At 37.7% G+C, this 72,089-nt stretch overlaps 1 protein-coding gene across 1 annotated transcript; it reads left to right on the top strand.

Annotated features, from left to right (window-relative positions):
- Window positions 1-29,659: 29,659 nt before the first annotated feature.
- On the top strand, window positions 29,660-71,562 carry USP7 (ubiquitin specific peptidase 7 (herpes virus-associated)). Its single transcript, XM_010578442.1, has 30 exons — window positions 29,660-29,761; window positions 35,656-35,854; window positions 37,293-37,431; window positions 37,991-38,079; window positions 38,792-38,900; window positions 45,120-45,250; window positions 48,113-48,167; window positions 48,716-48,796; window positions 48,889-48,979; window positions 49,794-49,876; window positions 50,840-50,949; window positions 51,806-51,962; window positions 53,077-53,221; window positions 53,829-53,959; window positions 55,057-55,191; window positions 55,386-55,487; window positions 56,181-56,286; window positions 56,706-56,798; window positions 57,699-57,766; window positions 59,006-59,106; window positions 60,487-60,640; window positions 62,004-62,071; window positions 63,208-63,316; window positions 63,412-63,489; window positions 63,843-63,943; window positions 64,566-64,665; window positions 65,511-65,630; window positions 66,986-67,057; window positions 67,996-68,086; window positions 70,940-71,562. The coding sequence occupies exons 1-30, from the start codon at window positions 29,719-29,721 to the stop codon at window positions 71,044-71,046; spliced, it is 3,168 nt and encodes a 1,055-aa protein (XP_010576744.1). The 5' UTR covers window positions 29,660-29,718; the 3' UTR covers window positions 71,047-71,562.
- The last annotated feature ends 527 nt before the right edge of the window (window positions 71,563-72,089 follow it).

Below are 72,089 nucleotides of genomic sequence, written 5' to 3'. Positions count from 1 at the left end.
CACGTTAGATTTAGGAGGTATGTGAAGAATGCACAGTGGAAAATTGCACATCTTGATTCTGAATTATGTGAAGGTTCGCTTACTCTGTGTACAGCTATACTAGGTGAACAATTTCTGATGAATGAAATAACCATTTCAGAAGTAGTGATAAAAGTGTGGAATTAAACTCTTTAGGATTAAATCAGATAAGGTATTTTGAATGTCTTCTCTCATGTCCCTGTTTTTCTCCCTTCCCTTATGACTAATGTACTCTTCCTTGATGACCTTATGGACACTGTGTAAATAAAAGTAGTACTAGACAGGGCTGTTGGACTTCAGGAGGGAGGAAGTCATTCCCTTTACAAAGAAAAATTAATCTCTGCATCATGAAGGAAAGAAACAATGACAGTCTTGATAAGGGGCAGGTACCTGCTCAGTGGGACCAGGTGTGATGCAGGCTCACCTACTTGCAATACTTAGCTAGAATGCTGTGATGTGACAAATCACCTTTTTGTGTATTTAGTCTTCTGTTACCTGTGGATGTTGTTTGTAATCAGCTTTAACCTTAGTGAGGCTTGGCAGTAGCGATACGTGGACAGAGAAACTTCAAATTTACGAGAACTGTCAAAAGAGGTTGCATCCCCTCGGCAGAAGGCAGCTGCTTCCCTGGCTGAGGGTACGCAGTTGGACAAACACAACGTTTGTGCCGCTTGTTTTCATCTTGTGGGCCACACCAGTGCTTGGGTTAGTGCACCTCCCCGTGACTATGAAGTGATCAAAATTAAAAACAAAAAATGGGGTTTTAAAATGTAGTGTAGGATTTTAATTTGGTTCACCCTGCAGCCCCATTTAGTGTTGTGGGAATGTGATGAAAGCTTGGTATTGGGGTGGGAAGGAACAAGAAGGGCTGCTTGCGGTGGCATGGATGCTGGAAATTATCTGGCCAAATTGTGTCACTAGTCATGGATGTTGTGTGCATCCCTCATCCACTGCCACATAAAAGCATGTTGTTCTGGCTGCAGTGACTGCCTTTGGGCCAAAACAGAGTGGGAGTGCACAGATGAGCCATTGGTGCCTGAGTTTTAGATACATTAACAGTTTGGGGTGGTGACTAGTAAATTATCTTGTAGAAATTCTGAAGAGTTTATTTGTATGCTAAATAAATTTAGTGGAAAAAATAAATAATAGTTTTTCTGTACTCTTAAGTAGGGTATGTAGGTTGCTTTATCATGCAAAGAATTATGGCTGTTTAGTTGCTAGTGAGTTACTCTGTAAAGTGTAATTGAATCCAAGTCCCGATACTTTATATATGCTTGCTCTGTGACGTCTTTTCGCAAATGTGTCTGAACTTCAAAGAGCTCGGCTTAATACAAGTCTACAGTTACATATTTCATAAAGTTCTTTCATGGAAAGTCTCATTTGCAGCTTAATAACTGTAAGTTTTTCCCTTGTTTATGGTTTGAATCTGCTTTTTTGTAGGTGCACCCTCTGCCCGTAATTATGTTTGTGCACATGTTTCGCATTATGGAAGTTTCTTTTCCAAAGTAGCCAGCACAAGCTTACCAAGACAGTGTGACAGTGCGTGAACATGCAGTGACTGCTAGTTCAGGTTGCATGCTTGTCTTCTCCTTGTGTCAGCTCTGCAGCCTCTCAGGCAATGCTGTCTTCCAAGTTTTTCCCTAGTCTAGATTTGAATTCCAGGTGAAATGATGCAAGGTATTTAAAAAGAACAAGAAAAAAAACCAGTGACGTGTCTGTGTGTGTGTATGTATGTATGTGAAAAGTTTAAAATCGCACTTTCCTGCAGTTTCCATGCAACTGAAAGTTTGTGTTGCTTGCTGTTTCGTTCCTGTTTTGCTCATGACTGGTAGAATTTACTAGATTCCTGACCCACTGTGTGATACTGGTCTCAAGTATGTAACTTTTTTTTTTGCCTGTCTTCTGAATGCTTGCTTCCCTCTCATATTTTGTCCTCATTAGTATTCTCAATTCCTGGCAATTTAATATAATTTGCATACGTAATACAGTGTTCGTTTCTCTTTTTGCTCGCTTCCATGCCTTTCTCCTGAAGGCCTGTATCCCTGCATTTCCCTGAGCTCCTTCACTGTCTTCTGTATTGCTTCTAGCCAAGTGATGATAAAGTGAGGCTGTATGTTTGAGAGGAGAATCTGCAGACTAAATTCATCATACAGCTGTCCGTATCTGCTTGTTTATGTGTTCTTCCTGCCCCTTCCATTCTCCAGCCTTGACGTTTTTCCATGAAATAGATGATACTCGGGTGAGGGGAGATAGAAACACTGATGCAGCAGTCAACAAGTAAAATTAAGTTAATTCTGAGGTTATAACTAGAGTGAAGAACCGGGCCTGGCCTCTTATTCCCAGTAATGGTAATGTTTAATACCTCAGGAAACAGCATGCTTGGCCTTGGGAAAAGATGTGCATTGCATCATTCTCAGATAGCCACTTCATGCCAGTGGAGAAAGCAGCATTGGTGACTTTTGAAGAGTGCTAATTATGTCTAGAGTTTCTTCTGTGCATTCTTCATGAACCGGGTGCTCAATAGCTCGTCAGCTTTAGTAAACTTTCTGTGAAGGAGAAGTGGAAATAGTGGAACAGGGGAAAATGTGTGTAAAATTCGGACAGAAGTGTAGGTAGCACGCTCTTCAGGATGAACTATATATATATCAGGCTTCCTTACTCCGCTCCAGTGGTTCTGTGCTATTGACTGAATTCGGAAGAGAAGTAAAATCTGCTCCCTGTCTTTACTAGGTAGCAAGTTGTGTGTGTAAAAGTAATATAAGCCCAAACGTTAAAAAAGCAGCTGGAGATAGTTGTTTGAGACTAACTGAATCGTTTTCACTGCTGCAGAATAATTTATCACAAGAAAATCTGCACAGTGGATCCAGCTTGTTGCAGTTAAACCAGTTTAGCCAGTACATCTTGCATGACATCATTTGATATTTGGGGTAAGGGTGAAAATGAACTGGTTTAGAGCTTGTGAAGCATCCAATTTTTCTTAAATTATAATAAATTTAAAATAGGGCATTGTTCACTTTAGTTTGTGCTTTGAGGTATCTTGGGTCGGTTGTTTTAATTTAACTTTGTATCTTGTGGCTGTAGAACGTTGATTGTGAAGGAGTAAAATATTGGGTTGCTTGTAATACAAGGCATTAGTAATCCATAGAAAGTGTGCTTTTTTCCCCTCAAGTACGTATGTATATTAATACATACAAAACCTGCTATGTGCTAGTTTGACATTACCAGCAACAGCATTAACAGTTATTATAAAGTGTCTTGGCAAGTGGAATGGGGTCTGGAGACTGGCTATCTTATTTGTCAAGTTATTAAATATGCAGTGTTGTTTTCTGAAACTTTTTTCTATTGGTCATCTAAGATAATGTATTTTGCTCCCCTGGTTTTAGTGTTTTAATTTGATACACTAGCAAAAAAGAGTAAAAGTGCACCTAATCAGTGGCAACAGCTGTAGCATAATGTATCTGTGCATATTGTTGCAGGCTTAGACTTAACACATTTTAATATTTCTGCTAAACCATTTTTTTCAGCTTGGCTTTCTGATTGCAGTAAAACAAGCTCTGTAAGTTCAGAAACTTTGAATGGAGTTTGAATGACTTGCCAGCAAAATGAAGAATGGTCAGCTTGGAAATAAGGTTTTATTGTGACTTCTATTTGCCTAGTTTCCCTAGAAGGCTGAGATTTTGTCAACTACAAATAATTAAGCTTTTGGAAATTAGTAGATGGATTTTGAAAATACTGAAACTGTACTGAATATTTGCAGTTTGGGGAAGACAGTGTTCGTCTTTTAACATAGTGCCTAGGAATCTTTGGGATTCTATTCAGAATATAAAAACACATTTGAAGACTGTTTTATATTGGACTTAATATGCATCTAGAATAGCACAGCTTGATTGTTCAGCATAACATGTGCATAGCTGTTAAGCAAAATCTCTTAAAAATATGGAGATTAAAAGTAAATGGTAAATTTTGATAAAACTAAAATTCCATGATGTAATCGCTATAGCATATCTCAGTTTGTGTTTTTAATTGCTGTTTGGCGGGTGTTTTACACGTTACTGAAATATGTCATTCCTGACCCATTTAATAGTGAAGATTTAAACAAAATCATCATGTTTTGTAGCATCAAACATCTTAGGAGAGCAGGACGTTCAGTGTCTGCAAACCTGGAGTTCTCCCTGACTGCAGCTGTAATGCAAGCTCCAGAGTGATGCCACTTAGAGAAGATGTGCCAGGAGCATCCTATTTAAATTGAGGAAGAGAAAACACTAGTACCTCAGCTTATTCTTGCGTATATGCTGGTATGTGGAGATAGACAGTCTTCCAGGTGTCCTGAACATCTTGGGCTTTTCTGCATCGAAACCAGCACGTTGACTTGTACTCCAAAGCATATTGCAAGCCAGAGGAAGATGATGTGGATAGTGAGCTGGAATGTCCTATGGGAAGAAAGTTCAAAATAGTTTGTTTGGTTGTTTTGTTTTGTTTTGTTTGTTTGTTTGGGTTTTTTTTAGCAGTACTGCAGTGTTTTGCAGCCTAGGAGAGGTGATGAGGTTTTTTTTTTAATACAGTCGCACCTCTTTGATGGGAAATACCATAAAAGTGCTGGAAAACAGAACTTGGAGCTTTGTATTTTGTATGTTAAGGGATCGAGTGCACTCCAGTAGAATTTGCTTTAAATGCAGAAATCTGTGAAAATTCTTAAGGTCATTTTTCATAATTTCCCTTTTCCTAGTGTAAATAGGAAAGGATGTGTAGGAGTATCATTGGTGTTCACCGTAGCTCTCAGCTTGATCATCTGGTGATTTCACAAGGTGCAACTGTAAGGCTGTTCTTAAAAAATACAGCATCTCCAGCATGTCTGTTTTTGTAGAGATCTAAGGACAATTTTGGTTTAGGGCTCTAAATGTGATGTTATACTAATACAACCATTAGATGAATTTCTGTTGAGCTGTGTTTAAAAAAAGGAATGGTTGTGTGTTTCCACAACAGAGATTTTCCTTCCCATGTTTTGGTGAGTTATTTTCTAACATCACTGATATTGTCCAGCAGAACTTTGATGGAGATTTTGGTAAAAGTATGAGGGTGCAAACACTTAGTGAAACTTGGCAAAGGTTTTAAATTCCAAATCCATCTTAGTGGGTTGATATTCTTACTGTTCCTGTTAAATAAATCAGGGAGTAGTGGTGTAAATTTGTTTCATAAAATGGCTAATTTGTGAATTAAAAGTGTACAGACTTTACATCTGTAGTAAATAAGTTAATAAATGAGTTGATATATATAAAAACATTATTTAAGAGAGGGGAAATTATATCTTTAAGAATAGAAACAGACTTCCCAGTATAAGATCAACATATTAGTCTGTGATTAGATAGGAAATTTTTGGTGTAAAACTTAATTCCAAACTGTGAAAGTACTGGATAAATTTTGCTCTACAGTTTCAAGTCTAGGCCATGTGATGGTCTGTCTGCACTCTTGAGCATCTTGTGTGCGGTTGCCCCTGCCTGCGGTCCCTCAGGACCCAGCAGCGGCTCAAGGATGCTCTGCAGGCTAGGGGAAAGTCTGACACCCCCCCAGCTGAGGAGGAAGCCACCCTGCATGGGTACTGGGACAGGCGTGCCACCCCCTCTTGTTCACATGTGCAGTTTAGTCCTTGTCTCCTGGGAGAGAGTGAGGACTTTTGGGTAGGTGTTTTAAACTTGCACATGTTCTGCAGTTCTGCTGTGCTGGACATGGTGGTGGCAGCGGTGGGGGGTTGTGCCTTGTAGTGATACAAATATTCTGGTTTGTGGGTCTTAAGATCGGAAAGGTTGGCTACCCTGTGTCTGGGATTTGTATTTTCATGCATCACTATTTTACCCATCAGCTGTGATAGGGACCCTTACTGATCTGGTCCTACTAGGCTGCCCCAGGCCCTGTATGACTAGAGGAGTGTCTGTGTTGAATTGCATTTAATTAGCACTACACAGTTTTTGGACAGTAAGCTGTTGCATTTTTTTGTCTTGATAGTCTCTAATTACTGGAAAACAATGAAGAGGTTAAAAAGTGTTTGGGGAGCAATCATTTTTTTTCTTTCTTTTTTCCTTCCCCCCAACTAAAAATACATTTTGTTTTAGGCAGTCAAGGCAGAGCTGGCAATCCTAGTACTGGGGCATGGTGGTTTTTGCATCACCTTTGGTTTTTTTCAAGAACAGAGATCACTTTATTCAGAGGTGGGGAAGAACTTAGATTCTCCCTTCCTGCTTGTAAAGCCAGAACTCTTCCTGATGCAGCCGACTTTTCACTCTTGTTGTTCAATAGTCACGAAATACGTTTCAGTTCCGTATCACCAGAATATTTCTGGTAGCCATAATCAGGTAACAATTTTTGGACACAAGTTTGCCTTCACAGCATGTCATAACTATTCCATTTAAATAAATGGTTGGTTTGCTTCTGTTACAGATGTTGGAGCTGACTAGACACTCAGAGGCTGTTGCAGGGGTTTACAGGCTGCAAGTCCTAAGACAGTGAGATGTAATTTTTTTTTTAAAGGAAATCTGCTTAAGCAGAGGCTGCATGAACCCTCTTTTTATTGTTCATTAAATCAAGCTAAAGGTAGTTAGATTTCCTTCTTTGCTGGGAGTAGCAAGGAACTGACCTCTTGTAAAGAATTTTTCACCTGGTTAAGTGTTAGTTGCTTAACAATATCGAGGGGTGAACCTAATTTCTGGGGAAGAGTAGATACTAATTAGAAGTTTGAACACAGAGATAACTCAAACATGTCTGTAAAGTATATGAATTAAACAGTGGGTCACAAGCCACATGCAAAACCCTCCTTGCTAGTAGCAATTACAGTAGTGGTGTTTCACAATTTTCTTCTGCTTTCCTTTCCCTCTTCTTGTTATTCCTGTGTGGTTTTTCTCCTCTGTTTCAGTCTGACTGTTTCAGATACTTGTTGGACTTCAACCCTGTGCCAGAAAAACAGTCCCCTTGAAAACTAGTATAATGCTTTGCAATATTTCCATCATGCCACGAAGGTAGTAACCATAACCGTAAGTTTGGGGGTTTTTTCTTTTTTTTTTTCCCCCCCCGCTTTCTAGAAGTGTCCTTACAGTTGACGAGTTAAAAATAAGCAGCAGTAAAATCAAACCAAAGTCTGCCAGAAATTGAAACTTACTAATAATTTTTTTAAAGTAGTTTATTCTAGAAGTTTAACCACAGGATTTGATAATAATTGTTTGTTTCTTCAACTGTATTGCTTCAGTTCCATATTGATTTTAAGATATTTTCTTGTTCTCAGCAGATTTGTCTTGGTTTTTTAACCTGTTTTGTTCACTGAACTCATATGCTTTGGCTTACAACCTGTGCCCTGAAGTGTATCATCCAAAGTAGGAGAGGGCTGGTGTGGGAAGGATAGGATCCTTACAGGAAAGGTTCTTGGGGTTTCCTTCTGTGCAGCTGTGCAGCTCCTTTGCTTACCAGTGGATCTCTGCTGGGGAAACCCTCTCTTGTTCTTGATAGTAGCACAGATTAAGGCAAAAAATAATAGAAAGTTGCACAGAAATGGATCTCGTTTTACCTATGTCAGTCGCCTGTTCATAAGCAGCCCCATTCAGCTGTGACTTTGTTCTGTCCCTTCTGCTTTGCTGGAGATACGTAACGAAGCCAGTGGGTTCTCCAGTCCCTGCAGCTGAACAAAGAGCTGAGCTGGCTTTGGCGAGGAGCAGGTTGTAGAGGTGTGAATGAGCGTGGGGACTGGGTGCGTTGGCATTGCCACTGAAGAAATGTGTGTGGAACCGCAGCATCTGTCTTCAGACTTTTAAACTTGGGATAAAAACAGCTTTATTGGTCAGTGACCTCTCTTGCTGGATTAAGAAAACATTCTGACTAATTCTTTAAGACCTTTCAGCAGCCTTCAATATAATGAACTGAGAGGTGTTAACTTTAATGCAGTGAGAGACCGTGCCTCGAGCGGTTCTTTTCTGTATGTTTATCTGTTGGTTGTCTTACAAATTATGCGTGCCCCAGAAGTGTTTGTATAAATCCATATTGCAAACTAATAATGAAGATGAATCAAAATTTAGATACTTTATGGCACCTTTGAAGAACAAAAGTCAAATCCAAGAAAAGTACTTGGTTGCTTGAAGTACAGCATGGTCAAGGTCTGAACATGAGCCATGGGAGCCTTCCTAATGCCTCGTGTGTCCAAATGTGTAAACACATGCTTTTGCTAGTAAAGTTATACTAGTAGCACTGAATTCAACACAGAGTACATCTTCAAGGCCATTTTTTTCAAGACTATTATTATTGTTACATAGCTTTTGCTTAAATCAGTATAGTGGAAGCCCACTCGCGGTTAGCAGGTGTGTGTGCTAGACCGCTGTGGAGTCAGAGGCATCAAACATCTCCCACAGCCGAGGAGTATCTCTTAACTGGTATGGTGTCAGGTGGCTGCGTTGTGCAGCAGTTCAGCTGAGAATAGCGCCTGCAAGAAAGAGCAGTCTAATCCAAAATTGAGCACAAGCTGCAGGGAAGGTCCTGGATTTTGGTCTGGGCACCAGACTTCATTATATCAGATGACTTTTATATGCTACTGGGAGCCAAGAGAAGAGTTTGTGTCTAGTTCACTCTTAACACTGCTACAGAGAAGACGTGCCTTCTAGAGCAGGTTTTTTTTTGACCTCTGCCTGCCTTTTTTGCCTCCTCACTTGCACTGACACAACTGTGTGGGAGCACATGGTAAATGAGATGAATGAAGAGATCTGAATTTAAAATAACTTCCTTATTTTGGGTTTATTTTTGACCTAGCTCAGTTCATTGGTCTGCTTTATCGTTTGGCCCTACAAACAAGTGGGTCAGCTTGACTGAGGAGGCAGGAGGGAAAGAAAGCTCTTAAACCATTAATAACTTATATAACTTTTTTTTTTAAACTTTCCCAAGACCCTTTATTTGACACCTGGGCCTGTCTCCCCCCAAAAATGCATTGGGGACAGGGCTATAGCAAAGTTCCAAGGGTGAATATCAAATCCAAGCTTACAGAGCTCTTGGTGCAGACACATGGTTTTACCATTATAAAAATTCAATGTTGTTCAGATGCAAACCACTTCTGGGGATGAAATTGTTCCCATTGCAAGTCTGCTTCTGAATGTCTTCACTACTTTTTTTTTTTTTTTCCTTTTTGCACAGGGGTATTCCTTGTGGCTAAAAATAGTCTCTCGCATTTTCTAACTTGAAGATACATCTGAAAGATCTTCACCTTTCTCACCTATACTAACTGGTTTAAGGACCTATTAAAATGTCAAAGTTACCTCAAATCATAATCTAAATGTATTTGTGGGGGTTTTAACCTCCTGTCCAAACCACCTTTTCTTCTGATATTTTCAGCACAGTGATGAAAATTTCCGGGTCCCATTCAGACCTGGAATTGGTGCTTACTGCAGCTGTTCTATCAGCTAAGCTCTCTGGCCAGTGTAATGGCCCTCATTTGAACAGGAGCCGCTGTTTTCTGGAATGTGGTTGGATCACACAAGTCTTTAGCAGGTCTGTTAAAAGAAATTTCAGAGGTAACCTGCTTCCTAATCTGGAAAGTTTACAGGAGATGATACGTGAAATTTCAGTAATTTTAAATTTAAATAAAAGTATACCTATTGCTATTAGCATCATGTTTGCAGGTTAGATGTAAGAGTATAAAACTGGCTTAGTACTGACTGGCTTAATAGTAGGCAGGGTCGAGTTAGTGTAGCTGGAGCAAAATATTGGCAGAGATTAACTGGGCTAATGTTAATTTTTGATCTCTGATGTTTAATATACCTTGAAATGCACATTAACCACCTCAGATGCATGCTTTATTAAATCAAAGGATAGGTGTACAGTAAACGTATTTGAAATTTTGGCAGGATACAACTTTGTAAATAGATATTTGTGTTTTCTGAAGTAAGAAATTTTTTTAAGTGGAATTGTTGAGTGATTTATGGGTAATTTCTACCCTAAATATGGACAGTTGCATGCTATGAAAAGCTAGTTAAACCCTTGGTGTTATAAAACCATTCTTGGTGGAAGTATTGCACTTTTGATTTCTACATCATGCTCAGAAATCTGGGGAGGGGTTGCTAATCTGGTAACTTGTTTCTCCAGTGGGGATGCATCGCACCCCCACAGCCACGTGCTGCGCCAGGCCAGTTAATCTGGCTACCGTCCTGTTACTGGCAGCACTCTTTGCTTGGGAGCAGTCTCCTAGCTGGGTGACTTGTGAGGATGGCAGAAGCCTACTTTATGCCCCTGTGTTTCCTAGGTGAGGGTGCACCAAAGGTAGAGGAAGGGGTGCCTTGGGAGAACAAGCTTTGAAAATAGGTCAGTACTTCCAAAAGAATGATTTTGCTCTACCTACTGGTTCAGTTCAGAAGAGCACCTGGAAAAGGGGGCAGCTGAGAAGGGTGCCTTGTTCTTGGTTGCAGCCTTGTCTAGATGCTGTTTGGACTTGAGCAGAGGAGAGGCTGGATGGGTACCTGCTCCTTTTCCCCTGCCGCCACAGAGAAGAAGGTATGTTAACTGCCTGCCAGGCAAGGAGTGGCACCAGCACTCAGATGGATAACACAGAATTTCTAGTGGTATGTGTTAACTTCAGAAGTCAGCTTATATTCAAAAGATAGCTGTACACTTGATTATATTGAGGTGGGCATGGATTTTCTGGGAGCTGGGATGCTTTCCTCAACCTACCATATTTCTCTCCTATGTAAGTTCACTCACTGAGATCTGTAACTGTCACGTGTTGTGGTTGAACGTATGCAGCTGCCTCCTGGATCTGCAGAGAAATTTGGACTGTCTCTGTGATACTCAGCAGCAGCAAAAGCTATTTTAAGATAATATTTTAATGGTACTTCAGTACCTGGACATACCTGAATAATTTGGTTTATGGCCTACCCAGATTGTTTTAACGACTTGCTGTGTTGTAAGATTTAGAGGAAAATACAAATTGCTGTAGCTGTGCCACTTGTAGTGGTGAGAAATACCTTCTCTTTTCTACAGAGCTCTACCAGTTCTTTCAGATGTATTTTTCAAGCAACGGTAATCAAATATAAGGATTAGAATTAAGTTGTTGGAGCTGTATTGAAATGCATGTTACTATTGTAAAAAGTTTAAAAAGCACCAGTGCAGATAGCTAGTACAAACCACTGGCAATAACAGCTCTTGTGTGTATAATGTGTACGTGCCAGGGTTTCCACTGATCCTCTCTGTATTTCTAAACAAAACTCAAAAATGCCATCTAGTCTTGAAAATCCTTAATGACCTAGAACTAATGGTTTTTGTCTACTGTTTTTCTTTTCTGTTTCCAGAAAACAGAAAAATCCACCTTATCCACCTTAAGATAAAGCATCACATGGGTTGTGAACCTGCCTAAGCAGAGATTCTGATTGTTGGGTGTTGAGAAACTGTATTGCTGGCACTTTGATTGCTGCTAGATAGATCTCGGTCTGAGAGCTGGCCACACCAAGTACACTAGTATATGAATTAAAGTGTAGGGGTCATTTCTTTGATCCCAGATAAAGTATTCATGTAAATTGACTATTACAATAGTAGTATCAATAATAGTAAAATAACATTAAATACTGTAAATAATAGCAGTGCTGCTGTTTCTGATTTTATTCCTCACTTGCAGAACAGAAAGTGAGACGGCTATATCTTGTGTGATCCAATCTTTTGCCTGTTTGCATACACGTTAAAATTGATAGCAGAAATCACATGGAAACTGTGCATGTCCAGGAGGCTTTTTTATGCTTAAAATGCCATTCCTCTAAACAATATTTCATATGTGTACATTAAAAAAAATTAAATGGGGCATATAAGGAATAAACCTGTCCCTAGAACAGTACATGTAACATGCAATTAATGCAGCACAGGCAATGCTGTCACATAACGGGAGTTTGTCACTTAATGCAGGTTCTTAATTTCCAACTGTAGAGGAATGCTGTGATTCTGCTGGAGTGCTTTGGACACCAGTGTCTTGAGTTCTAGTTTGCATGTGTGCAAATAGATGGTGGGTGCCTTTAGTGGTGGATCTGGAATAACCTTTCCTTTTCCCCCAGTAGCTGGAGCTCAGCATTCAAGTGGATGTTCCCTGTACAGCTCAGCAGGGCGAGTTCAGAATCGCTGTCCCTGAGAAAGAAGGTTGCAGGGATTTGAAGTGTGCTTGGACTTCAAGAATGCTGGATTGTATTAAGTGATAGGGAATAGGAATAAGCGCTGTTAGCATTGAAATTCTTACACTTACAGCCTTTCTGTTTGCTTGTGAAATTCATGGAGTTGGTTGCTAATAGCATTTGCAGAAAATAATGAAAAAATATTCTCTCCCCACCCCTTAAAAACAAATTTGGCTGTGAACACTGCATCTATTAGGCAGGTATGATGGCAGAAGCAATCATAAAAGCTAAAACCAGGTGCCTGTAAGATATATTGAAAGGTGTTTCTTTTTGTTCTACAGTCATTTATTCTGTGTCAACACTTTGAAGCAAGTAATTTTAATTTTCAAAGAAGAGAGGGTGGCATTTGCAGTGGTTTGTACAATGAGGGAACACTTTTTTTTGTCTTGGATTGTGCAACCCAGCAGTAGTGGGTGTGTTTTTTCTCCTCTGCATGCAGTCTGGTCCTTGCAATGGACGTCATCTCTCCTGCCATACAGCTGTGCATGGGCTAAGTTCCAGGGCCTTACCTTGAGGAGTATGGGGAGATCCTACAGCTTGATAGAAGTTCTCTAGTAAAATCCCAGAGATCTCTAGCATCCCACAGATTATCATCTGGATGTTTAGAGAAGTCTCTTGTTTACCCCGACTGTGCAAGCCAAAGTGAGACAGACATCTACTCACCCTATTGCTTGTCTGTGTCTCTCTCTTTTTGGTCTTGTGGGGTTTCTTTGATCTTAAAAAGTGTGCTGAAAATGCTTCCATAGTAAAACATCCACAGGGACATTGAAATACCTGAATTTGGCCATATGATTTAGAGCAAATCAAAACATGTGTATGTTTATTTCTTTATTTTAGCATTTTTATGGTCAAAGGATGTAATAGGGGTGAAAAAAGTGTATCTGCTAGGTAAATATCTAGACAATTAATTGTGTCTGATGGGGTTTGTGAGCAAGCTTAAACAGGTAAAGACTCTCCTGTTACATGTGCACAGATAAATTTCCTTTTGTGTAGCTTGGCTCTTAAAAGTATGCCAGTGTTGTGTTACCACCCTGATAAACACAACACATTGCCACTTAGTTGTAGGCACCTGATTTTTGTAGGTGAAATAACTGAATATTGTATCGAAGCGTTGGTTTGGTTCTTTTGCTGGTCTGAATGCAGTGTCCTGGAGTGCAGCTTCTCCTCCCTGATAACCTCCAGCAAAATAACCATTCTTTTTTCAGTCCCAGCCTGTTTTGTCTTTTTGTTGTCTCTCATATCTCTTCTTATTGTTATTGCAAAGGCATGGCATGGCATGTCTCTTCCTTTTTTTCTGAAAGACAGTTTTCCCCTTTCAGAAAGGGAAAGGTATTCCTGCATGGATAACCGTTGCAGTTGAATTATTACTGTCTCTAGTAATTCTTAAATGTTGGTCTTATTCTGACTTTGACCAGTAACATCTGACGCTCATTTCAGGTTTGGGTCAGATCTGACTAATGACATTTAAACTGGAGCTCTCTGCTTTGATTCTGTCAGTTTGAGGTATTAAAAAAAATGGTAACTTTTAGATGAGAAACCTTCAAATAATGCACACTAGTTGCAGATACTTTTTTTTGTATGTACTTTTATTTCTTAAGGAAGATCTCTTAAATGGTGTCCTCTCTGCTTCTGAAAGGAGAAACATCCTTATGGATTCTTAAACTATTTATTTATTTTTGTGAAAAAGGTCTGGAGCTGAGGAAGTGGCAGGAATTACATACTAGACAGTTTGTGGTATACCTCAATGTTTGGATTTATTTCTTTCTCCTCCCCTGTGATCCACTGCTGTGCACTGTCCCATGCTCACCCCCATGCAAGGAAAACTGTTAGCGGTTTTAAAGCTATGGAAAAGTAGTCCAGGAGAAGGAGAGGAAATGAGGATCCAGTAGTAGGGACGACTGACAAAAAAACCTGCTTTTGCATGCTTCAGGGGTGTTCTCAAAACACTGAGAGCATTTGTGGGATAAAAGTTATAGCAGGAAATGTGAATGGACTAGCTAGAGCAAAGGAAGTGTGAGTATTAAGGGTTTCTGTCCCAGCTGTGTGTGAGTTTGTAGTGGCTGATGATGACACAGGCCACATTATTAGAGAGAAAAATAAAGGGTGGGGAGAAAACTTAAGGGACTTACAGTTTTCCTGAGACAAAGGAAGAATCATTCATCGTCAATAGAATAAGGAATTTGAGATACAGCTTAATTCGGTGGTGATGTTTATACCAGCTTCTAGCCAGAGGCAAAGCAGGAAGGCAGTAATTAATTTTGGAAGTCCTCAAAATTTGCTTCAGATGAGTGGCGCTAGCAATGGAGCAAAAATAGAAGTAGTTGGGAAGATTTGCCAGAAAGAATAGAGTATTGAAATTGGGAGTGTATTTGTGGATTTAGGGTGTTTTGCAGAGCATAAGAAAGATGTAATTCACTGGGTGACACGCAGTAGTCAGCTGCTCTAAAACACATTTTCAAGTCTGTCTTGTTGCCTTTATGCTCTAAGAATAGTTGACCAGAAAGCTATTGAAATACTGTCTGAGGATTTGGCTTACGAAACAAAAAAATAAAATGTAGTATGTAATAAATAAGAAAGTAAATACACAACAAACATGTGAGCAGTGAAGTACAACTTTCCCCTCAGAATGTATTTTAGCTCAAAAATGTCCTGGTTATAACTGCTGCCACATGTGAGGTAACTGGCTTTCCAAAGACAGAGGAGAAGAATTTTGACCAACTTGTTTTGTCTCCCTTTTCAGGAAAAAACTAATTTGGGTGGTTATTTGGGGTGGTGACACATCGGGGTATTAACGACAGTGTTGAAATATGCAACAGCCCCAGCATATAAAATAAACTCCATCCGAAGCATCATCCCTCCACCCTTCATCCGCTTGGTTGCACTGCAAGATGAAATCTAAATTGCATAGGTGCAAGGTCTCACTTCTTGAATGTCTCTCAAATTTCTGTTTCTAAAACAGTTGTTTGCATGATTTGCATAAACCATGTAGTTTTGAAGTTTGCAGCTGCAGATGTTACTGTATGATGTACATGGTTCAAGAAGCTCTGTCTGTGATAAAGAAGAGTTTTAAAAATGATTGCTGCCTTACAGGTGCTCCAGTGTTTATCAGTAGATTTTTTTTTTTTTTCTTTATTCTTGTTTGTATTCCAAGTAGCTTGATTTGGAGATCTGAATTTAGCTGTTTTCAGCTAATGTGGGTATGGAGGAGTAGACAGTACTTCTTTTGCCTCATTGATTTTGGTGCATTTGTATTAGGATTTGAAAAAGAAAGTTAGCCTCAAAATGCATGTATTGTTGTGCCTTCTTTTGTATGTGTATTGTTTTCTCTAGAATACAAAATATAAGTTCATTTCTGATTGTGCTTGCTTAACTAGTAAGCAGACTTGGCTACACGGTCCCATGGCAGCCTTTTTTGCCACCAGAACAACTGGTTGGCTATTTAACACTGAATTGTTAAACAGGAAAAGCTTTTTTTGTCACTTCTTAAATGTTTTCTTTTGTTTTCATTTAAAAAAAAAAAAGGTGACTTAAAATTGCTGACAAAAAAGTGCTAAAATTGTCAGTGGAGTGCGTAACTGAGGATTATAAAATTCCCGTTCTGCATTCTTTTAAGAATTCCTTGGTAAATAATAGAAGCTAACACCCGAGATTCCATATGTTTTCTATGTAAAACAGTTTTTCAGCTGTGTTGTTTGAAGAAAGTTGTTCTTCACGTAGACAATATTAAATAATTAACACGGTTTAGTGCTAATTTTGGCATCTGCTAACATTTGGATGTTTTCAGTACAGTAACTTATATCTTCAAAGCAGTAAAGAGAAGCTGATCTTCAGAACATTTTACAACAATGATCAGCTGTTTCTCAGAGCCTACATAATTATTTCCCTGCATTAACACTTGGGGGTAGAAAGGTTGCTGTCAGAATGGAAAGGAAAAATGAAGGTTAAATCTTATTTAAAAGTGAATGCTGAAGAAAGCCTGAACTGCTTTGGGACGTAATGGTTCTGTTGTAAACACTGAGGAAGACTCTTGGTTCAGTCCTCTGTTAAGGCTTTTAAAATTATTTTAATAATTGCTAGTGTTCATGCTGTAAAGTAGGAGAAGGTAGAGTAGCCACCTGGCAGATGATTCAGTAAATTAAGGCTGGCCAGAAATGTGATGGCTGTGGTTTCTTGGGAGTGTCCAGACCCCAAAATCTTCGTGGAGACTCTGGTCAAAATGGGAACGCTTCTGATGTAGGGAAGGGAATTTCTGTGCCAAATGGGAGCGGGATGGGGTAAACCACCCCACACTCCCTGCTCCTTGGGGCATCAGCCCTGAGCCTTCTGCCTGTTCAAAGCCAGGGACATCACCAAGTCCACTGTCCCAGTTAGACACTCCTCCCACATACAGTCATTCTCATTCTCCGCTTGCCCTCTTTGGCTCAGGAAAGTTTTTGTAGAACATGGAACAATGCTAACAGATGAGGTCGGAAAATTGAGCTTATTAAGTAACAACCTCAGAAGAACTCCTGGGAACCGTGTCTTTCAGGAATTTGGGAAACTGTTGGAGAATAGAAAACTCTGAAATCTGTGTCTTGGAGAACAAAAAAGCAGCTTCTTGTCCAGCTCATTGTAAGGCATCCCATTTGAAAAAGGAATGTTTTTTGTTTTGCTCGTTCCGCAGTTGTTAATTTTAGATGAGTGCATAATTACTTCTTGTTAATTACAGTGAAAACAAATGGTAAAATTAACCCAAAGTGCAGATTTTTTTTTTTGGTAGTAGGAATCTCTTAAAATCATAGTTTACTATTATGCTTGAAATGTATATGTTAATAAGCATAGCAAAAACCGAATTTCAATGGAAAATAATGATTTTGGCAGCAGTGCTCCTTATATCACTGGGAGGAAACAGTAAACGTTCCTCTGTTACCAGGACGTGCATGTGTGCATGTGTATCGGTTCACATAAAGGACTTAAAAAAAAAACAAACCCCAACCCCAAACCTTGAATGGTTTAATTGTTGTTGTCGTTTTTCTCCACAGTTAATCTAGCCTTGTAAAAGTGACCCTGACGTGAGGTTAGGATTTATCAGTGCTGGGCAGCCCCACGCTAATTGGTTCAGCTCTGTGCTGTACTGCTGCGGCTCCTAATCCGCGGTGCAGTTCCTGGTGCGGCGCGCTCAAACGAGGAGGAAGCCGTCAGAAGCGCCGACGCTGGGCCGGGAGGCGAAGCTGTCCCCGCTGGGTGTCGGGCTGGGTGGGGAGCCCGCGGCCGAGCCTGCTCCCTGCCCCACGCCGCGTGGAAGCTTCTGGGCAATTGGGATTAGTTTTTCTTGAAGTGGGAAGCGTGACTTGGGTGCGCTCTTGTTTTGAATGCGAAGTGCTGAACGCTTCTGTGTGATAGGCGTTTATTTTCTATAGGAAAGTTTATAGACAGTACAGAACTGCCTTCTGAGTCGGGAAGCTTGGATTTTTTGGTTTTTTTTTTTAGACGTTAGGTTGGTAACAGGTTTTTCCGTATGAATGTTCAAAAGCTTCTTATGGAAACCCTGCATATTTGCGTAAGATTAGCCACCCTGGATTGAGCAAAAATTGTTTAACCTGGTGTCTTGAGGTCTGTCAGTAGCAGATGCTTATGTTAAATGTTAGGGCAGGGGAGGAATGGTGAGTTCCCTTCCCTGCTGTGCTCACCCCTAGGGTGTCTGAGCCTGGCCAGGCTGCCTCCGTGCCTTTTCACTGCTCCTGATGGAATCTTCTTCCATTCATTGCTTTGCCTTTGGAAGTGAATGGGGAATAATATGTGCTTTGTATAAGTTCACTGTGCTTCCGCGTCTTGAACACTGAGTGCAGCCTGGTTAACAGCCTTGCTTTCCTCCTCCATCTTAAAAAGGTATAGGAGAAGTAAAGAAGTTATGACAAGGAAAGTAAAGATCATAAAAGGTATCAAATGGCCACGGTAGCAGTAATGTCCAAGTAGACTAGCAAGCGGCCGTCTGGCCCTAGTGTTGTGGATAACTGAGGAGAGATGTGCTAGAAGTCTGGAAAGCACAAGTGGCAAGAGAAGGTTCAACAGAAGCAATGTAAGACCCCCGAGAACATAAAATGTAGCATCAGAAGGCAGGTTGAAAATACAAAGAGTTATTTTGTATAACATAGTTAAACTGCGGCACTCCTTGCCTGGGATGTTGTAGATACTAGTAACGTCTAAGGGTTTGAAAAGTGGGGATACACACTCATAGGGCATTTTGAAATGGAGAGACACCATCTACAGATCAGGAAATCCCAGAGCCATGAGATGGGGGCCTGGGAGGGTGCCCTACAGCAGTGCCCCTCCCCATTCCTGTTGCCTTCAGCCTGCCATGGCTTCTTTTGTTGGCCAGTGTCGAACCTCCGCACTGTGCTTTGTGAACCTCCTGTGTTGCACTAGTGCCACTGCCTTTGAGCCAGAGGGAGCTGGAAAAAGGCGTCTGGGCCTCCACAGCATCTTCTGACAAAATGTTTCATAGCTTTCAGAAGTTTCACGTGCAGCATGAAAAAGGATTTTCTTTCCTTTAAACTCACATTCTGGTAATTTCATGTAAAGCCCCTTGTATTGTAAGTAGTAGAAAATACTTGTTCTCTGGTGGGTTTTTTTGTGTGTGTGTGTTTGGTTTGGGTTTTTTTTGTTTTTCCCCTCCTCCATGCTATTCAGGATATTTGTCTGGCGCATCCTGTACCCCCCTTCAGTCACCTTTTCTCTGAAGTGAATATATCTAGTCTGTTTTCTCTGTCCTTATTCTTAACCTGTTAATGTGTTATATGAAGAAGTCAAACCAGCACACACAGCAGGCTTTATTTACAGTTCTCCCTTATAAACAGTATCTTTATGCTTCCATATTATAATTCAGATTGTTGTATTCAGTGCACTGTGCTAATTAGAGCCCAGAGTAGTTCTTTATAGAAGAACCGCTTCAAGAACAATATAGTGAGATACTGCGCTTAGGGAGTCCCAAGATCTTCCAGTTGTGCATCCCAATTGAGCAGCATATGCATCATGTGGCATGGCATAGTTGACCGCTGTGTACCCAAGGACAGTTTTGCATTTTTCTAGATTTGCCATAGGACTAACAGACCAAGTTTGTAGATTATTTGGCTTGTGATTTCATGCTGCTTTGCTATAATAGCCACCTTTAAAAAGGTTTGGTAGTTTCATGGTTAGCCTAAAAGGAGTGATTTCTTGTGAGCACATTTGATTTAGACTCCTTTACTATTCAGCAAAGAAGCCTGGATTTAAGCTTGTGTTGTCAGATGAGAAGGAAATATCATTAACTCTGCTTGCTTGCCTTTTCACAACTGTAGAACAGTTTTAAAAATTATTCTCCTGAATGTGATTTGTGTGCCTTTCCCTCTTCTCACAAAAGCCTAGTCCCACAACTACTAGCTACCTGTAAACATTGCCAGATTCCCGTGAACCTACTTTACATATCTATCCATTTCTCTGCACAGCAGAAAGCATAAGGAAGAAGAGGTAAAACAAGATCAGTGTTAGCAAATCTCCAATGATAAAGGAAGACCTTTAAAAGCACTATTGAAAATAACATGAAGAAATGCGCAAGATGCTAGATCCTAGGTATGAGGTCTCTGATACGCACATTGCACAGTTGCTCTAGCTCAGAGTGATCTGTGCTGTTTAAAGGTAAATTAAGGTATGAAGCTAGAAGTTAATTTTTTTCCCCTCCTAGTGTCTGTAAAATTAATTGCAGTGCAAAATCCATATTATTATCCATTGTTGTTCTTTGCTAAGAAATTATTTTTGCATTTAAACTCTAACATGGACAGATCAGCTGTTTCAAGCATTCAAAAAATCATGTCAGCATTAGGAAATAAAGAAGATTTAATATATACATGCTGCCTTTCCATGCTACTGCTAGTTTGAGCAAAGCTCACCATACTTCAAGACTGAGTCCAGGAGTGAGCAGTGCAATTAGCGTTTTCTGTAAATATGAATCCATTGTCAAACAATTTCAGAATCTGAAATAATGGCGAATAATATTTTGACTTTGTAACAAAGTAACTACACAGAACGAGTCTACCTCCAGAGTTAGTTTGGGCAAGTGGTGTATGTAATCATACTAACCCATGTAAGGCAACGTTTTATATTACTGGTAAATGTGCAAAACCTTTTTGCTGCTTAAGTATATAGCAGGCATTTGGTCATAGTATTTAGTTTAATAGATGTACCTCAAAACTTTGTGAAACTGTGGACTGTACTCATCCAACATGATACAGAAGTGAGTTCTGAAAATGTATATAGCTGACTGACTACTAAAAATTATGCTGGTCCAGGTGATGAAGGTGTATGCTTTTCTGTACTTTCACAAGAAAAGAGGGAGTTGCCAATGGGAACATAATCACCAATCCCATAACGTGCTCATATTGTTATCCAAATAAACTCATTTTAATTGCTATTTAATTGTCTTTTTTAAAACACCAAGAATGTGATCACAGTGCTATAGCATGCTGAGTATAGTGTCATGTATAAACATAAATGCTCTGTGATGCTTGGACTGCCCTGGCTCCAGTTGACAGTGTATCTGTTTCTTCCCCGTTTCAGAAGTTCATTTTATTTTGAGTAGTTTTTCAGCCTTTCTAGTGATGATTGCCGAAGAGGTTAGTGTTTGTGGTTGCAAGAGCTAAGTCCATTACTCAGTAAAGCAGTAAAACATAAAGGGGTGTGATACTGGAAAAACATATTGTTTAGGGTGTGTTCAGTAGGTTGGGACTGAGTGCCTTGTCTTCAGCAAAGTTGTAATCATATTACCATCTCTGGAATGTGCAGAGACAAGACGTGACGAGTTAAGGTAGTTGCTTCTATAGCCTTGCTGCTCTAGATACAGCAGAGAGAAGGTAGTGCAAGTCCAGTAGCTGTTGGTATAATAGGTCATGACACTTCTGATGGTTCAGCCTTTCCTTATCGTGGAAGAAAATAATTTGTCTTGTCAACTGTTCTAGTTACTGGTTTTTGAATATTACATGGGAGCCAGAAGCAGTCTTCCTTCCTTTCTTCCTGATCTGATAGTTTTCTAGAAGTGTAACCTAAGCTAACAAAGCTCATCAGACTAAGAAAAGGAACTATGAAAGATTTTTCAGCATATCTTCTCTTGCTGTGATGACTGCCAAGGGGTTGTGGCACTGTAGATTGGTTAAAGCCAGGTTGGTGAGACAGGCAGGTTGGTATCTTTCTGACAAATAACATCACTGTACTGAAGAAAAACTCATGCTGGTGCTGCTGTCTACCCCAAGTTATTAAACACCTGGAGCTTAAAAAGCATATGAAAAATTTCTTAAAATGAGAAGGCTGTCTATACAAACTCCTTCAGCAAGAGTATAAAGTTGTAAATTTGTTAGATAATTACAGGCATGTTGTTAGTGTTCAGACTGAACTCTGGTTCATGCAGTCTTTCATTTAACGCTGAATTATTCATAAAGCAATGAGTTAAACTGCTGAAAGCAGGCAGTAATTTAGTCACTGTTTGTTTTAGTAAATTTTTCGGGGTGACTTCTTAAATGTCAGCTTTTGGTCCACTGAGTAATTGCAGTGATAATACCCGAAATCCTTTATACATGTCTATAAGAAGTTAATCACATTTTTAAGACTTAAAATTTTGTTTTGTAAAGTGCCATCAGACTGCTTCTCTCTTCAAAGATAAGCAGATAAATGAGTTGCTGCAGCAAATTGCCTGGTTTATAGAGCAGGTTCTGTGTAGTCTATTTGTTCTCAGCTATTTTTCTGTCCACAAAGTTACATTGTACCTCCCTTATATTTTCAAATAAAGATAAATTTCTCAGTAGGATGAAGTTTCAGATACTATTTACCTTAGAGACTGGTATGTTTCATGCATGTTGTTCAGTGTTCAGGAGCTTAGAATAATAACTTCTTTGTTTTATGTAAGAATAGTCATGTAACCTATTAATACGATTTTTTTTTAAAATTCATTAGGTACATTGGTGCAATTTAAAACCAGTCTTGCCATCCTATGTTTTGTCAAAATGTTCTCTTTGGACAGGCAGACATAATGATGGGATTACAAGGCAACAGCAATATAATGATTGATCAGTGTAATAAGTGGTGGCTGCAGCATTACTGACTGTCTAGTCATTGCTAAGTATTTTGTAGGCATGGCAGAGATGATGAGTCTGCTTCCAGGAAGTTGTCCCATCGCAGTAATGTTTTCATCTTCATTTACTGTCTTGTGTAGCATCATCTTCTTCTGTGAGGGATTTGCAATTCACAGTCAATAATGCAATAATTATTTGTTTCAGATGACAATTAGAGGGCAAGAGACTTCCGCATAATACTGTTTCTATTTTTTTTAAGATCTAACGTTGGCTACTTGCTCTTTAGTAAATAAATATCCTTTCTACTTTCTTTCTTTCTTTCTTTTCTTTCTGAATTTGCTAAGGCAAATTTTGAAAGCATTGAAGACCTTTAAACCTTGTCTCTCTAGCTACAATTCATCTCACTTCTTACGGTCATAACACCTTTCTCCCTTAATCTGTTAGCTTGCCTCTCACCTCCTGATACTTCTCTGGAAGCCTTTTCACCTTAAGACTTAGTCATTGTCCTTCATAGCTTTCTTGTTTAGAGGTTTACATCACTAGATACACCTTTTGACACCGGATCAAGTAATGCAAAAGTAACGAACCATGAAGGAAGAAAAATAATAAATGAAACAAAAGCAAATTGCCCACCATTTTGCTAATGTGGGAATTAACTTTTAGCTGTAAAGGCATATTACATGGTTTTTACAACTCATGGAAACATCTGTGGCAGCAGTTATCTACCCCTTGATATCAGCCCGTAGCATCTTGGGGGTTTATGTTCTTTCCTTTGCCCTCCTCCTATTCTACTGGCCAAATTAATCTCCAACTCTGTTACTGTTTTATCCTTAAAATGTTTTAGGTGGATTGCTTTATTTTTGGATGCCTTTTGAAAGGCAGCCACACTACAGAAATTGGTTGATACCTCTTTAGATTTTCATTACAGCAACCTAGGACTGTCTTGGAAAAAATGAAACTGCATAGAACACTTAATTCCTTTTCTCCTGAGTCCCTTTGTGCAGTAAGTGGTGTTTGTATTCTACCTGCAGGTAGGGATTAGAGGCCAAATAGTTTCTCTTACTTTTGAAAGGCTGAGTTCTTCCAGAGCAAGTGAGGGGAAATTTTTGCTTTGAACACTTCTAGTTGTTTAAAGATTGACTATTGTAAGTTAATTTCATTCAGATCATAGAGTTGGGAACTTGTTTGGCTAATTTTGGTGTGTGTGGTTGTTCTGTTCTTTGGTTGGTTTTTGTTTGGTCGGGGTTTTTTTGGTGAGGGTTTTTGTTTGTTTGTTTGTTTTTTAAAAACCCTGCCTCCTGGGATTAATGCCTGTTAATCTGGTTTTTGTAGCAATGGTTTCCAGACTTTTGGAGAAGCAAGTCACTGGAACCCACAAGTTTTCTTCTGAGCTGTTAGTATAGTGACATAAAAAACAGTTCCACTGGTTCAAGAGACTGTCCGCAGACCACTTACAGGCATGGTTTGGGGAGTCTTTGCTACAGAGAATTATGAAGTAACCTGTTTGCATAATTTTTTCCAGTTAAAGGCAGGTATTTATTTTTCATCTTCACATTATTCTAAGTTTCCTGTTTGCTTTCAAGAATTAATATTCTTGCTTTAAGGTTTTCTGAGTGAGTCTCATCGGTGTCCTCTTTGCCACCACCACAGTTCAGTAACTGCTTCAGAAAGCACTGCATTTACTGCTTGCTTTAGGAATTTTTCGATTATGTATTTTGATATGCTGCCCAGTAGTTACAATAGCAAAGGTTAATTTGGTGGTAAAAAGAGGTGATATTTAGTATAGCACTTGAAATCACTGTATGTTTTTTCATTGTAATTCCTAGCAATGGTGATTTTTTAAATTTTTTTTTTTTTTACTTGTGTGGCATTATCCATGTGAGACTGGCATTCTGAATTATGCACTGAAGAGGTAAACTTTTAGAGGTTTATTTAATGTATTTAAAATACCGATGTATTTAAAAATACTTCTTTTTAAAACTTTTTAAAGAGATTATAGTATGTTCCACAATTGAAGAGAAGTTACGCAGTGAGCGCTGAGGACCAGCAGCTCAGCAGGGCTGCCCCAGGGGGTCGTTACAGGTTCGTCTGCTTTCAAGCAGTCCAGTGAGTTCTGACACTGAGGTGCAAAGCTGGACCTGGATTGTGTGTTTAGCATGCAGTTGATATCCTTTGATGCTGATGTAATTTGATTGCTACAAGACTGACTTTGCTCATTTTTCGGTGAGATTTACAGAGCCTGACTTTATTCTTTTCTCCTACCACGTTACATTTTTTGCTCAGTAAGTCGCTTTTCTCAGTGTTTACTGCAGCTTCACTCATCCATTGGAATTCACCCCCTGTCCGAAATTTATCATAGGTGTACATAACAATTCTATTTATTTTTTAAAAAGTATTAAAAGTCCTTTAAAAAACTTTTAGGAAGGCTTTTATTCTGGAATGTGCATTTAGTCCAGCAGTAGGGGAGAAAGTCTTGTGTTTTCAGCTTATACCCCATCCCGTACAAGGCACAACCCTGGATATGAAGTTTGGAGTGTCAAAGTCTTCAAGCTGCTGCCAGCAGTGAATGACTGACTTCTCTTCAGCCTGCTAACCCCACTGTTAGTGCAACTCCCTTGTTTCTGGGATAGCCATGGAAGTTCTGCATGGAGGCCTATGCAAACTGCCTGTAGTGACATGTAAAAGTACTTGGTACTAGTGATTTCCATCGTGAGGCAGTTGTGCATGACAAATTGTAAGCAAGTTTTTAGTATTGCTATTGCTCCTTCACTGTGGTCTCTTTAACCTCAATAGAAAACAGAAATTTTTCATAACCTGCAGGGAAGGCTGCTTCCGTTTCTCCTCTGTGGCTGCCAGATCCACAAGCTAATGACAAACACTATAGATAATCTTTCAAAATTTGAGTGTTTGGTGTGATATGAGTCATGACTGAAACCTATGAAATTAGTAGCTCACTGTCATCATTGTTAAAGTAGTAGCAATATTCTGCTGTAACTTAATTGCTGCGATAGTGGAGTCATTCTGTAGCTTTTGTCCACATGTGACTGCAAGCACGTGTTTACTGCTGAGCAACGTATTCTGCGGTACTCCTGTCTTGTAACAGGACTTAGGTTGTGCCAAAAGCAACATGATATTGACCAAAAAAATTTTTCTGCTTTCTCATTAATAGGAAGAAAATATAGCAAATTTTGAGATTCCTTCCCTGTAGATTTGAATTACTGTGAACAGTAGAACAATAGAGCAGTATCTTTCAGTGACATTGAGTTCATCTTATTAAACCAGCTGAATCCATCTGAACAGCTTTTTTTGAGTACAGTCTTTTTTAATCATTGGTGCTATTTTTGTTCTGATTACTTAACAGTGCGAGTATTTGAGTATGATAATGTTGAGCTTATAGTCAAAAATAAGTTGGTTTTTTTTAATACTTTCTGTAAGGTCTGGCATCCCATGGCAAGATTGTAGTTTCAGAGAATTTTGTCTCCCCTCCCCCCCCCCCCCCCCTTTTTTTTTTCTTTTCCCTTAGCATCAATTGCAATAACCATTTTGCTTTCAGGCTTTCATCTCAACACTTCAGTGACAGACTTTGTTAATGAGCAATGAGAGGTGTGCACCTGTGGAGTCATTTATATATGATCCAGTAATTTGTCTGTATAAGGTGACGGACACTTCTTTACTAACTTCCCAAACTATATTGTCATGCTCCAGTTTCTTTCCAGTTGCATACGTCAATTTTTAGACTTGATTTCATTTCAGCATTCATCATCTTTCAGTAAATAAGTGAAAGCTCTTGTTTTGCTCAAACTCACTAATATCTGAGATGCCTCTTTTTAGGTGTCTTAACCTCTAAACTGCAGAGACCCCCTTTAAACACTTCAAGCTATATTGTTTGTTTGTAATGCAGTGGCATGGGTAGATAGAAAACTGTATATAACCTTAAATGTTTCAGAAGAAATTGTCATCGCTGTTCTTCATGTTGCCTTGTATTCTTTTTGGTAATGAAGGAATAGCTACAAAGTTGTATGCGTTGCGTTTTGGGGAGGTAGAAAACAACTTAAGTGCTCTTCACCAAACAGTCTGACAGTGTCTAATTTCTGGTATTGAAAGCTGTATTTATTTAATATTTTGCAGTACTGTATTTCAAGAGTTAAAAACATTCCTTATTCATAAGGTCACTTCGTGCTTTGTTGTAATACCATCTTCATTTATGGGGCTTATGTTAGCTTTTGGTTGATTAATAAACTGCATGTTTATTCCAAGGATACGATTAAAACTGGGTATTTGGTCTAGGAACTGATAGATGACATGACTGGGGTGATGTTGACACACTGTGGTTTAAGCTGCATTAAAGACAGCAGTGTATTAAGTAGTGTGTTTGGTAGGAAGGTTTTCCTGGCCAGTGTGGACAGGTATTTTTTTCTGTTTCTTAATCCTGTATTGCATAATTGAATAAGTCTTTGGCATCGTTCTGCTTGAGGCGAAGGAAAACATGTTTCTTAAATCTTGGTATGATTTGACAATTCTTTCCTATGAGCTCTTAAGGACAGCAGAGTAAAATATAAATTACTGGTTTTCAATGCTGTAGTTGAAAATAAATGTTGTCATACTGCTTGCTAGTAGATCTGTTGAACAAGGACTGTGTTTTGTTTGTGCCAAGTATTTACTGTAATAGTTGGATTTTATTACAAGTTAAAAATTTCCTTTATTCACAGAAGCCAAAAACATTCACTACTGTTATCTGGGTTCCATATCTGAAAGCTGTGTTACAAAATAAGTGTCAATATATGTCAGAAAAAGCAGCAATGGCATACATCATGATTCAGTTTATCTTATCGCTAAATAGTATCTCTCAGAAGCTGCCTCTGTTTGTCTTTAAGTTGATTGCTTTTGCTATGATCTCTTCTGCATTTTCTCTCTCCTCTCTGCTAACAGTTCGTACTTTTGGGGAACGTAGAGTAGTATCTCACAGAAAGCTCTTTATTTTCTTAGTTAAGGACAGGTCTTTCCTGATAAAATATGGTATCAACATTTAAATCCTCTGTTAAAGGAATATTTTAGATGAGCTTTTAGTGGAGAACTGACTATTCCTCAGGTGTTTGCTTCAGTTTGTTTCTAGATACTAAGTTGCCTTGATGATAACTTAATAATTAAAAAATCCTACTGTTAATTTAGTGTAAGCAATTGTTGCATTGCTGCAGGCATGCTGTATGCTTCCAGATAGGAGAGAAGTGACCCAGAGGACAGCTTCCTTGTTAGACTCTCACCGTGCTGTTGTTAAAAGATTAAACAGAATTTAAAAAACCACCAAACAAACAAAAGCAAGCTGTGGAAATAAACTTAGTGATCCTTCCTTCTTACTCTGGCCCTTTTCCTGTTCTCGAGTTGCAGCAGTTTAAACTTGTCCTCCCGCTTAATTTTGTTGTAATTAAGTTATGTTTATTTTAACTTGCTGTTCTACCATGCTACAGGGTTGCCAGTGCTGATAGCTACTGGCAGAGCCTCCTGCAGCTGTATCGCTCAGGAGCCAATCTTCTGCAAACCTTTTTCTAATAAAATCAAAACTTCACAAAAGCAAAATCAAGTATGATGTACTGACAATGAGAAAGGTGCGCACTTTATTGTGGGTGCTGCATACTGTATGTTTCAGCATATATGTTTCACTCATGCCTCAGTGAGATTGGCTGCATCCTAGTAAGCTTCCGCAAGCCGTGTTCGAGCATTAAGTTTATGATCCTTTGTAGCTCTAATCCAGAAGTAAGTCTCTAACCTGATCTGTTTCTGTTCATGCTCAGGGCGGAAGTTATTAGTTCTGTGGATTTACTACAAGAGTAAATAATTAGAGTAGGAATGCCGGTTGTGAAAGTTATCTTTTCTTGCGTACTGTGAATTGGAATGAGGCTGCAAAAGTGTGTTGCACACGCCTCAGTGTGGCTCTGAGGAGAGGGAGGACTGTGAAGCAACTGGTGACTGATCCTACTTCGCTTCTCACCTGGCTTGCCGTGGCTTTGGCCTTCCTTCCTTCCTTCCTTCCTTCCGTGGCTTTTAAGACTATCAGGCAGCGATTGCCATAGCTCGTTCCGCTTCCCGTCGCGTGCGTTTGTCCGTTTTGTACGGGAGGAGTTCAGCTGCGTTCAGAGCGGAGGCGAGCGCCTAGGCTGGCTGGTTCCGCTCGTCTGGGCCGATCGGGCCCACAGCCCGGCGTCCCTCTCCGCAAGCCCCCCCACGCGTGCGGGTGGGGAGCTGGGCTCAGCCCCCGCCGCGGCCGGAGGCGAGGGCGGCTCTGTCCAGGGTGCTGACGGGGCGAGGGCGCGGGCGCTGCCGGGGAGCGCGGCCGCGGAGCAGGCGGTGTTCCCCTGGGGAGCCCTTTCCTTCCTGTAGGATAGGTTACCTGCATCCCTGGCTGCCCACGCAGCCGGTGACTTGTGTGTAGCTTTCGGGTATAAAACCGCTCCTACTTACAGAAACCGGTGACGTCGGGGGTTTTGTGGTGTAGTAGAATATACAAGTTAAGAGCAGGACTGGTACAGCAAAGAGAAGCTTACCAGATGCTTTAAAGAGTGTCTTTTAAGTAGTGCTTGTCCTTGAGATGGTTGCAAGGGTTATAGGTTTTACAGTTTGATGATAAAAACCAGTTTATTCAGGAATATACCCGCTTCCCTGGAATCGCACTGAAATGATCCATCAGCTTTTGGTGCGCAAGCAATGGAAGGAGGCATTGTTCAGCTGTTGAATAAATCAGGGGGATGCTTGTTCAATCAAAGCAATGCATCTTTAAAATAGTGGGGGTTTAGTACATGGAGTTGTTTCATATCTCTTGTTTTAGTGGTGTTTGAACAGTTACTGTAGCAAAACTTAATAGCCGTGATGGCTAGAAACTGGAAAATGTTACCTCTAAAATGTTCCTGAGATGGTAAAGGATTTCCTTTCTAATTTTTCCCAAGTAAGATTTATATCTTACCGTTACATTTGATTAAATGTTTAGGATTTTTTTTAAAAGCAGTAACACTGAAGAAGTCTTAAAGTAAATTGTTAATTTAGAAAGTCAGCTATTAGAAACTTGTATCTGTATAAAAATGTGGAATGCCAGAAAAAGTAATTTGAAAGTTTCTTTTTATTTAATGAGACTTGATTATGAGATACTGACTGTAAGGCCATTTGGAAACTTCAGAATCAATTTATGTTCTTTGTATTCTGCGCTAATGCGGACTTTTTGCTTCATCCGTAAGTATTCATCTATTTGAGGAATTTTAGTTAGGCACATACCAGTACAATTGTTGTCCTATAGTTTAAGTAGATACTGTTTTGCACAAAAGTGTGCCAGTTGTGTGTCTCATAAACGCTACCTGAGACAGAAATGTTAATATAGCTGATTAATTTTTATATTTTTTTCGGTGTTAGCTGGAGATACAGATGATCCTCCAAGAATTACTCAAAATCCTGTCATTAATGGGAATGTAGCAATGGCTGATGGACATAACAACACTGAAGAAGACATGGAAGATGGTAAGTAAATATTTGATAAAAACATGTGGTTTGTTGGCTTCTTTATTTTTATGTTTTTTTGAGGACAAATGGTCCATGTCTTACCTGTGTCCTCTGAACTGCAGCTCATTAAAAAAATGAAACCCTCTGTAGTTATGACTGCTGGTTTTCTGTATAGGCATCCATTTAACATAGCTGTACAATAGGATCAGGCATCTGAGGGCTTGGGATTTTTTTTCCTCTTACTCTCTCTAAGTACTCATTTAAAAATTGCTGAAAGTGATACTGTCCATTGTTATATTCTGTGATATGTCTCTTTAAACGTACTGCAGCTGGTGCTTTGCTGAATAGTAATTTTGTCAGTTATGCAATTCCTTCAGGACATTTAGAATCCTTATCTGTCTTGCTCTCGTCAGGTGGCAGCTGTGATCAGTTTTTGTCTTTGTATGGTAAGTCAGTGGTAACTATTCTGTTGATGAACATTCTCCTCCCTCCTTTCTCCCCCCCCCATGCCCTTTTACTTGCAAATGCAAAGGAAGAATTATGTATTGTTGTCCTGTTAATAAAAGGGGACATGTCTTTTTGAAATCTTTTTGTTGATCTATTAAATGAAAATAAGGGTGTACAGTTTTTTCTATTACAGAAGATCAAATAATTTTTAAGTAGATGTGTCTGGGCTTATTTAAAGAAAGATGAGTTTGTAATTCACTCAAGTCTGTTGCTATGTTTAGTGAGGAAAATGTACAATGATTCTCCCCCCCCCCCCCCCTCCCCCTTAGGAGAGGATGTGAGGGGGGACTGCTCTTATTTTTTAATAACTAAATAAAATTGAATTGGGAAAAGGGACACAAAATATGAGTGGGATTTGTTCCCTTCTGATTCCTTATTTCATGCTGTCTTGTGAGAGTACATTCAGGACTGGGCTTAAACATTTATTTAGATTTGTGCAAAATGTTGAGTGATTTTTGTTTGAGAAAAGTCAGAGTTTGAGGTTAAAGGTCAAAAAAGTGCTTACTTTCATGTATTCAAGGAACATACAATAGAATACTGATACAAAATAGTGATGTTCCATGAAGAGAATATGGTTTAAATTCAGGACAAAAGCTTCGCATGGTTGGATTGCTGCTGTATAATTGGCGAAGAGGAAGTTTCCTATCATCAGATTCTCGCAATAAAGTAAAAATGAGGTCTGCTTAGCCTATGAATTTTTTTTTGTCTGATTGCCTGATCTCATTCAGAAGGCTTTGATTTCTTGCTCAGAGTAACTAGCTGAGACTGAAATAGGGAATTCTGTTTTTATCAAAATCAAGTTACCTGTTATAAAAGATGTTAAATGTCTTTGTTGGGCCATGGTATTTGGAGGGTGGCAAGAGAAGATCATGTGGGTTGACACTGGCTGGCAAGGACAGCTCTGTTGAACTTCTGTTCTCAGTAGTGATGTTTATAGCTAGAAAGTCTGATGGTGTTTTCTGTCAATACAGCCAGTAGATAACACATTGGTCAACTAGTACAAAAATTTGTCCAGAAGTTGGTCTGTATATATGTGCACAAATTAAGCAAAAAACGCTTAAACTGCAGAAGCAGCTGATGAAACCCAGGCCATGTTGTGGCTGGCAAGTAATCAGATGTACACCTCTTCATTCAGAATAACATTGACTTTTAACCAAAAAGCTACTGTAAAACAGCTTCTGTCATTTACCAAATACTTGACTTCTTTCAGACCACTGGATATGAAGGTGTCACAGTAGAGAGAAGTAGTATCTGAAGGTATTTGGCAAAAGGCTTGTGAAAGCTTCTGCGTTTATGGTGGCACTCATGTCTTTGTGGACTTTCAGTATGGTCAGGAGCCTTGGTCCACTCTGCTGTGGGACATCTTTCAGGGTTAAAATGTGATTCTTAAGCAATACTCTTAATAGTTCCTCATTACCATATTTGAATAAGGAGTGTCTGGCTATATCTTGGTGCTGTTATAGCTCTGCATTGAGACAGATAGAAAACAGTGTTATTGCAAAATGTTATAATTGCAAAAACATTCCTGAAGACTTGCATCACATAAGTGGATGATGTCTCTTTTCCAAGTCTTGTAAATCAAATTAGTTGCTTGCTGTTGCATTATTTACACATCAGTGCAATTGCTCTCTTGCTGTTTGTTCTCTTGCTATCCCAGTTTGCAGCATGATGTACATGTATAATGGACAGCTTGGAGATTCACAAGATAGGAAAAAATGGAGGGAGACATTGGCCTCTTTGAGAAACATGCTGTGTTTTCCATTGCTGTTATTCATAGCAAGTGGGATCAATCTGAGCTGATAAAGAATGCATGAAGAGAATTTAGGTATCTCTTCAGTGAAAATCTTAATGAGTTTAATGGTTCCTGCGAAAGAGGTGAATAGTGGGATAAAAGGTCGATGCTTCCAGCTGGATCATAGAAACCAGCTTTCTGGTGAATTTCTGAGTTCAAGAAACTTTTGAGGTGATTTTGTTCTTGCTTAGCTCAAAAAGAAATGACTGATAAGATGGGGAAAAAAGCACAGCTCTCATCCCCTTTGCTAGGCAACTAACCACAGGCATTGTGAAGAACACTGTAATGGGGGCGGCAGTGGACCACCAAAAGGACTTTCAGATAAGGCTGTGTTCTCCCAGGTGGTTTGACTAGAACCTGTTGTTGCTATGTATGATGTCTTGGCAATTAAAAAGAACCAGCTGAAGGAATGTGCTATGCTTTGTGCAGAGAATGACTTAATGAACTGGCTTTGTGAGCTGGAATAGCAGCTTCTGCAAGTAAAGTAAAAAATAATAAAAACAAGGTTCTGATCAAATTTTGTTTGCAAGTGCATCAGTATTTGAAACAGCACATAGAATAAATTCTCTTAGAAGTTAAAGTTCAAACAGAAGGTCCCTAGCTAAACATTAACTCACAGCTTTGCAATTACCTACTGAAGTCTCATTTCTGTGAAGAATTGCAGAGGCTAGGAGGCTTTCAGAAGCATCAGTCTTAGCCATATGCTAGTATTGCATGCTGTATTTGGATCATTATTAAAATATTCATAGAATATTCAGCCAGTTTCTCCATTAATAATTCAGGTTCAGAATATTTTAATAACCTCAATGTACCTTAAAGGTAGCAACATTTACTAAGAGAATAAAGAAATCTGCTTTTCTCAAAGGAATAAGCACCTAAATATGTACTTCAGTCTTAAAATGGATCATGTTCTGTATTTGGATCTCTGATTTGAAGGATCTCTGTCCTATCAAGGTGCTAAATGTGACATTCATCTCATCAGTGAAAATTTTTTTTCCACATAGCAAATATAATCTATTGCACATAATTTCACCAGGCATTGTCAGCTGGGTCTGTTCTTTTTACCCTGCGTTCAGGATCATGTGTTGTATTTGTAGTTCAGGGATTTATAGAAGTCTTACTTGCCTGTCACTACTAAATTATTCTGCTGCCAATTGCAGTCTTTTATTGGAAACTGGTGGACATGTTTGTGATGGTGAAGAAAGGTTTTATTTATTTATGTGCTCAGAATACTCACCATACTTACTATTTAAACTTCATTTTTTAATATAATGCATGTTTTAATTGATTGCACTTGCTAAAAGTATGGACTTTCTGGAAGGAAAGGAAGGTTGTTATTTCGGGGGGTTGTGGTTTGTATTTTTAAAGAAACTTCTATTTTAGGGTTGAACTATGTTATGAGGCTGCATTTTTGTGGAGTAGTTGCTAGTGATTGCTCAAGTATTTTACTGAGAAGAGTACCTTTCCCTGGTGAGCTATCATGCATAGGTTTTCCTGAAAAGAAATCAAGAAATACAGGCAAACTTTACTCTGAAGCATCTGCAGATGCTGCGTGGGCTGCTTTTTTTAGCTGACACCGTAGCAGCACTGCTGCATCCTTGTACTGAAAAGCGCTCTGAAAGCTGCATCAAAGGAGGCAGAAAGCAAACTTGGTCGGCTCATTTTTCGGAAGCTTAGGCTAAGCCCAGAAATACTGATCTTGATCATGAATAGGGAGGCATTCTCGAGCTGGTTTGAGATACACATGATGCAAGACTGATTTTTAGCTCCTTGGCTGCAGCCTGTCTGGCTCTTGGTCGTAGAAGACCAGCTCTCTAGTCTGTCAACAGACAGTGAGTAGGTAAAATGGGTAGGGAACAGTTTTTAAGTAGGTGATAGACTACTGGTTAGCTACACTTACATGTAGGGAAGAAGAGGAGAAAATAATTCTTTGAACTCTTCCGTTACTGAGGAAGCTGTCAGCACAGGGTAACAGGAAGGTCATTACAGGTGTAGAGGAGAGAGAAAGCAGGTTTCTGCTGTAGTACTGTTAGTTTCAAGAGATAATTGGGAATGCTTAGGGCTGTCAGTCCATACACAAATAAGATCAACTGTGTTGCCAAGATCAAGATCAGAAGACAACTGCTTGAAAAGAAAACTGTTTTGCAAGGGAGAAGAGTGAAATCTGTCAAAGCTCACCGGCAGTCGTGGACAAAACTTGTTAATTTTCTGTATTGAAGTGTAAAATCTTTGTACTGTCTCATGTTGTAATCAAGAGAGTTTCATAATTTAAGTAAGGTAGCAACCACGGCTCGTGTTTTTTTTTAAAAAAAATCATTCAACACTGTCTCTGGTGCCATGCAAAGCTTTCTGAGTGAATGACTGCTTTGCATGTACAGAAATAATACATTTTGTATACTGTGTGCCTTGTCACATAATTTCATGATCAATTTCTGGCTTAGTGTCGTTGTACCTCAGTGCTTTTGGTTTCGGGTGTCACTGCACATGTACACGTGTGACATACTTGCTTCAGTTCTGCATCACCCGCGGGTGGTGTGAGAATAGCTGTCTGACCATGGGTACTGTCTGCTGCCCTCTATGCTACTCAAACCTCCTTACACCCAGTAGCAAATCCTTCCATGTTACACAGGTGTTAAGTTGGAACCACAGAAAAGGAGGGGAGCATCTTGTGCATACTCTGTAATTCATCCCTGCCCTGTAAAATTGTTGGGATAAGTTGCAGGTTTTCCTCCCTGCATGCAATATGAGGCATGTCACAATAAAGAGAGCCCAGCCTTGTGCCTTCCTGAAGCTGTCGCAGTCTACAGAACCCTGTTATAGCTGTGTACAACAGAAGCAGAACAGATTGTGGTATATGAAGAGCTGGGGATGTGGGAAGAAGGCAAAATTAGTTTAATTGTGTGTGTCAAAATAAGCTATAAAATAAGTGTCTCATTTGGCTTTGTTTTAGACCACTAAAAATCTCTAAAAACTTCACATACCATAAAGAATACAGGAGCCTATTCTTGAGCTATTCTTCAGCAAACTGGTATGATATTTTAAAAAAAAACCCAAAACCAACCAATGAGATTCATCTGTTTTGAAAAGATGCTGTTGCAAGCGGAAAACAACTAAATGGTGGCTTGGTATCAATAGGGCAGTTGAACAGATTGTGAAAATCCTTTGCACATCTTGGTTCATGCAAGGAGCTAACTTAAACTGGGCTGTGAAGACACTACACAACCAGAAGAGTTAGAGTGGGCTGTGATTTATGTTGTAAAGCATTTGATGTCTCTGTCTTGCTATACCCACTGTTTTAGAAGAAACTTGAGTGGTAGCAAATTCTAGTGCTAAAGAATTATTTAGGAAGACAGTGTACAAACAGAACGCATCTTCCAGTCCTCTGTTTTCCTGAATGTTGTTGTAGTGTTTCTCAAAATGAAAATATTGAAACTTCAGTTGCTGAGGAGTTCAGTGCCTCTCAGGGTCTGGGGCTTTTTTTGGTTGCTTCCAACGTGCCACTACATAAAACATGCTCATGTTGCATGATTTTTGAAAAATGACATTTTGGAGTGAAGAACATCAGGTTTTTCAAATAATTTTGTGTGTACGTGTGTGTGTGTGTGTGTTACAGACACAAGTTGGCGATCAGAAGCAACATTTCAGTTCACAGTCGAACGCTTCAATAGATTGAGCGAGTCAGTTCTCAGTCCTCCCTGCTTTGTACGGAATTTGCCATGGAAGATCATGGTTATGCCACGACTCTACCCGGACAGACCACACCAAAAAAGCGTAGGATTCTTCCTTCAGTGCAATGCTGAATCTGATTCCACGTAAGATCCTTTTCACTATTGTACAAGTCCTCATTTGATACTAGTTAATCTGTTTTGCAAGAAATACAAACATCTAAAAAAATTATTTTAACTAGCTTTTTGCAAGAGGAAAGAATTCTTGCAAGGGTTTGAGTCTCCCTTTCCCCCCCACCTTTCTATATTCCAAAGCATAAGAGTAATCCTCTCTTTAGGAGGAGCTAAAAGTAGCTTGTGTAGCTGCAAGTTTGTGGTAGAATTTAGATATATTTCTTTTTGACTGCCGGGGAGAAGTCTTTGACAGTTTTCTTGGCATGGGAAAAGTTTTGGGTTTATTTCAAATGGAAGTGGTACTGGAGCTTCTTTAACCCTGCTGAGCTATAAATCCTGCCCTGTAAAGCATGTGAGCAGGTAACTGCTAGCAACTGAGGCAGAGCAGTGTATATGAGGTGTAGTCATCTCCTTAAATGGAGTTCATCACTCATCGAGTGAGATGTAAACATGTACATGTTCTTGGAGTCCTGCATGCAAATCAAAATTGGCTATCTTTGACCACTTTTGTAAATATACAGAAAATGGAAAAGATAAATACAGATTTCTAGGGCATTACTGCAGCTTATCCAGTTAGAGTGTAGACTGCTCATAGGTATCCTTTCCAATAGGGTAACTCCATTCTTGCATCAATTCTCACACAACTTGCAGTTCGCTCAATAATAAGTTGTTCTTTTCTGTTATTTTTGTAATCTAAAAGGTGAGTGCTCAGTGCAGAAGGTGAAGGAAGTTGTAAGTGTATTAACTAGTCACAGGAGAAGTGGTTCACATGCAAGTAGTCACAGAAAAAGGGTAATGTGATCTTTAAAAGTATCGACCAAGTTGCAGCTGGTGGAGCTAAGCAAGCAATAATACCACTGCATGAGGCAGTGACAAGACCTTGTCTGAACTGATATTCAGTCTGATCGTCTTGCACAAGTGGGATGAATTTGAACAGGAACGGTCATAAAGAAGTGCTGCTGAGAAAATTAGAGTGTTGGGGAGTGTATCTGTGGGAGGGAGGGTAGAACCTCCTCCTTTTGCTAGCCAAAGGCTGAGTTGTCACACTCTGCAAACACCAAGACTACTTTGAGTTGGCCTATCCATCTGCATTGAAGTAGATCAGAAATAGCTCACCTCAGAGAGCAGTTACCTTCTTAAACCACTGTTACCTGCAATTGCCTGACAGTACTTTCTTAACAACGCTGTTGCCCTAAGAATATCTCCATTCCAGCTTCACATTATTAATGTGAAAGCCTCAGGGATTCATGTCCTCAATAACAATTAACCAAATCTTAACATCTAGTAAGCGAAAAAAATTTCCTATATGTGAAAGTAGTGTACCAAAAATCCCTAACAAAAAAAACCTGGTTTAATGACTATAAAAAGCTTGGTTTTGAATGAGTTTAAAATGTTTCTTTTGTATTTATAGGTCATGGTCTTGTCATGCACAAGCAGTTCTCAAGATAATAAACTACAAGGATGATGAAAAATCATTCAGTCGTCGTATTAGTCACTTGTTTTTTCATAAGGAAAATGACTGGGGCTTTTCCAACTTCATGGCCTGGAGTGTAAGTAATTGAACATGTATTAATCTATTACTAGATAAGGAGCAGCGTTGAACTTGCACTCCTGAATACTGATATACCTATAGAAAAGGTTTTTTCCCCCAAACTATTATTTTTTCTCTCATTGCTGTAGATTCTTTTTCAATTTCTTATAAATTCCTGTACTTAATTATTGTAGATTGCTATTACTTATGTTGTGATTTAAATATTCCCTCATTAATATTTTCTGCATATCTGAATGCTTGTTTTTTTGCTTTCACTGTGTAATAGTCAATGTCATTCTGAAGCAGAGCCTTTGATTGCCAACTCTTATTATCCACAGAAAATTGAAATGGTACTGCAAAATTTTAAAAGCCAGGAACAAGTTTCCTGTATGGAGACATGAAAAAAGAATATTAAGCTGAAAAACAGCTTTGTTGGTGTCCTTCATTTTTTCTTTTTCAGTTTATTATTATTGGTAGCTCAGGCTTGGAAATTAGAAAGTGATGTCTAACTGGATGCTTTACTACAGTCATGTTGCAAACTGGAGTTCTCATGGTTGTGTGTCATTCCTATTTTACAGGAAGTTACTGATCCTGAAAAAGGCTTTATAGAAGAGGACAAAGTTACTTTTGAAGTCTATGTTCAAGCAGATGCTCCGCATGGAGTTGCGTAAGTATCTTTGTTTAAAAGTAAAATTCTTAAGTCTAATATTTTTGTTGCTTGAGATTGTTCAAGTATTGTGTGTTATTAACATTAGTAGCTCTCATTAGACATTCTCACGTTGTCACCTTTAATTGATGAATTCGCACATGGCAATATTTTTCATTAGTCACATACAGATTTTTCTATAGGTTAAATTTCCATTTGCATTAATCAGCATAATGTTGTGGAACTTCAACTTCTGTATGAATTGATTTGTGATTTAACACGTCTGCAAATCTAGCCTCAACATTTCTGGTCTTACAGCTGATGAGGGTTTCAGACACAGTCAGGTGGCTCTATCTAGCTTGCCTTGGCTTACAGTTGTTTTAAAACTGCCTCTTCTGAGTCATTCTACTTCATGTCACTTGTAAACAAAGTGGTTGTACTGAAATGCCGACTTGCCCTTAAAAGTACAGCTCTGGGTTCCAGTACGCTTTCATAATACATGTTTTTTTCTGCCGTATAGAACATCTTTAAAAAGAAAACTTAACAAAAATCATGAAGCGCTTAATTACAAAGACTGTTGTTACTGGCAGGCAATAGTGAAGTGTAGTTTATTTGAACCTTAAGTAACAATGAAGAGTGGCTGATATCTACCAGCAGCGCTACCTTAGAACAAATACTTTTTATTATGGTTAATACAGAACTATCTTGTTTTTATCCACTAACTATTTTCTAGGTGGGATTCAAAGAAGCACACAGGATATGTTGGCTTAAAGAACCAGGGAGCAACTTGTTACATGAACAGTTTGTTACAGACTTTATTTTTCACAAATCAGCTACGAAAGGTAATTAATATGTGAAAGAAAATGAGGTTGCTAATTGAAATATCCAGTATGTTATATTTATAAATGCTTCAAAACAGAGCTGTATGTTCCTTTTGCCTCCATCCTTTTGGAGAAGTCGTGACTTATGTGGTGATGGACATCTTACTTGAGGCTGAGTGCAGGAAGCTTCTTTTTATAGTATGTTGAACATAAGCTTTTGGGTTTTTGTGAAAGCAGATAGAGTACCTGGTGAAGACCTGAGCTTAAGGGGTGTTTCTTAGACTGTACTATGTGTTAATGTTGCTGTGAATTGTTGGGAGGGTGGGGGGAGAGGAGGATGACTTTACATCTTGCAGATGAGAGATGGAAGTAATTTCCCTTTCTTGGAATAGTTGAAATAGAGAAGTCAATTATGACTTCTCAGCCCATAAACAATGTCAAAAGATAAACATGTACAAGCTTTGTAGTTCATTTGTTCTGTCTTTTAATTTATATTATGCAGCTGAATTTTCTGTTATTATGGTTAGCATCTTTGTAGTGATGGAAAATGTTATAATTTCAGTATTTTAAACAACTTAATTTTATATGTGCTTCATTCATGTGTTTTTTTATTTACTGTAGATGCTATTTCTTTGCTGGAAGGAAGAACTGCTTTAAATATCAGCTTAATAAATATCTCATCCAAACCCAGGATGAAACATATTAGATAATGTATCATTTTAAAATAGTGCAGTAGCCTTAATGGGATCAAAACATAAATGATGACTTGATATTGGAGGTGGCTATCTGGAAGAGGGAATATACTTGGAAAAAAATGTAACTCGGCACGATTTAGTTTATTGGAGTGTCCTATTGATCCTAATTCATCCTTTTGAGCATTCCTGTGCTTATTGTATCTCTCTTAGTGAAAATGAACTGTTCTGACTTACGCTTTCTCTTGTGTATACTAGTTGTTATATTTCCATTAAGCTTTCTTTTCTCCAAAATTTCCCTTTTTAATGCACCTACTTTCCCCTGTCTTAGATTTTCCACCATCTTATCATTATTTATATCACTGTGGCCTTGTAAGTGTCCCAGTTGGGATTTCTTTTTTCTCTTTTGCAATGTGCCGCTTACTCTGAAGCGTTGCAAAAAATAGCACATCAAACTCCAGTAGACTGTAACTGAGATCTTACCAATGCCATGTACAAGAAATAAATACTTGGCTTGTTTTACATGATCCACCTGTTTCTTTTTTACAGGAGGTATAATTTACTCATTTGGTTTATCATTCATTATAATGCCTGTTCTTTTTGCTCAGCACTCATAATGTTTGTGCATTTTATGTTTTTGGACAACTTCACTTTGCTCTTGAAAGAAAAATGTGTTTTTATAATAGCTACATCTAATCCAATTGAGTAGTTCCTTTCAAGACTGTCTTGTAGTCAGTAAATCAATATGTACCATGAAGTAATCTTGTTCTGTGAAGAAGAAATTCTTTTTGTGATACAGATTTGTTTCAACTGAACTAATCTTTTCAGGCATTCCCCTACACTTCTCCCCCAGCCCTCAAATAAATATCAGCTTTTAGGGAGTGTTAATATCTGCATAGTGTCCGTATGAGGAAGCTTGATTTACTAGCTGGTAACTGCAGCTTCTTTTATAGAAATGTTATTGGACATCAGCTGAAATGCCCAATTCTTTGCTCATTCTTCGGGTTTTCAGTGCTCCTACAAACAGAACAGACTACAGTGGTAGTTTTAGACAGTTTTAATACTCATTTGCCATTATTGCAGATAAGAAGTAATCGGTAGTTGTCTTGTCTGAAAAAAAAAAAAGAATTTCTACAACATTTTTGTTTTCACTTTGAGCAAACTTGTTCCTCTTAAAACCAAGTAAAATAAAATGTGTAGCATTCTCAGTTTGCTTATCACCAGTTTCATTATTTCTGTTAATCCTCCTTACGTAGAAGAAATAATGATTTCTATTGCTGTTATTTAGAGCTTTGTTAACAGAGAAGTTGCTGTCAGGAGTAGAGCTGGGAAGGCAATGAAAAATAGCAAAGGCAAGCACGTACCTATGGAAAGTCAGACTCTGGGGAAGCGTGGGTGAGGATTGATGGAGAGGTCCTTTCTTCTTTGCTCTGTTTCCAGACAACAGATGGGAGGTTCTTGGGTGTTTGAAATGAGACCTCCCTTTATTAGCAACAAGGTGGCTTCAGTGGTGGGGGATAAGGCAAAGGAACTTCTCTTCAGAGCATATCTTTATTTATCTGTGACTGGTAAACACATGCTTAAATATAGTCCACCTAGGCGAGGGACAGTGGTAACTTATCAAATGGGTGCAGGTTTGATCTTGGACTGTGTTGCACCAGTCTTCCGATGTCTGTCATTAGCACCTCCAGCCAGTCAGTACTTGTGGCTGCATCCAGTCCATTTTAAAACTCTTTGCTGGTTCCCTTGAAAAATTCCCTACAATTCATGAGAACATTGCAGAATGTTTATATAAAATCATAAATACTGGTCCAGTACATTTCTCCCTGATCTGACTCTCCTCAAGTTATCCAATATATTTTACCTTACCTTGGAATTTCATACACAGTGTTTTCTTCTCCTCTTCAAGTAATTGTCTTAACTTTGAGCAGTGTGTTCATGCTTATCTGTAGCATTCTTTTACCATGTAAATATCTAAAATTTTTCTCATATCTCTGTGTCTGTTGCTTACAGCCATTGCTTATGCATGTCCTTGTCACTCTTTTGTGTTCATTTCCTGAGGGAACTTCTCAGATGTTAAATTAGAGATTCTGCTGTTTTCAAATGGATCAAAGTGCCTCACTTCTTGATCTTGAGGTCAAGCTTTCAGAGTTTGGGAGCATAAGGCATCAAAATAAAGGTTTGTAGGGGGTTGTGTTTGAAAAATGGTTTGGTTTAGCTTGGAGAAACACTTAAGCTTTGAGAAATGGGCTTTGATACTACTTATATAGACAAACAGAATGAAGAACCAAAGAAAGGCTATGTGTTAAATGTTTAGTTTGTAGTAACACATTTAGAATTTCAGAAGAAATAAAACTGGTGATTTTATTCAATGGCAGCTGGAATGTAGCAATTATAAATAAATGATAAATGATTATTTTAATATTACTTGAGAGATACAGGAAAGGAATTAATTGTCCAGATGGTATATGAGGACACCAAATAGGAACTAAATGCAAAGGATCTGATTTTGATTAATTATCAAGGTATTCTGAATTCCCATTTATACCTTTTTGATGGAAGAGTCAACCACTAGATTGACTTGTAGCCTGCCTGCAGTATCATCTTGGTTTGTTATGAGGAATATTTAGCATTTTAATATTTATTTTATGAAAATATATCAGCACTGGCTATATTTGAATTTTTTCATTACTTGATTTTCATATCTTATTTCTATTTCTTTAACCATAGCAAGTAACTTACTATATATTTGTTTTTTAAAAAGCATTTATAAGATGTTAAAAACAATGAATAGAGCCTGATAATAGAGATTTGGAAGATTTGAGACTTGGTCATTCAACTATTTCCTGTTTCTACTTTTAGCTAGTGAAGACCAGCTCATTAAAGGGTTCATAAACCAGGGGCAGGGAGAGGTTAACTCTGCAAGATGCTTACTTGTTTTTGAAGTTCATATTTTAAAGCAAAAAATAAAATTTGCTTGTAAAATCAAAGGTATAATTTTAGCTATTCATATTTGAATTGGAGTTTGCCCAGATCAGCATGGTTAACTGTAACTCTGCGTTTGCATAATAAAAATTAAGAAGCAATTGAAATGAATTTTCTTTATTCGCTTATTAGATTTTTTTTTTTAATTTTATGTTCTGATCTTAGGGAGGGAATTTTCGTAGTCAGGGTGGTCCAGCTTTACAGCAGGATGTGTGGAGAGGTGGTGGGATCTCCATTCCTGGAGATGCTCAGAACTCAACTGGATATGACCCTGAGCAACTGGACTCAGCTTTGAACTTGGCATCTCCATGAGAAAGAACATGAGTTCAGAACCTACAGAGTTCTCTTCCACACTATATCACTATAAACTTTAAACTGTTAAAGCAGTTCTTAGCTCATTAGAAAAGTTGCTGGTGCAAGTACATGAGAAAATACTATTTTTGGTTCTCTTAATTTTTCCAGGCTAGCCAGGCAGTTAGCCTGATGGATTAGCAAAAATATGGCATGAAGGATTATTGAGTTTCAACAGTTACAGCTTGTTGCTGATGATAAAATTGAAGATGCTGTTTTCTTCAATTTATGAAATTTTAAAAAGCAGTTTAAGCAAATTTCAAAATTAAAGCAGAGCGAAGGAAGACCTTTGTTGCTATTAGGGTGGGTCTGTGCTGTTCTTAAAATTACCCCAACGAAGTAAGAGTTCTGTTGGCTGTCCTTCAACAAAAAGTTGATGATAAATTTCAGCTAATTTCTATTCATGTTTTCCCTTTCATATGCACAAGTACTACTATTAACAGTGTAGCTTGCAACTAAGTAGAAACATAAAATTTAGAGTCTGTTACTAGTGTTCAGTCATGATTCTCCTTTAGATCATCTCTGTTTCCTGTTAAGTTTTGGAAATTAAACTTAAAATTTAAAAGATAAAGTCACGTGAACTATCATATTGCTTTACAGTTGCATAATTAACCAGTGTTTTTCTGTCTGAATATAAGGAATTTGCTTTCTTTATGAAACTGTTTGATATTTCAGTAGAATAATTTCTTTTATTTCATCTTATTACTGTAGCTATTCTGCTGATAGTTTCTTATTAGGTTATTCTTCTGAGTATTTATGTTGCTGTACTTTTGAAAAATTTTGTGGATACTCAGAATTGGATTAGGAAACTGGCCTGCCAACTTCTTAACACATTTTTTGGCCTTTTTTCTTTCTTCCTTTCTTTTTTGTCATTCCCTTGTGGTTTTTTTGTATCAGCTTTGTCTTTATCTAATGTCTGTCTCATCTGGTTCCCATCACCTCTGCACTGAGCTTTCGTATAACAATGAATTTGTTTCCTCAACAATTCAGCTACATACTGGAAGTACTAACCTTGCTCTGTATATAGGGAATTGAAGGATATGTTAGAGGTGCTGGACACCTCTGAAATCTAGGCTGGTGCAGAAACTGAGTGAGAACTACTGACATCCAGTTCAGCACTTCACTCACAGAAATGTATCATTCCCTGTTGTTTCAGAGGCAAAAATTTAGGTGGCAATTTTTCTGTTTCTTAACAGGTTATTTTCTTATATGCTGCTTAATATTGGAGTCTTTATTTTTTCATGTGTTGCTACCTAATCTCCTTCCAGAGTTGACTATGATATTTTCTTTTTACATTCATGCTTTCTAAATGAGCATCTCCCTGTAAATACCTTTTCTTTGCTGTTGCTTTTCCCTGGATATATTGGTGTACACTTTTTAAAAAGTAAATCTCATTTCAGTGCCTATTGAACTCTTCTAATCCCTGTTTGATCTATTTGTGTAATTTCTTTGTTCTCAATCCTTCCCAGATCAGTATAATCAGTGAATTGAATTGTTAAGCTGTTTATTTGCTGGACAGCGATGATGTTAAGTAGGAGTGAATTATCAGGGAATCTCAAAGCTTCCTCTGACATACTTCTCCATGTGGACCGTTTCTGGTTTTGTTCACTTGTTGCCTTTTATGGATTCATGTGGTTGTTTTTTTGTTGGTTTTGGTTTGGGGTTTTTGGGGGGGGTTGTTTTTTGTTGTTGTTTTGGGGTTTTTTGGGGGGGTGGGGGGTGGGTTTTTTTGTTGTTGGTGGTTTTTTTTTGTGGGGGTCATGGTTGTTATTTTTCCACTATAGGTGACAATATTGACAGGTAGCCAAGCTACAGCACAAAACTGAAGTTATTTTCAAAAGCCACTAGTATTGATTAATATATCTGGTCCTGCTGTGATGATTGTGTAGACATACCAGGCGTGATAAGTTGTTTGAAGGTGTTAAATGCTTTAGTGCATTTACTTTTCTAGGGTGGAATACGGAAACTGTTTAGGTAAAATAACCACGAATGGAATCTGTTGTTCACATCTTTCTAACCACTGTACTCTAAGAAGAGTCATTCCAGACAATGAATGTTTTTACACTATGGTATGAGATTTTTTTTCAGACTCTTTTGGAGTGATGATTAAATGGAGTTATATGAAGGAAGTCACTGAAGAGGAAAGAATGCGTTAAACAATATGAGCAATAAACTTTTCCTTAGATACTAATTGAACTAAATGCTTTTTCAGGCTGTGTACATGATGCCCACAGAAGGAGATGATTCATCCAAAAGTGTTCCTTTAGCGTTGCAAAGAGTGTTTTATGAGCTACAACATAGTGACAAACCAGTTGGAACTAAAAAGTTAACAAAATCTTTTGGGTAAGTTTCAGAAATTTGGACTATTTATTGGGCTATTACAGGCTTCATAAAGCTTTTGTTTAAAAAGGTTTTATTTAAATCGGGCTATTTTTAGAGAGGTACAGAGAAGTGTTAATATAGTATTATGTTAACTGCTAACTTTTCTCAGTTTACTTGGATAGGTTTTTATTTATAGTCAGTACTAAAGGCAGCTGATCTAAAAGTCACATTTTTGGGGGGAGGGCAGTGGTACATGGTCAGACACAGATGTTAGTGTAGGGTTATAATTTACCTGTTACCTTAAAATTGTGTGATGCATTTGACTTGAGTAAAATTCAGGACAAAATACGTTGTCGAAACATTGCAGTTCATGTATTGCTAATGTCTTTTTTAAAATTTAGATCTGTTTTAAATTTAGAGAAATAGCAGTAATTTGCATTTCCATATTGTTAGTTCTGCTTTGATGACTGTTGTAACATTTTCTTATGACATACCAAAGATGCACGTATTTTTGCCTATGCACAATTTAGAAGCATTTAATGCTGTATTCTGTTTCACGATTTAAAGCTTAAGAGGAGTATCTGTTGCATGAAGTAAAGGTGTCAGAGCACACACACAAAGTAACTCTTTGCATTTTCCGCATTCTAGCACCCTCTTTTCCTTCATAAAACATCTACAAAAAGGCTTGCTTTTTATTTTCATTTTTGCCCAGTATCCAGTTCACTGTCTGGTATTTTTACCAGTCTAGTGGTATTTCTTGTGAGATGGTGTTACAGGCTGTAATTTTAAATCTAGCCATAGAATTATACAATATAGCTGCTTTGAGGGTGGTTGGGTTGTTTGGTTTGGGGGGTTTTTTTTTGGGGGGGGGGGTGTCTCCACACTAGCTTGATGTTTCAGTTGAGCATAAGTTAGGACAGAAGATTAAGACTAGTATAACCTTCACAAGCCTTCTCTTTGCGTGTCATGTAAGCATGGAGTAGGTTTTTATCAAAAACTGCTCTAAAAGATTGTATTTCTCATTACTTTGTCACACTGTATTTGTAGACTAGTCTTTTGTAGTAATATTGACAAGCATTTTTTAATTTAAAAACAGGTTAGGAAGTTTGTATCGTCTTTTTCACATAGCTGTACTAGTGTCCATCGCGCATCTTCCGCTAAAGCTTGTAGTAGTGCTCTGTCCTGACAAGACTCTTTGTAACCTTGCATCTTCGTAACCTTTCCTTTTCACTTTCTGGGGGAATTTGAAAGTTAAATGGGTAACCTCAGAGTTGTATGTTTGTCTGGTCATACCCTCTTCCTACTAGCATGCTGTATATTTAGTTTATTAGTGCTCCTGCTGTCCTGTTACACTGGAAAGACTTACTGGTATTGTAAATATTTCATCTTGAGTTAAGATCCCAACTGTGTCATCTCTAGTAGCATGAAGAGACCTTTCCCGAGGGGGTTGCAGATGCTTAAGTTTGCATCTGAGAGCAAGGTTTTAGAAATATGTTCATGCCTGCCTTCATTCTTGGGAAGAAATTTTTGAATGTGTTTGAAGATTTGGTCTTCCCCCGGCCATTAAATCAGAGAGGGGTTTCTGACCTTGTGAGACCTACCTATATGCTGTGTAGAGTATAACTTTTTACCAGGTATTGTGAGTTTCTAAGTTTGGCTTCTTTCAATAGAAAGTGATGCCATTGTCTGAAGGAGCCCTTTTTTACCCTAATATTAGTATGTAACCTTTTCCTTTGATTTTGTCCTTTAAGCTGGCTAGTGTTTAAAGCCTAGGGAGTCAGAAGGTTATTTTTCCATTCTTAATTATCCAATAGGTCACTTCATTCAGCTTGTTTAAGTGTGGACACCACCCCACCCCACCCCCGGTTGTTTTGGCACACTTTTGGGAGTAGCATGCTGCTGTGTGACAGTGAGTCACTGAGAAGAGAGTGGGAGGGGAAGATAAAGTTACTATTGCTCCTGATCACCCCTGTGCATGTGGCTTCAAGGGCCGGGGTTGAACTTCATGCTGAAGCTAGAGCCTACAGTAAACAGCTTATTTCATATGGTTAGGAGTGATGACTGTTGCAAAAAGAGTTGTCAGAGACTTAAAAAGCATTCTTGAGTTTCAGTTAAAGAGTTCATAGGAGAAAGTATTTCATGCTGAAACTAAAACCACTTTGTGCTTTTTTTATTTAAGGCAGTAGTTCTGAATACCCTTGCTGCAGTGTGCCGTGTTGGCTACGAGGCATTTAGAGACTGTTGCTCTCACCCTTCCTTTCACATGAGTGTGTTTGCGCATGGACAGTTCAGGAAGCTGGTCGCCTCCTTGGAGTTAGTGTGCGTCCAGGATTAACTGTTTAGATGAGCACAAAGGAGCCAGTATTTCCTATGAATCCATTTACTTCCTTTCATGTGCTGAAATAATCCCTGAACGCTACTTGACTGCACCTGAAGGGCCCTCAGAAGAGAGGCAGCTAGAAGTGTGCCGCGGAAACTTTTCTGACAGCATTGAATTGCTCCCAGGCCTTTTCTTAAGAGTTTTTTGACGTGAACTGAGACTAGGTTGTAGACTGGAAGAATTCTGCTGCTAGCAACAGCCTGGCCCTGGCCTCCTTGGCTGGCTTGGGCTGCCTTCCCAGTCCCCGTCCCCAGATCCACAGAGAAGGCAGGTGGGCCCAGAACAGCTGCCAAAATGTCCCACAAGTCCACTGCCCCTTCTTCCTGCCAAGTAAATGCTACACAACTAAAAAAAACCCTGTGCATCAGCCAGTACTAAATCTCAGGGTCTTTACATCTTGCTATGTATTAAATTCTTGATCTGCAAAGAAATCACAAAAATGTCTTTTGAACTGTAACTTTTCTTCATAGTATAGTAAATTTGTATTAATTTGCCTTACAAAGGTGGGAGACTTTAGACAGCTTCATGCAACATGATGTCCAGGAATTATGTCGAGTGGTATGTTTTTACTATTTCTTACTGATCTGTGACACATAATGTTGTCTCTTGATATTGTGTATATATAATATAATTTAGTAACAATCCTAGTTATACTGGCACAGATTAATTTAAATTAGGTCTCTAAGACACAGAGTATTTGCCTTGGTTTATTTCTCTTTTTTAAGAATGGGATTGATTGTGACCTTTTGCGGGTGAGGAATTTGTAAAGGATAGGGAAGGCTGAAAATAAATGGAACATATGCTAATGGTCCTTATATAGTCATGGAGAGAAATGCAGTTTTGAAGATGCAAACGCATCGTTACATTTGTGAGGTTTTTCCAGACTCAAAAGCATGTAGCTGGAGTAGTTTTCTGGGGGAAGTGCAGTTTTTAGGGGGAAGAGGAGGATTTAAAGGACTAGAAAGGACACGCCAGTATGAATAGACTAACATTTCATTTTTATGCAAGCGACCTGGACTTTAATCAGTGAAGTAGTCATCTGTGTGTGATGAATAAATTAAAACCCTACAGTTTTATCCTATGTAAAAACTTAATTTTTCTTTCAGCTGCTTGATAATGTGGAAAACAAAATGAAAGGCACATGCGTAGAAGGAACTATTCCTAAATTGTTCAGAGGGAAGATGGTGGTATGTATTTAATTTTTTTTTTTTAAATAATTTAAATTAACTCTGTTACTTGTATACATTGAAATTCTGTGGTTTTTGGTTTTTGTTTACAGTCTTATATCCAATGCAAACACGTAGACTATCGATCTGAACGAATAGAAGATTATTATGACATCCAGCTAAGTATAAAGGGAAAGAAAAATAGTAAGTGATACATTGTGATATGCCCCAGTCAAATACTTCAGCATGTTGGACATCGTTAGTGCCTGTTGAATTCCAATGGGTCTGTTGGTGCTCAGCGCTTTGAAATATCCTTGCTTTAAGGCACCTAATTGAAAACATTTTCTGCAGAAAATGTTTTCGCTTACATTACCTTCTTTTCCTTCACCAATTTCCCTTCCCTGCTCCTTCCTCCCCAATTCTCTCACTGCTATCTTTTCATAGAACCGTGAATTTTAGGAGTTTTCCTGGTGTCATAAAAATGCATACTATGCCATGGTGATAACAGTAGTGTTGTCACAGTACATTATAATTTATATATGAAGATGAACTTGGAGGAAATAGATTCTTATTTAGACCTGACCATGGTAATAAGCAAATAAAAAGAGTGAACTAATTGGAGCAGCATATCAGTGGTCCCTTATCATCACTTTACCCAGTACTTGGCATACAAGACATGAAAAAGGACATGTAAGAGTCCAGCAAACAGAATAATCTAGCTTGATACTTAATAGTTGCAAAGTGAGAATAGGAGATTTGGCAGACAATTCTAACAATGTGATTTCAAAATCTGTTGTTATTCTTAGGTATGCCCCTACAATTTGGTGCATTTCTTGACATTCTTAAGCAATATACAACTTTTTTTTTTTTTCTTCTTATAGACAGACAGAAATATTCAAACAGAAACACTCATGTCTTAATATGTTATTTGATTAATACAATGTTAAGCCCCCAGGCTAGAGTAAACTTACATTTTTTTTCCTCCTTCCCTACAATTCCCCAATCTTCTTTCATTTAGTTTTTGAGTCCTTCATTGACTACGTTGCAGTGGAACAGTTGGATGGTGATAACAAGTACGATGCAGGAGAACATGGATTGCAGGTATTTTTCTTTTTTAAATCTCGTTTTAAATTTTATTTCTATGTCCTTGTCCTTCCATACAAAGCTATGGTAGCCAAAAAACGTTGCAAAACCCATTCTAGGTTGTATCAACTGATTTGGGTGATTTTTTTCCTTAGACAAACTTTTACACAGGTCTTAATTGCTGTTATGTTTCTTAAAATGGAGCTTGGTTTTTAAAACCATCTAATTAGCAGTGAGTTTTACTTTTATACCTTTAAGTGTTTTAGTGACTAGAATGTTTAACTTCTCTACTAATCTCACGACTGAGAAGTTCTTCCTTTGACAGTAGTCTGTTCTTGTACATGTCTAGTAAAAAAGCAGCATAGCTCTAAAAGTAAGTTTAGAGAGGTCATTTTTGTATCATCAACAAGAACGCCAAATGAACCTGTGGAATTTTAAACATTTATGTGTGTGCATGTGTTTCTGAGCTTTTCAGCTGCAGTTACTGTAGGAAGCTGAAATAATTTATAAAAAATTTTGTTTTTGTAAAGCTTACTTCTGCAGCCTCTAGTAATGTCAGTAATGTTCTACATATTCTTTAGCTGTTTTTAGGAAGGTACAGCATGGTAGCCAAATATTTGTTGGCTGGATGCAATGAACATGAAAATTGATCAAAAATGAGTTCTTGCTTCTGTATTCTCTTTTAATTTTATTTATGCAGGTAACTTGCTCTTAATGCAGTGAGGTGTTTACATGTGCTTGTATGAATGGCCTAAATTTAAATGAACTGAGTACTAATAAGTGTTACTGGAGTAGCTCATGGGAAAGTTGGTGCAGTGTTAAGTTAACCACGATTCAATTTTTGAACCATTCTTTGGTGCACGTTGTGTTGTCAAGCCTATAAAATGAAAGTCCATAGGAAGAGTGTCTGCAGCAAACAAGCATGTTGAGTTACTAAAAATCTTGCCATTTCAACCCTCTTTTTTTTTTCAAAATTTCTAGGAGGCAGAGAAAGGTGTGAAGTTCCTAACATTGCCACCAGTATTACACCTACAGCTCATGAGATTTATGTATGATCCTCAGACTGACCAAAACATCAAGATAAATGACAGGTAAGTTTTGTTGGTTGGTTTTTTTTTTTCATTGTAGAATTTGGACCTGTGAATGTATTTTGTCAAAAATAGTTTGCCAAAAGCCTATTTTTGATTCAACCCCAAGGGGAAGGTTTGTGCAGTCACACACGTGTTGGAGGTCCCCGAAAGGTGCACTGATTGAATGTTAAGGTTCTGAATGACAAATTGAATACTTAGTCATTTGTAGCTGTTGTTTTGAATATGAAACAAGTGAATGCATCTTTTAACACTTTGTGGAACATTCTTTGTGCCATGTGTGGAAAGTTGGTACATTCCCATAGACTGCCACAGGAGTAAGTAGGATGAATAAGTAGTCCTCTGCTTTCCCTCCATCTATTTCCATGCCCACTCACTGTAAGAAGAGGCTGATAATTTCTCAAGGAGGTATGTTGTTGGTTGTAAACTAAACCTGTATTGCAACAATTTGAGTCTCACCAAGAAGGTGAGGCTGCAGCAGCTGAAAGACATTTCAAAATAATGTTCCCGTCCAGTGGTACCTGTGCTAGAAAAGCTGCCTTTGTGTACTAGAAAATAACAGGTTTTGAGCTTTTCCCTTGACACAGTGAATCCAAACCAGCACTATTTCAGTTAAAGTGCTCTTACCCTTGTTACTGAGTGCGTACTTTCTCAGAGCTGTTTATGAAGATTATTTTTATTCCATATTAAAACAGTATAAAATCTGCCACTGTATGCAGTATATTCTGGATAGAAATGACATTGTAACAGTAATTTGTTGAATTTTTGTAACTTGCTTGAGTAAGCACTGATGTCTTGCATAATAGCATGTGTCTGTCTTAATTACAAATACAACTGTCTTAATTCTTTTCAAAACTAGGTTTGAGTTTCCTGAACAGTTGCCACTAGATGAATTTTTACAAAAAACAGATCCTAAAGATCCTGCGAATTACATTCTTCATGCAGTTCTAGTACACAGTGGAGATAACCATGGCGGACATTACGTTGTTTACCTAAATCCAAAGGGGGATGGCAAAGTGAGTATTGCAAAGCACCTAAACATATTTGTGTTTTGCAAATATATACTTGCACTTTTCATAATGGGCAAATCTTTGTCATTTTTCTTGCCTAATAGAAGAACTTGCTGGCACACTTACTTCATCACACAAGGATTTGACTTCTCCGTGTAGTTCTTAGCTTGATATTCTTTCATTTGACACCGATTCCAATGTATTTGGGAGACTTACTTTGTATTTACAAAAAGAAAAACCAGCAGCCCTCGCATCTAGTTTTTGCTCTTTAGGGAGGAGCCTGCATTTGGAGGCATTAAAGAATCACTTGCCTTCTAAAGAGGAGCAGCTTCATCTTTTCTATTGGCTTTTGGCAAAAGACTTTGAACTAAGGGAATCCCTTCAATTGTGTGTGCATATGTGTTGAAGTTCTACTGCAATCAGATTTTATCCAGCATTTCTTTTAGGCTGACTTTATGCTGAAGCAAATACAAACATTTCAAATGTTTCCGTGACTCAGAAGTTCAATATATCTTTGCATGTCCCACTGTTACAGGTTTAGGTGACTTGATTGGATCAGACGTTTATAGGTCAGGTGCCTCTTCCCTGGAGTTGACTGGTTTTGTGTGTACATGACTGTTCACAGTAAAAGTAGAAGTCAGATTTTGCTGTGAATTTGTTGCTATTTGTCTTTCATTCTTACTTGGCTTTATTGTTTTAGTTTAAAATTTGCTGTAAATTACTTTAAATGTACAAATAATTACTAGATATCTTGTGCATCACCGCTTTTTATTTTATTTTACAACAAATAAGGTCAATTTTCTGATTCATATCAAATAGATATTTGAGTAACGGTCTTAAGAAAAAGTTCTTTGAATAATTACCGGGCTTCTGATATTCATTGTAAAATGTTCAAATATTTCAATAAAGGTTTGGTATTTATGGCCTTCCTTAGGCTGAGTGCAAGTAGCAGGTAGCACAAATTATACCGAACTAGATTTTTTTTTTAAACTGATGCTGCTTGAAGAGCAATTTTAGTTACTTCAAAGAGCTGAAAGGCATGCCAGAAATAGGATTAATTTATCATTCAGGAATATGTTTTTGTGTGTAAAATTATATTTATATAAAATTTTCTCCCTAGTGGTGTAAATTTGATGACGATGTTGTATCAAGATGTACAAAGGAAGAAGCGATTGAACACAACTATGGAGGTCATGACGATGACTTATCTGTACGGCACTGTACGAATGCGTACATGTTGGTTTACATCAGGGAATCAAAATTAAGTATGTATACTCTGCATGTGTTACAAGTTAGATTTACATACAGGGATTTAGGGCTATATTTTACTTCTGAATTGTTGATGGTCTTCCTATACAAAGGGACTTTGTTAGTTAATAGTTGGAATTTATAGATTCCATGGGATCAACCAGCCTTTCTCTCACTTTTGTAAAGTATGTGCTAATCTAGTGTCGTCTTGTCCTAGTACAGTAAGGCAAGACTGTATCTGCAAAGTGCTTCAGCCTTGATTGTTTTATAGGATGGAAGAATTAGTGAACTAACTTCAGTGATGGAAACTAAATCCAATTTATTATGAATATGTAGGTATATGTATACTAAAACCAAAATTGAGTGTTGGCAATTTTTTTTTTTTAAATCCTGAAATGAATATTTAATTCAGAAGTCTATGATACACATTTCATGGAAATAGTGCGTTTTGGCTTGGGATAGGAAATGCTGCTTTTGCCAGAACATGATGATATCAAACCATGTTTTTAATTAAAAGATGAAAAAAGCCGGTTTTGACTTCAAATCAGCGGAAAGTCAAGTGTGTATAAAGAAAACCCTGTTTGATGTAAATCTTGAAATGACATCACAAAATCTGCTTTGTAGGTGAAGTTTTGCAGCCTGTCACGGACCATGATATTCCTCAACAACTTGTAGAAAGGCTACAAGAAGAGAAAAGGATAGAAGCTCAGAAGAGGAAGGAGAGGCAGGAAGCTCACCTCTATATGCAAGTGCAGGTCAGCTTTTGAAACAGATCAAGTTGCAACTGCCTTACCATTAAAATTCAGAGTGTTGAGCCACCCAAGACAACTCTTGATTTTCTTTTTTTTTTAAATTTGTGTTTGGAAGTAGTGGTTTGAAGTTAAATTATTATTTTAGTGCTTGTAAGTATATTTACATATGCAACGAATCCTAATGAAACAAACAGTACTGTATGTTATAGACTTTTCTGTTTTCTCTAGAAGTTACATGCTTGCAAGTAGAAATAGTAAGTTCAGGTGAAAGGAAAAGGACCAGGTTATTTTGAATGGCTGCCCTGCCACCGCACTTTCATCTCCTTCAGGAATTATTTTCTAAAATTAGAATGTATCTAGCCATAGGCTGCAAGCCTGGACTACTGCCAAATGAAGCTCATCAAGTAGAAGCAGAAGGGGAGAGTGCTTATATTTGCAATTATCTTTTCCAAAAAAGCCAGATGGACTAGATTGTTATGAATTGCCTTAAGGAACCCTGTTTATGGCTCTTTCCAGAGCCCATCTGGCACAAGAAAATAGAACCCGTTTTCCATTTGCCTCCCATGTTTCCTTGCATCTTCTTTCTGGTGCTCATAAGTAGAGATGTTGGTGAAGTTTAGCTTATTCTACACTGCATTTACACTAGAGCTGTTTTCAGTGGAGGGACTGGCAGAGTTGCACTGTTTGTCTTTCTGTTAACAAAGAATGCATGGGAGCTGTGGGAGATCACAGGAAACATTTTAGGCCAGCCTCCTTGTATTACACCACTAAAATAATTATGTAGCCTTTTTTTAAGTGCCAGGATTGTTAGAGCACATGTTTCCAAGATTGGGATCTAAGTGCAACTGGTTTTTAATTGTTTGGGATTTGTAAGAATTAGTGTATTTTAATTACTTACACTGACTTGACTATCAATCACCATTTTTAAATTTCATTATAATCTGTATACTTGCGAATTTTCTTCGTGAGAACGCGAATAGTGTTAGCAGTGTGCCGCTATCCAGAGAGCCAGTGTTGTTGCATAGTTAAGCATCATAAAAAGGTATTACGTTGTGCAGCTGAGTTAATACGAATAGTAACCTTTAAATGTGACTTTTCAGATAGTGGCAGAGGATCAGTTCTGTGGTCACCAAGGCAATGATATGTATGATGAAGAAAAAGTGAAATACACTGTTTTCAAAGTACTAAAAAACTCCACTCTTACAGAATTTGTTCAAAATCTCTCTCAAACGATGGTAAGTTTTCTCTAGCTGAATGTCTGTATGTATTTATTGTATTACATTACGGTTGCTTCATAGTCTTTATCTTCTCCTGGTAATGGCAGCAGTCATAATTCAGACCTTTTAAAACAGAAGATCTATTTGGGCTTAATAAAAGTATCTTAGTCTTTTTTATGTTTGTTTCCTGTCACAATTTTTGTTTATTGTAGGGATTTCCCCAGGATCAAATCAGATTATGGCCAATGCAAGCTAGAAGTAATGGAACAAAAAGACCTGCAATGTTAGATAATGAAGCAGATGGCAATAAAACGGTAAATATTCGATAGAGGACATTATTTCTGTACATCACCCATGATTTTTAGTTCTCCTTAAGAATCTGTAAGTTTGGGACATCAGATTTTTCAAGGTTTTAATCTAACCTGTATCTGGTAAAGTTTGATACTTGAGAAGACTTGAGATTTAGTGGATTGATTTGGATAGGAGGGAGGAGTGTGGTGCACAATTTTATTTCCATGAAAAAAAGCATGATCATGATTTTTACGGTATATTTCAAACAGAAATGTCTTTTTGAGTCCTCCATTATTTGGGCAAAAACTCTTGATTTAATGAAATGTGTTGCTTAAAATGTAAAACATTGTGTCTGAATACCACAGAAGACAGTGACTGGTTTTACTGTCCTGTTACTTCTAAAGTGAAGTAATTTTCTTGCCATAATAAAGCAAGCTGTAGGTATATTTTTAAAATGAAACAGAAATAGGTCCATTTTAAATAAAAGCTATCATTTGTGCTTCATTAAAACTTTTTTGGTGTTTTTGTATCTGTCATTGTTTCTCTTAATAAACATCATAAACTTCCTGTCATTAATGCAACTAAAAAAACCCCAAACCCATCATTCTCCCACTCATAGAATGTCGTAAAGTTCTTGTATCTGATGAAAATGCAGGTATCAGGTTATATTATATTCTCCAGAGACTTTTTTTCTTCTTCCACATCTTTCTACATAGATGATTGAGCTCAGTGACAATGAAAATCCATGGACAATATTTTTGGAAACAGTAGATCCAGAGATGGCTGCTACTGGAGCAACATTACCCAAGTTTGATAAAGATCGTAAGCATATATGCTAAAAATTGAGTAAATAAAAAATACTTTATTTTGGGTATATTTCAGAAAACATTGTGCGCTCCTTTTTTCAATGATGACACTGATGTACCCATTAAACGACAGTGCTGAATTTAGTTTCTTCTCATGCAGTTTTTCTCCTCATTTCTCTCCAAGTGTAAAACATTTCACATTTTTCATGTTTTTAGAATCACTGAACAAATTTATATATATACATACATATATATATAGTTGATCTATAAAAATGCACCATTTAAGAATATTTTAAGGGCATTAATAAAATTAATAAACCAAAGACACATCTTTGTTACTGTTTAAAGAAAAACGTCTAGGTGATCTCCCCCCTGCTGTCCCGATATACTCAAATAAGCCTTACTTAAAATTAAATCTTGTTTCTTAATTTGTAGACGATGTAATGTTGTTTCTGAAGATGTATGATCCGAAGACTCGAAGTTTGAATTATTGTGGACATATCTACACACCTATATCCTGTAAAATACGTGAGTTCTGAAATTCAGTTTCATTGTTATAATTGAAACTTTTAAAAGACAATAGATTGTATATCTTTTTTCTTTTAATATTAGTTTTATCACTGAAATAAAAGGCAGGCCACAGAAAGAAATTCTGATTTCTTCCAGCACCTGATAGTTTTCTTCCCCATGTTGTGTCAGTGAAACTTTCTGCAACGCTGAGAGTGTTGCCTTAATACACTGTTGGCTGTCAGTTAATTTTTTGTTACAGGTATGCTGTATTTGCCAGGTGTTGCTGAACATAAACAGCTGTTTCAGACTTGCTGTAAAGCTTTGTGATTTGACACTGCTCTCCAGTTTGTTTTTTTCTTTCTATTTCAAGGGGGTTTTTTGTGAAATGTATTTCTGCAGTAGCTTTTAAAATAACTCTTCTATAACTTTTCACTATGGTAGGATAAGAGCAGCTGCTCAGACTGAACTGGGCATAAGCCTTGGTTTTCATATGGGCCCATTTAAAGAATTTAGCAAATGTCCACTGAGTAAAAATATTTCAATTTGTCATTTTGAATGTCTCAATTTGTTGACTTATGTACATGCTTTCTAATTCTGTATTTTAGCTGTCTTAATTTCTTTTTTTTCTTTTAAAGAGATTAAAATTTTTCTCTGGGGAAGGTACAGTGTTACTTCATCCTCTGATCTTGGGTGGCTTTGCACATAATTTTGTTGTTGTTCAGATGAAGTGGAAGGAAACCTTAAAGTCTGTCACTGGGTTGAATGTCAGTAAGGGAAGCTTTAATCTGGAAGGCTCTCTTTCTTAGGCATTTAAAAACTATTTATCCAGGGTAGAAAAATAGGTTATTTCCTTTTTGCAGGAGGTCTCACTAGCAGTTAAAGTGCAACGCATTTCACATTCCTTTCCTTTTCCAATAGGTGACTTGCTTCCAGTTATGTGTGAGAGAGCAGGATTTCCACAAGAAACTAACCTTATCCTCTATGAGGTTTGGATTGATAGAATTTTTGTAACATTTTTGTCTTTTACATGCTATAACTAGAGAAGAAGAATCTTTATTCAGTTAAGAAAAGGTTGCTCATAACAATTGTAATTTCTAAATCATAAGCACTCTGTAACCTGTAGCTTTGAAGTCTACAGTGCTGCAAGAGAGTAGCAGCAGATATTTAACTTCAAAACAGATTTAAAATTAAAGAGCTAAAGGTGTGAGGCTTTAAAAATAAAAAATCTCTATATGAAGTCCTACATAAGCAGCGTTGCTGTGCTAAATCTGTGCATATCCTCTGAGTTGCAGTGTTAAGAGGAGCTAATGCTGCTAACATGATTGGTCATTGTATCTTCAGTGCCCCCCTTAGACAGCGGAGTTAAGAAAATGTTGCATGTTCTTCCTTCCTTCCCTAAGTTAGAAGTCAGCAAACAAAATACTTCAGTCTGCTAACATGTTTCTGCCCAAATACAGAAATAGTAAATCTTTAGAACTGCTGTGATTATTGAGTGATGAAGATGTAGATCTTGCCAAGGCAAAGTCCTTGCTATAGTAAGAACGAGGATTTTTTTTAATTGTTTTTTTTTTTAATTGCAATTTTTGTTAGTAGTTGTGCTGCTCTCTCTGGTGGTTCTAGGGGAGCACGCACACTTCTATCCTAAAAAGCAGAACTGTTAGGTACTCCTACTCTGTGCAAGTCAGGGTTGCAGTTTGATTCCGGTTTGTTTAGACAGGTCTTTTTATCCCAAGAGGTCAACCTACAGGTATAAATACGTAATACAGATATAGATATTTTATAATATATGCATTTTTAATGTTGGGTTTTTTTTTTTTTAAAAGACAAGTGAATTCTCTACAAAAGTTCTGCACTTTTAAAATAAGTGAGCATAATCAGTGTTCTTCAAGCTTCCTGGAAGCTGCATCAGTAGAAAATTATTCTCTGAATTTTGGAACATTTTCAGTGCGAACAAGATAATGCTGAATGGTAAAATACTTTTGAAAATTAAGGTAACTTGAGTGAGACTGCAAAGGTAAAAATGAGCAGGCAGCTTTATCAATAGCAATTAGATGTATCTGGACCTTAGCTGAAATTACATTTAATTTGCATATATATGTCTTGATCCACTAGTTTCAGTTGAAAGAAGATTCAGGTTACCTTATCTGATTATGTCTTCACTATTGTGACCTTTATTTTTGTCTTTTGCTGATTCTGTGATCAACAATTTTTGTTCTTTATTGCAGGAAGTTAAACCCAATTTAACAGAAAGGATTCAAGACTATGATGTATCTCTTGATAAAGCTCTTGATGAACTCATGGATGGTGACATCATAGTGTTTCAGAAGTATGTATCTTAAGGGGCCAGCTTATCATTGCAATTAAATCACCTGGTTCACTTTGCAAATAGAACTTCCCTTAACTTAGCATTTCTAACAAGAGCAAAGTACAATTTTCCAACAGCAGACATGTTCTCATTTGTTTATTCAAAGGGGAAATGAAAAAATATTGGTAGTATTTTAATTATCACATGCCACATTATTTAAGGAAAAGAAGGTTTCATCCTAGTTTAGCAAACTAATAACCTGAAATAGGTCTTAATATTACCAAAGAGTGTGGTTCAGCAATGCACGTGAGTTCTGCAGCTTTTTACTTGGAGCCACTGTAACTTAGACACTGAAGAGCCTACCAACATTTCAGATCTCGGGCTCAGTACCGTTACCACTGTACAAGGCTCTTGGCTTGGAGCTCCTTTCAGCCTAGAACTAAACTAAACTGCTTTCCCTTTTTTTCCTTTTACTCACGCTCACAGTAAGTTCCTTATTGGTCTACGGTGATGAGGTGCTCCCAATTTGCCTGAGCATATGCGACTCATAGGTGTACTGGTGCTTCAGCTGGAGTTTTCTCCAAGGCAGGAGAACTCCTGCATCTTGTATCCATTAAAGGGATCTTTCTTAAGCTTGTCAGGGCTATAAATCAGCATTTCTATGCTCTCACTCCTGATGGTCACACCCAACTGTGTTGCTCTGTTTCTCTCCATGGGCTGACAGTGGGTGGAAGCCAGCTAGTCTATCTTCAGCACTCTTACCCCAGATTATGTGAGATGAATGTATTTCTCATGTCATGCCTTGGAACTCGCATTCCCTGTTGACCCAGTTGGTGTTATGCACCTTTGGCTGGCTGCTGACTCCTGGGTAAGTGCACAGCTTGTACCCTGGTGCTATTTCTCCGCTGAGAAGATAGGGGTACCAGTCAGTAGTGACCCAAACCAGCGTCTGTGCCAACTGTTTTGCTTCTGTGGTTCAAGGATTGCTTTGTACATCTGGCCTCTGTGCAAAGCCGTTAATACAGGACTATATGGAAAGCTGTGGCAGCGTTAGTACAGACGCACAATAATGTGCCAGGGTGGGAGGGAGGGACGACTACTGGTAGAATGCTGCTGCGAAACGACTGGATTCAGAGTATTGCCAGATTGCCAAATGAGTGAGCACAGTGTGCGAGTGTGTTTGCCCTTGCACTGCACAGAAATACTCTGAGGTGTGGGTCACTACTGATTGTATTAGTTCTACTGTGTACAAGTGGTGGATCTTTAAAAGGTTTCTAAACCTTATTTCTGTATCTCTCAACTGTTGCTGACTTACTGTAGAACATGTTTTCAAAAGCCCTAACTGCTTGTATATGTAACAATGTGATATGTAATGGTATTATCATTTGTTTGCTCTTGTAGGGATGACCCAGAAAATGATAACAGTGAGCTACCAACAGCTAAAGAATACTTCCGAGACCTCTATCATCGTGTGGATGTCATTTTCTGTGATAAAACCATCCCCAATGACCCAGGCTTTGTTGTTACTTTATCCAATAGGATGAATTACTTTCAGGTATGTGTCCTGTTTGTTTCTCTGCTTTTGTTTCCTTGTTCTGAAAGTAACTGCTGTGCTAGTTCACAAGTGCGTTATACGTACTTTTAGAAAAGAGTAGATCTGTTCTTGCACACTTCTTGCATTGCGGTAATGAAAAATTTAAGGAAGCCACTAATGCGTGTGAGAAGAAAATACTCTAAAAAAACCCCAGTTTTATTAATAATGAGTTATTTGACAATAGGATTCTTGATATGCCATTCTGCTCAGTCAGGGAAATGATATTCTAATTAAATTATGCATTTGCTTTCTAAGTGACATGTAAAACTTGCTCAACTTATTTAGCTGTTAAAAGGAAAATACCTTGGGAATCTAGTGATACCCACTAGATGTGGTGTAATATCACCAACCATATTCATTTTGTAGACCAAACTTCATTGCTTTCTTCAAACAATGCTGTTTAGTGCTCAGTGGCACTAACAGATCAAACCTGTTGTGTTCATAAAGGGTAGCTGGGGGTGTCTAGAAGAGGAAAACTGGACCGTGAAACTTTAAAAAAAAAAAAAAAAAAAAAGGTTGGTGTGATCTATTAAGAGCCTGAGTAGTTTTGGCTCCCTACAGTTCTCCTGCAGTTGCTTTTGTCAGAAAACCCAGACAGTTTATTTTCTGTCACCAAAGGCAGGAACTTTGAGCACCTGCATACACAGGGGAAGTCATGGATGAATTTTGCTATCCTGTTCTCATTGTCTGTTTTTCAGCAACTCACCTTCTTTTATTTCATTTTTACTTGTAATGTAAGTTTTTATAGGGGCTGCTTTTTTTTGGTGAGGGAAAAATAGACAGGGATTCCCCATGCTTATAGTGAGGCAGTGACATGAAATATACTGATGGGAATAATGTGGTGATATTACCCAGCAAACTAACTTCCTTGGAGTAAATTAAAGAACAGTGGTAATTTTCAAAGAGCAAGTCTTACTTATTTCTCCACTAATACTATAATGAAAAACAAAACAAACAAAACAAAAAACCCCAAACAAAAAAACAAACAAAAAAGCAAACAAAAAAACCCCACCCCAGAACAAAACCAAACCAAAAGAGGAGTAGAGCTATTGTGGATTTTGTGGCCTTTTGGTGACAGTGATTTATTGTAATAAAAGAGACAGTCTCCTCTCTTTTTTTTTTTTTCCCTCACATAGCTTATTGTTTGTCAACTGTTCAGAAGCTAAAGATGCTAGTTTATTTTGCCTTAGAAGTAGACATAGTGCGTTTCTCAGAATTTCAGTAGCATAATGTTCTTGATCTGTAATGAATGACTGTATGGTTGTAAAGCAATGTCATAATTGTCTGAAATAATTCAGAACTTACAAAAAAAATTTATTTGCAGGTTGCAAAGACAGTTGCGCAAAGACTTAATACGGATCCAATGCTATTACAGTTTTTCAAGTCCCAAGGGTAAGATGAATATCCTTAGTGTTCTGTGTCTAAACTATTCTTTAAAATACTTAGCCCAAATACTTAGCCTAAGTATAGATAGGTAGCAGTTACTTGGTGGCTTTTTCCAGGTTGTTAACTAATTCTTTACCGGTAAAATGTTAGCATTCTGGCATGCACAGCAAGTTGCATAGACAGTTTTAAGTATTGCAACAGCTGGCTCTAGAGCCTCAAAGAATTGCACATTTTAGAAGAGTTCTAGTAAGTGTCATTGAAAAAAGATGCATTTTTAAAGGATCATTGTTTAAATTTCCAAAATCATTAATTCAAAGCCTTACTGTATGCAACAAATTATTAAGCTAATGCAGGTGCTGTTAAAGTGAATGCAGAGTTCTGGAATGGAGGAGAGCAGAAACAAGTGCACATAAAAGCAGGATTTTTGCTGATTTTTACAGGTTTAAATGCAGGAGTTGCTTCACTGATTTTCCCCCACCTCCCCCAAAGTCTGCAAATGAGGTTTAATGAAGATGACGATGATCTAACAAATTCACAGCTGCTAAAAGGGACATTTCTGGTTGAAGTGCTGTTCTCAGGCACAGTTGTGTAAAACTGGATTTGAATCTGTATAAAACTATAGCAGAAAACAGCATATTAGTTATATGTAGGAATAATGCACACAGACAAATTACACCATCTTTTTGTATTCATGTAAATGTAGGTTGCTCTTTATTAACCTGTAGGTATCTCCCTTCATCATCAATGAGACTGTCGTAATTTGAGTAGCTCTTTATAGTTTACAGTGCTGTGGTGACTCTGGAATTTGCTGTGTCATATGGCTCCACAAATTAACCTTTCACAATCCAAAGCATGTGCTGCTATACTAGTAGTTTCAGAGGAATATAGGTCTGCCACCCTGCAGCATTAAAGGTGAGCTTGTAAACATCCAAGAGAGTGAATGCGCTCAGTGAATGGTATTTCTGTCCCATACACTCACCTGTCTTTAAAAATCACTAAAGCACTGAATATAATGCCGCTTAGGCTGTGCTAGCAATTATGTAAAACTAGAAGCCAGGAATAAAAATGTACTTGGTACTTCGATTTACTGAGCGGTGATGGATTGTAAAGAGATACTTATGTTTTTCTTTTTCCTTCTGTAGTTATAGGGATGGCCCTGGTAATCCTCTTAGACATAATTATGAAGGTACTTTAAGAGATCTTCTGCAGTTCTTCAAGCCTAGGCAACCTAAAAAACTTTACTATCAACAGGTAAGAGTCTTTTTTTTTTATTGGTGCAAATTTAAAAAAAAATAATTCTGCCCCATACAAAGTGTGCCTAAAGTGTTTTTCTTTTCTTCCTTAAGCTCAAAATGAAAATAACTGATTTTGAAAACAGAAGAAGTTTTAAATGCATATGGCTAAATAGCCAGTTTAGGGAAGAGGTGAGTGAAGCTGGCTGTTACACACTTGCTATCATTTCTATGTCAAAGCTGGTATGGCTGTGATGATGGTTCACACTGTTGTCCCTCAATAACACAAAATTAGAACAAAGTTGTATCTTATGTAAAAACCCAGCCAATCAACAACAACAATAAAGCCCAAACGACCAAAAAATTAAAAGAATTGTTTCAGTTCTTACAAAAATTTTGAAGATAACATAGGTGTTCACTTTAGTAATTGTTATCTTTTAAAAATGAAATTTTGATGAAGAGAAGAATCCAGTGTATTCTGTGCTTTAATATGGTTGTTTACATTTTCAGGTTTTCTAACAATTTTTCTGTTTCAAATTCCATAGGAAATAACAGTATATCCAGATAAGCATGGGTGTGTGCGAGACCTGTTAGAAGAATGTAAAAAAGTTGTAGAACTCTCTGAAAAAGGTTCAGGGAAATTAAGGTAAAGCTGGAGGATTTTGATTTCTTTTATGTGACCATGTGAATTTTATGCAGAAAAGCATCCATAGAATTTAAAATACTGTGGAAACCATTATTATCAAATGAAGTCTGAGACTATGTTAGAAGTAAAAAGCTTCCAGAGTCACATTGTTAAGAGAGTTCTTATTAACTATGAATATAAATTTTATATAATTATTTGTTTTGTATTTCATAAAGCTACATCCTTGAGATGCGTAAGTTTCATGAATTGCATTTGTTAACTCACAATTTAATAATTGTTTCAAATTTAAGCATTTCATGCTGTTCACTTCTCAGGAGTTAAGAAAAGTGAGGTCATCTAAAGAGAGTTTAAGAAACAATCTAAATTAAAAACCTTCATCTTATAATTGCGCATACTGGCTTTTTTTGCCATGAGCCAGAAGTGGTTTAACCTCTTGTAACTTTACAGCTTAATTTTTATTAAAGACTGAATTTAAAGTTTTACAAATACAGTAGTAGCATCTGTTTACATCCTGACTACACTAATTCTTCTCAAAAGTTAGAGAAAGAAATGCTGCATTGATTTTTTAAAATATTTTTTGTTTAAGTTTTTTTATGCTTTTTCCCGTTTGTTTATTTTTAAGGCTGCTAGAAATTGTAAGTTACAAAATAATTGGTGTCCATCAGGAAGATGAGCTGTTAGAGTGTTTGTCACCTGCAACAAGTCGAACGTTTCGAATAGAGGTAAATATTACTTTCTTAAAGAAACTTTAAAACTTGACTTTGAGAGAAGAAACTCTCCAGTGGTAATTCTCCTTTTCTGGATTCCGATTTTCAAATACTCTGATCTTTGCCGCAAGCAAGATTACATGATAATATATATGTATTTTTAAAGATAATACTTCTAAAATCTTTCCTCTGTTCCATCTGCTTACCTATAATGATGTCATTCCTTAATTTTTTATGTATGTTTATTGTAACAATACAGGAAGACTTGGCAAGGGCTTGTCCATAGGACATTTGCTGCCTTAGCAATAATTCCAAGGTTGGTTTGAGGACTTGTGATATAAATGTTTATTCTTTGAATCCACTTTCATACTCTAAACTTAAGTATTTCTAGAAGACTTTCTTTCCTTTCCTGTTAAGTTTGAGCTTCTTGAGCCAAATTTTGATACTTAGGTGATTTTTTTTTTTTCCTAAACATTTCAGCATTCAAATCTGGTAACTTGCCTCAAAGATCAGAAATTTAAAAAAAGAAAGTTTCCAGTGTAAACTATAATAAGGAGATCACAAGAGGTCTGTGATACTGCTATCAGCTACTACTACAGCTGATAGAAGATTTCATGTCCAAAAAGCCATTTGAGGAAGCTGAGAGAGTATTTACTGAATCGGGGAAGCTGAATGCTGTCATGCCAGGGATGAGCAACTCTTGTAAAAGACTCTGTCAAACAGCATGGTTGTTTTAATTGTTTTTAAATGATCTGTTTTACATCAGTAACAGTACATCAATTATGCTTTTAGTTACTTAATAAGTTACTTTTGGGGGAAGTTTTAGCTGATTGCAGTCATAATTTTATGTCTGGATCTAGGAAATTCCTCTGGACCAGGTAGATATAGATAAAGAAAACGAGATGTTAATCACAGTGGCACATTTCCACAAAGAGGTTTTTGGGACATTTGGAATTCCATTCTTGCTGAGGATACACCAGGTACAGTATGCCTCTTTTTCTCCCCATGGGATTATATTGATGATGTTTTCTTAAAGCACTGTCAAAGAAATTAACATAAAAAGTATATAGGAAAATACTGCTCCTGTATAAAGGGTTCTGCCCCATATATGCCTTTTTACAGTTAAATCATTTAGTGTCTCAGTTATCTTTTCCATATACAGATTTAATGTTTCAGTGAGCCTCTGCAGCATCTAGAAAGTATGCATTCAGCATCAGCCAAGGACTTGAAATGCTATCAAAGCAATGCTACCTCCTTCCCCAAACCCCTGCAGATGCCCACCCCCACAAAAAAAACAACCAACTAGAATCCTGTTTCTAATACCACTTAAGTAATTGCGATGCAGACTTGTTGGCAGAAGTGGCTAAGCCATGGTTGCTTGGCTTCTGACTGAGACACATGATTATGAAAAACAAGTTAGCTTTCTTCAACATTTTCTAAGATGACTTTGCATTTTATAATGTCTGTAATTTGATGTGCTTTATCTTCTAGGGCTGGAATTTAATGCAAAAGTGAACGCTAATTTTGAAAGCTTAATTAAAATTCTTAAGTTTTTATGTGGTGCTGCTCCAGCTGAATGTCACACTGATTCTTTTAATATCAAAGTATATTTCTGGGGGCAATTAGTAATTTGCTTCTAAACTTTTTCTGGTTCATGTATGTTAGTTTGTATGAAAACTACCTACTTTTCTAAAAGTTTTGGAATGAGAAATACATCTGCATCTCTGCACCCCATAGAACTTTACTATATTTCCATATTTTTGACCAAGGTAGAGTAAAACCTGTGTGTTGATTTCTGGTGGAAACCATTTGCACTGACTGCATTTCCCTGTCTATGACAGTTGATACATATTATTGATCTTTAAGTTGATGGTATCCATCACTTTTGGGGGCAGTTTACATACACAGCATGCAGAAACATACTATAAAAAGTTACTGATTGAGGGGGAGCATCACAGGTGTAGAGGTTTTAAAAAGTAATATGCTTAGAAAGGATATGTAAAATTTTTTTGCCAAATGCCCATTTTGCTGCTAATCTTCTAACTATGTTTCTTAACTTTAACCTGACTTGCACATGTCATTAGCAGTTCTTGGTCGATTTATGGGACAGTTTGCATAATGATGAATCAGTAAGACTTAAAGTTGCTGAATTTATAGCAACTGTTGTATGTTGTTATTCCGTATGGTAGTGAATGATGTTGATACTTGTGTAATTCTGTAAATAACTGAGAGATTAAGGCAACATATTTCAATGAACCTTGAAGCAGGAAATACTAACAGCATCCTTTTTTTTCCTAGATTTTTTTGACATTAAAAATCTTGTTGTAATTATTAGGGTGAACACTTTAGAGAGGTTATGAAGCGGATTCAGACAATGCTGGACATACAAGAAAAAGAATTTGAAAAGGTAATGTCAAGCTGGGAGAGTTTTTATTGCTGATTGTGGACCCTAAATGAGTTTATTTTAAGAAGCTGGAACACCACAGATTTGGCATAAGTGTAGATTTTAATCAATAGAATAGTTGCTTGACTTAAATAGTGCTTTTTCTGAGAATAATCAGGTATGGTGTGTAAGAGTAGTATTTCTGTCCTCCTTCAAAAGAGATATTTGGCAAAACTTTAAAGTAACCTAGAAAAGTTTACATGGTGCAGGACCTCTAGACGCCACCCCCTTCAGGTTCGTGCTCAGAGCAGAACTAGTTTAAAGTTAAGTCAGGTTGCTCAGGGTTTTACCTAGCTGCAATTTGAAAACTCCCAAGGATGGGAATTCTGCCACATTCTGGACACTGTATTTTAGAGCATTACCACTATCATTGTGAAGACTTCCCCCACCCGCCTTGCATGTAATCAGAATTTCTCATTTTGCAGCTTGTGGTGGTTTACCTCTTGTCCTTTTGCTGTGCAGCTCTTTGAGAAGAGTCTGCTTCTGTGTAACACCCTTCAGTTGGTGGAATACTAGATGCCACTTGTTAGCCTTTTCTTGTCTGGGCTAAACAAACCCATTTCCCTTAGCTTCTTGTATGCCATGGGCTCCAGCCCCCTAACTGTCTCATTGCTGGACTTGCTGCAGTTTGTTGTTGCCATCTCTTTTTCCCTGGAGGGCCTGAACCTGGACACAGTACTCCAGATGCAGGTTCATGATTTCCTGAGCATTCATTTTATCCCATTATCCAGGTTGTTGATGAAGATTTTAAACAGGATTGGCCTTTATCAGTCCCTGAAGAATACTGCTTATAACCAGCTGCAAGTTAGACTATGAAATTAGACTTGAAGGCTTTATTTTAATGTGGTATCTTACCAGTTGTGTTTTGTTTTGGTTTTGTTTTTGTTTTTCCCTTTTCATAGTTTAAATTTGCAATTGTAATGATGGGCCGACACCAATATCTCAATGAAGATGAGTATGAAGTGAACTTGAAAGATTTTGAGCCCCAACCTGGTGAGTTGTTAGACAACCTGACTATTCTTTTGACCTGCTGAAGTTGCTATTCTAGTAGTTATAATGTCATTATCCTTAACTGAGGATGCAGAAAGAGTTTGTTCTTTGAACGTGAAATACATTGTATGTAGTAACTAAACAAGTATTTATATACACTTGTGTGCACACCTAACAGTGTTAAGTGTATATGTTAGTCTGAGAATATGTATTTTATAGGCATATAAATAACTTGATAATCTGTTTCCTTGTGAGTTAAAAGTTTGCATTTGAGTGACCAAATGGGTCAAATATAAGTTTAATATACTTTACAGAAGAGAGTTACGTCAGTTGCACCTTATCTATATTGTCCATCTGCTCCATTGTACGCTTGATTCTCACATCGTTATTGGAGTATGTGCTTGTGTTATTCCTAAAAAATACTGAGGTGCATTCTCATAAGATTCTTATTTTAAGTGTGCTGCAGTGAGGTATTTGAATTCTCATGTTCATTGAAGATAATTCTTGTTCGTTCTTGGCATCTTCAATGAATCTAAAGAATCTAACAAGAATATTACATATGTGAATAGGATGCTGTTTAGATTTTCTTTTCCTAAGAGATAATTCTTCAAGCTACAAATGCAGCTCTGTTCTGAATTTGTCTGTAGATGGTCTACAATCTTGTTTACTTGACTAATATATAAAGCTCTGTTCTCTGAGGAATTTACACATAGGCGAAACCAGGTTAATCCTTCAGGAGTTCCACCACAGTCACCTTTTGAGAGTTCCAGTTGGGAGTGGCACCTTTGAATCTGCAGTCAAGGCTGTGTTGAAAGCCTTGAATTCATCGGGTTTTTTTTCTCCTAGCTTAGCTGAGTGTTCCTTTTTGTGAGCTGCTCTGTCTGGTAGAAATGAGATTGAGGACAACCTGCTCTCTGCAGTTCTATATTTCTGACAATTATGACCTCTGGTATTTGTTGGCAGGTTGTGCTAGGGCCAAACTTTCTCTGTGTTTTTCAAGCTGTGTTCTGGATTTATGTAACAGTTGTAAAGAAATCCTGTAACTGTCCATTTATTTAAAAACCCACAGTACTATTTTTCAGTACTTTGCAAGAACCTAGCAAAAATTCCTCTCACTGGTATGTTACACAGCCAGGTTTATGGCTCATGGCTGTGAATATGAGGGGACTTGCCAAAACTTTGAATGCCTGCATCTGCACAAGTCATCCATGAGCAGAGAAGTGTGCCACTGGAGGGACCTCTTTTTCTGCAGTAGTTGTGAGGGGTCTCTGGGTGATGAACTTGGTGGTGGACATCTCTCCATGGACAGATAAACTCTCTCTTGTGTGCTCAGAACAGGCAGAGTCCTGATTTTATTCTGTGAGTCATCTTTCTGGGGGTGGGAAGGGGAAGGCAATAGTGTGAAACAAACTGTCGGACTTTGAGCAAAGTAGAGCCAGTATTGCCAAAACAACGTGAAAGACTAGCCAGGTAACTAGGTCAAAAGTACAGAACAGGGCAGAAATTGGAAAAGGGAGAACTTGAACTGTTTGTAGAAGGTGTAGGGAATGTGAGATTAAAGGGGTTTAATTTGAGTTTACAGGAAATTGCCACTTTGATATAATACACTTTGATAGAATTCATTTCCCTGCCACCCCCGAAATTCTACTATGGGCTGATAATATGACACTCTAAATGCCTTCTTAGATAAGTAGTATTTCAAGGTGTGGGGCTCATGCGTTTCTACAAAGTACCAAATTTTAACACATGCTGGACTGATTGAACCAATGGTTTGGCATTCTTTAATTTGAGTGATGTAGCTGATGTAAAAGCAGAGGGAACACTATTGACAAAAGATGCACTCTAGCAATGATTGTGCTGGTGCTAATGGTGTAGAACTTCATTTCTTTCTTTAAAAGACGTTCAAGTCATCTCAGCAAGATTGGCAGTTCTCTCTTATATTTGACATTGATCATTATGTCAAACAAAAAGACAAATAATTTTGATTGAAGAAAATATATCCAAAAATGCAGATGCAGGCAACCAAAAAGGTCAAGTGTTTTATGCTTTAGTGGTTGAAGTTGATGGCTTTGAATGTAGGAGCGTGCTTTTCTTGCTTGGGGGCTATTTAGTTTCTGTCTCTGTCATTCACTTCAAAGAACATTTGATGCTCTGCATTGAGGACATCTTAAAAGAGAATTTCTCCCATTTGCAAGATGTATGTGGATTGTGGTTTTTCATGAAAACTACTGGTAGATAAAACCATATTGGGTTGAACAAGTGAAAAAATCTGTATGTTTTCCTTACAATCTAAATATGACTAAATTTTTTTTTCTCAGAAAATAAGAGGAGGTCAGTTACATGATTTCTGAATTAACTGATTATTTGCATTTTACATGAATTTAACAAATATTCCCACTTAAACCAGGTGATAAGAATAACTTAATACAGCAGAGATAACTTACAATATGTCAAATACTATAGGTTATCATACTTATATGATGATGCCTTCCTGTTTCAAACAGGCTCAGCAGTTTGGTGAAAGCTGGTACTTTGATGTGCCTGTGGCCAGAAATTGTAACAGTAGTTTTCTTGCTTTAGCACATACTTCACTGCTGTAAACTCCTGTAAGTGACTGAAGAGGAAAAAAACCAGCTACCTGATCCAGAAACAGCTGTAAAATGTGTTATTGGAAGGAAAGCAGTGGTCAGGAAAGCTGCCCTGTTGGCTGTTGACTGTAGGACTGTTCTGCAGTCCTCTTCTGTACCCTGTGATTCCTAGCAAACTGTGAACAGGGCACACAGGAGTAGTTTTGTAAAGGAAACTTTCCAATTTAGTCTTAAAACTTCATTATTTTTTTTCTCTTTTCTTTTCTAGGCAACATGTCTCATCCAAGGCCATGGCTAGGGCTTGACCATTTCAATAAAGCCCCAAAGAGAAGTCGCTACACTTACCTTGAAAAAGCTATTAAAATCCATAACTGACTTACTTAACCAGATTGTCAAGGCAAGGGACAAAAATAAGTGTGTGTGTGCACCTTTTTAACAACTGTAGAACTTTGGTACACGTGCACTATATCTGAAGTCTTCAGCAAGAGGATTTGCTGCTGATGTTAATTTTATTTTGTTGAGGCTGTTCAGTTTGGCTTCTCTGTATCTATTGACTGCCCTTTTTGAGCAAAATGAAGGTGTTTTTATAAAGCTTGGATGCCAATGAGAGTTATTTTATGGTAAACGTAATGCAAGGCAATTGTCAGCATAATGAGGGAAGAGTTTAGTAGAACAGTTGACATTGGCAAAATATTTGTCTGTAGTACGTTCATAGATGGCATAAGCTGGCTGGCTGCCTTTCCCGGTATGGTGTTAACCATCACTGCAGCTAGTAAGTCTTATGTTTAGACTCACATCAGATTTATTTCCTTCAGTTATACTTTAAATGACATTTTTGTGCATTTGTAAATGCAAAAAACTCACATCATCAATAAATAGCAATCTCTACTTCATTGTGTACATTGTTGGCACTTATTCGGGATTTTTGTCTCCTCCAGCTGCATAGAATCTTTTTTAATAAACTAGTTTTCGTTTAATTTAGTCACTACTTTGCATCCCATTTTGCCAAGTGGATGCCCCAAGTCCTAAAAAGAGATATTTGGGTCTTTTTATTAAATTTTCAACCATTGATAAATACCATTGTGACTTATTATGCCATCTTCTGGCAAATAGAATGACATTCAAAAGTTGGCAAAAGCAAGTGAAAAGATTATAAATATCATTAATTTAGTTAACATGGGAAGAGATGGGGAAAACACAAGAAATAGCCTTTTAGCACAGAGGGCATGCTCACTAGTGTTTAGTAAGCTGTTGACTTTGTATAAAAAAGGAGGAAAAAAAAAAGAAAAAAGAAGAAAAAAAAAGAAAAAATGAAATTGTATATTTAATGAATGAACATGTACAATTTAACACTTGGAGGTTAATTTTGTTGGGTGAGTCTGCAAGTGAATTTCACTGATGTTGATATTCATTGTGTG

The sequence above is a fragment of the Haliaeetus leucocephalus genome, unplaced genomic scaffold (assembly GCF_000737465.1).
Source record: "Haliaeetus leucocephalus isolate CR32 unplaced genomic scaffold, Haliaeetus_leucocephalus-4.0 Scaffold636, whole genome shotgun sequence".
Classification (NCBI taxonomy): Eukaryota; Metazoa; Chordata; class Aves; order Accipitriformes; family Accipitridae; genus Haliaeetus; species Haliaeetus leucocephalus.
This window is presented reverse-complemented; position numbering and strand designations above follow the sequence as displayed.

Bases quoted from the DNA above. Each gene is read 5' to 3' on its own strand.
- USP7 (XM_010578442.1), top strand. From the start codon at position 29,719: ATGGCTGATGGACATAACAACACTGAAGAAGACATGGAAGATG. The intron at 35,855-37,292 runs GTAAGATCCTTT...TTGTATTTATAG, and splicing joins AATGCTGAATCTGATTCCAC to GTCATGGTCTTGTCATGCAC. The intron at 64,666-65,510 runs GTAAATATTACT...GTCTGGATCTAG, and splicing joins GTCGAACGTTTCGAATAGAG to GAAATTCCTCTGGACCAGGT.